This window comes from Typopeltis vanoorti, chromosome 24 (assembly GCF_054136105.1).
Source record: "Typopeltis vanoorti isolate ZY-2024b chromosome 24, IOZ_Tvanoo_1.0, whole genome shotgun sequence".
Classification (NCBI taxonomy): Eukaryota; Metazoa; Arthropoda; class Arachnida; order Uropygi; family Thelyphonidae; genus Typopeltis; species Typopeltis vanoorti.
The window spans coordinates 84,204,400-84,276,488 of record NC_143572.1 but is presented as its reverse complement, the minus strand read 5'-3'; the positions used below and the strand labels follow the sequence as shown (position 1 = coordinate 84,276,488).

Genomic DNA, 72,089 nt, shown 5'->3' with positions numbered 1-72,089 from the left:
CCAGTTACATGGACTTGGTATACACGAGGAAGATGCATAGTTGAGCTTTTATCTTTCGAAGATGAGAAATACGTGGATGCTATATTAATAGGAACATCAGAAGCTACTAAAAAAATCTAAAGAATTTTATTTCCCGATGGGAGTAAGAAGTAGTTAAACGACTTAGTCAAGTATTGCTTAGAAAAAAGTGCCTCCAGTCGGGAAATGAAATCGAACATTGTTTTCTGGACTGCTTTTTTTAATAATTGATTAATTCTCGCCAATACCAACTTGTACACGGAGATGATCAATCTACACTTCGTATAAATGAAAAAGATATAAATTAGTGACGACGTGAAAAATTCTCTGACATGTGGTTCGATGCGTTCTGAAAATAAATTTTTAAAATTCATTATACCACAACTTTAGACATGTAATCATGAGGTAGACAAATACTAAAGAAAATCGACCGTGGTACCTACATTATTTCAGAATATGGTACCAAAAATGCGACTTTATGAGCGAAACGAAAAACTTGTTTGCTCGTGTCAGAGATCGACCAACTCGATAACCATTCGAAGATAGGCTTAGAAAAACTTCCTCCAGTCTACGACTAGGCTTCAACCTAAGTCTAACTTCGAGCTACCAAGCGAAAGAGGACGCAAGTGCCACTTCCACTCTGCTACACAAACCATAACTGTAGTAAAAATTAAGAAAATTATTCGAAATCATTCACAATATTAGAATAATTTTAACGTGGTTAAAAATATCAGAATGATGCAAAAAAAATGCACACAAATGAGTCAAATTGAAATAACACGATAAATATTAGTTCGTTGCCTGATCCTTAGCTTTTATGACCATTCGTAAACGGTTGTGTGTATTATTTATTAGCAGTTAAGTCTTTTTTAATCGATGCCCATGTGGTCTGCATACTAGAAACAGGTTCATTTTTGTCTCTTGGGAATACTTCTTGAAGGCGTTTCTTCGTTCCCCACAAAATCACAGTGGAGCGCTATTGGAAGTGTCACACTTCCAATAGCGCTTGTAGAGGACTTCAAAGAAAGGCAAATCAATGGCTGGCAAATTGGAAATGTGACAAGAAGCTGAATCTTGCTGAAAAAGGAAATCATCATCACATAAATTTTTGAGCGCTTTCTGTTACCGTCATCAGATTTATGTGATGGTGATTTCCTTTTTCAGCAAGATAGTACACCTTAGAATTGACTCTCTCGTACAAAATACTCAGCCTACCTGGAAGCTCTGCGGTCACACAAGCCCATACCATGACACAGGTTGCAATTTTCATCAAACTTCTTATGCATTCTTTATCAAATGCTTCTTGCTTAAGATGCGAAATGGGCGTCCTTTGATGGCCATGGAATACACATTGTATGTGTGTCCCATCTAGTATCTTATAAATTTTAAGTGTAATTTTGCCGTAGTTTACACTGCACCACATCCTTTACTCAAAGCCTGAAAGAAATTATCAATTTCTTATATAGTGCTATATCCAGGGAATTATTTCTGTTATAACAGAACCATCAACAATATTGGAAGAAAAGATTTCAAGTTGCTTTCTTTCCTTAAATATACACAATAACGACTGGATACGAAATCCATTTGGCACAGTTAATACATCAAGTTGTGAATTTTCGTTACAAGTACAACAATTAGTTGCCTTATCAACGGATCGTACTCTAAAAATGAAATTCTCTGAAATACCTCGTGAAGAATTTTGGATTTTTGTCCAAGTCGAATACCAGCTCTCTCCACAAGAGCACTTAAAATTTTGTTACAGTTTTCAACATCATATTTGTGTGAGCTCGGTTTCTGAATAGTAACCCAAATTAGTGATAATTAGTGATAGCCTTGGGCCAGCCCTCTCTGATTGGGTACCAGTGGAGATTGAACTGCCCACTCAGTCTCCAAAAGTAAGGTATGGCTAAAAACGGCCTCGCCTACTCCCTGTATATACGGGAATAAAAAGGCATTAGTTGATTTTTTTAGAACCCAAATAAGAAACAAAAGCGTGAAAGACTTACTAATATAGACAAAGAGATGAGGGTAGCTATATCACATATTAGACCTGATATTGCTGAAATCTGCAAAAGCCAATAAGCTCAAAGTATCGCATTAAAATAAGTTCCATTTTTATAAAAGGCAAGTCCATGCATATGTTCATTTTTAGTTTTATGACCCTAATGCTTTTGGTGTTCCCAAAAATTTTTTATAATCAAAAGTGTTCCGTGACTTTGAAAAGGTCAAATACCAATGCCCTAAATAATGTAATTCAGTATGACAATAAAATTTGAATGCATACTTTTCGAAAATAAACGATCCTCTTCTTTGATAATATTATCAAAGAAGAAGGCCCTTGAAAGAATTAGGGCTCATTTCCTGTGTTGTATTCCAGTCAGTAAAAGAACGAACTTCATTCAGTTAGTTGAAATGTGGGAATGTTCTATTCGTCTACTAAAAGGAACATGGAGAGAAGTTAACATTTCATTGGAGGCCCATAATTTCTCCTGCGATGGTGATATGAAATCGACTGCTCTGAAAAACTAAATATATCTCATTAATGTTGAGTAACTAACATGTGTAGCAATAAAGTTACAAGAAAAAATATTCTTTGTCATTAGAAGACTACTACTGCTTATAACATGAATAAACTATTGTTTCATATATCTGGAGAAATGAGGAGAGAGAAAGAGTTTTGTTGGTTAAAAGTAAATCAGAGGCAGTTACGATCTCTATATCCCCATCATTTGGACGAGGATATGGAGATCATGGCTGATATAGCTCCAAATTTTACAGAACCTCTTGCAAAAATTGGTAAAACCGCACATCAGATCAATTAGGAGCTTCAAAGTATGCTGCCTAGTAGCGTCGAAGTAGTTTCCATCCCCTTTATAAAGTTTTGATGCATCCAGATCTAGAATTTTATGCTCAGATTTGGTCAGTGGCCTTCTTCAGGATATAGAAGTAGTTGAGAGCATTCAATGGCAATTCCTCTGGAGATGTTTTCAGGTTTGTGGAAGAAATTTTTAAGAGAGCTACAAGAGATCATGGCTGGAAATTCAGAAATAGTGTAGTTAGTAAGGATGTGAATTTCAGATTGCTTGCTACAAGAATGGCGAATGAGTGGAATCGGATCCATGAAATGGTTGCCAGTGAGAACCGCCAATTAAATTAAAATCAGTAGAATTTTTCATATCTTATCTAGAAACGAATGGCCACAAGACATTAAGCGCATTAGTAACGTGTGTGGGCAAGAGAAATAGAAGAAAGGAGGAATCTGTTTATATGTTGCTTGAACAGCTAAGGTTTTAATCTTTCGGAAAATCATAGTGGGCGAGATTGCTCCAACGGACAGAAGCAGATGGAATGAAAGAGGAGGCAGTGATGTTGGTTCGGAGAGTGTCAAGATGTTCTTTAATATTTGTTAGCAGTTGCCATTGTTCTAATGATTTTGAAGTAGGCTTGAAGAATATTAGTGTCAATTCAGCATTACACTGTCCATGAAGTATCTGTAGAAGCTGCACAAGGCAGAAACTGAACATCTATTAGAGAGGGATTAATGTGGGTATTCGAGAAATGATAATTAATTAGTTAGATTTCCCTCTTTTAGATAGAATCGAGCAATCTTAAAGAGGAGCTTTGTGTATCCCTTCACACATAGAAGCAATATTCCATGGCTGACTGGATTTGGGATTTGTATGAGTGAGTGTCTGTGGAGGTCTGAATGGTGTCTTTTGCGAAAAAATACAATAGGTATTTTCGAGGATGCAGAAGCTATAGTCGAAATGAGGTTGTGCCAGGAAAGATCGGCATACAGATCAGTGAAAGAAGAGAAATCTGATCATGTTTAGTTATCTCAATATTACTGAAGGCAGGAAGGAAGGAATGCAAACTAAGATCTCTCTGATCTCTCCCAGATCAGAGAGATCCAGATTTCTCTGATCTGGGAGAGATCAGAGAGATCTTAGTTTTTGTGGCATTGACATTTACAATGTTGTTCTTGCCCCATTGGAAAAACAGAGTTCAGGTCACTGGTCATGACATTGAGGATTCTAATACTTTAGTACTACAACGCATGTCGAATGAAAAGGAGGAATGAAGTGTACTATCAACTGCAGAGATATGGATAGGATTGGAAAAGATGAGATCATTTATATAGGAAGAGAAAGGGGAAGGAACAGAACCCTAGGTTAATCATGCATTGTCTGGTAACTCTGATGAGCATAAATCGTCCACTATGATAAGTGGTGAGCAACGATTGGGAATATCAGTGATCCAGTTGCAGAGTGAGTAAGGCAGACCAAAGACCAGATGACAATCTCCTCAACATCCCTTCCTGATTGATTGATGAGACTGGAGAAGCAGAACTGCTATGAAGTTTGGATTTTGATGTCCCTGAGAAAGTCGACCTTGCAATTGCAGTATTTCGACTGCTGAAAGTTCAGTTTAAGCAAAGATAGCTAAAGAGATTACAGTGTTTGATGGAGTTTGGAAAGCAATAAGAGAACATATGAAAAATGCAGGTTGATTTGTTAGAGAAATTTTCAGCCAAAGCGGTTCAATTAGTTGATATTCAAGGATTTCCAGTGTGGCATGGTAGGTTGATTCTGGTAAATGTAAAAGTGCCACCCTTTGGGCAAAAAGACCTCTGCAGTCAGTAATTTTCCATATGGGGTTCTCATAGGAAGATTAATTCTGATTTCCATTACTGTGGATAGCACTGCACATTGTTTATACTGCTTTTTAGGCCTTCAATATTTGGTGAAGTTAATGTGGAAAGTTTTTTTTTAATTGGAATTAGCCTTGGGTTATTTGCTTAGATTTTTGATGTTATTTTATGTTTTGATTTTTTTGTTATATTTTTATGGGTTTTTGAAATACTTTTGTGGAAGAATTTTTGAGATCCGCAGTAAAATCGCATTTCTTTGGCTTGTGGTTCATTACATAGATTTGTACATAACAACGTAATAAATAAGCAGATGTGATTTCTTGATTGTATGTATGTCATTAACTGCGAATTTTGAGCCATGTCGAACAATACTGTAATCGCAAATTATGTAAGGATTATTTATCTAAAGAATTTGCCTAAACAACTCGCAATTGTGTGCTTTTTGGTTCCCTTTGTTTTGAGGAATTTATTTTGATCGTTCGTTTCGCTACGGTTCGAGTAATGCAGGAAATGATTTCTTGTTGTGGAGCCTACGCACTGGATATTCACTGACAAATGTGGAGTTCCAAACCATCCCGAAGACAATAAAAATGAAAGTGCAATTATTTTCATCACCAGTTTGTTCAAGATCTTCCACTCAAAATATCGACACTTCCAAGACCGCGGAATTAATCACTTCACCACTATGTATAAAATATATAATTTTATATTATATTACTGTTCTTCATCAGATTCAATTTAATTCCGACAGGTGTCGTGCATAGCAGTTGAATAAACAAGTCGATGTCATTTGTTACAATGGTATAGCGAAGTCCTCATTTTGAAAACCAGGTGGCGAAGTATCAGTAAGTTAGTCTCACGATGTGGTTAACTGCGAATTAGTAAGTAAGCTATCCTACAGTGATATAACTGATAATTTTGTGACCTTTATAGTATCCTAACAGTCAATGAAAAACATCTTCAAATCTATTGCCATAATCTTCTGACCTACGTACATGGCAGGTGCTAGGAAATCGCGATACGCTGCAAAGTATGTGAGGGTATAGCCGATGATAACAAGACTATTATAAGGTGCGTGAACTCTAATTGTAACGTTTTTGTTACAATTAGAGTTTTTTTTTTTTATTATTTTTACTAGACAAAACTGAGTGAAATTCAGTACAAAAAAAATCCTTAGAAGGCAGAAACCTGACTTGGGAATGTATTACATGAAAATTTAGAGAGCAACCAAGCTCACAGCGGTCAAGCCATTTTTCCGAAAGCGGTATGCATTCCACTGCTGAACAGCGGTCGCCGGCAAATGCTCAGCTCTGACAGGAGTGCAGCTAGCTAATCGTATTAAATTTCAAAAGTTGCATATCATGTGCTTTCCCAACTTTTAGTTATGACAGTGCAACTAAAGAAAATTTGAACTCCTTAGCATATTTTGAATTATTCCATTTCTAAAATCGGACTCTTTCCTTCCAAACGGTCACTTCGTTAGCACGAAAGTCTAATGAAGATCGCAGTGGACGCATAACTGCGTGAGAGGGCACCTCGTATCTATTCGCAACCGGTAGGAGGGGACAAAATGGAAGTTTTGCATTTAAGGGCTAGGGAACGCACAGTTCTGCTAGAGGGGCTCGCCCCTATAGTGTAGATTTAAGGAGTTAACAGTTTTTCCTTATGAGGAATTATACTACCTGTTTCTTTATTATGCAACCATGTAGACAACATAGATTTCTCATTTTTTACTCTTTCAGATATTTTTCTTTATCCTTTAAAGTGATGAAAATTGTAGAACCGGCAAGAGAAAATTTCTCACAAAGAGCTTTAACAGTGCTATTCCCGCTTGATGGCTGGTGATAATTTCGCATTTTTTCTCTAATCTGCTTTGATTTGTTTCTTTTGCCCATTTTCTGGTTTTGCACTGTTGCTTCTTTTTGACATTCTCGGAAGAGTGAAAGGGTTATAGTTAAAAGAAAACAAAATAAAAAATCAGATGTAATTGAAGAAAACCACGAATAACACGCGCGTCGCCAATGCTCGTGAGTGACTTAGGTTCGTTCATTACAGCATTATCTTCCTCTTCAAGCATTACGTATAATATAATATCTGTTGCTACCAACACTTCATCTTCTTTCATGGTATCTTTTAATCTTTTTCTAAGTCTTCCTGTTCCTCATTTATTCTTTTGGTTTCCAACTGTAGACTTGTTTTTATTATTCTTTCTTCACTTCTCTGCACATATTCAATCCATTTTATTTTTCGGGTTGAAAGCCAATTGTTTATTGCTCGTATTTCACATTGTTTTCTTATATCTGTATTTTTTGTTTTATCTAGTCTAGTTTTGTTTACTATTTTTCTTAATATATTCATTTCACACGTGTTTAATATTTGTCTTGTTTTCGTAGCTACTGATATTGTTTCTGCATTATATGTCATAATAGGCTTGATTACTGCTTTATAAATTCTGGTTTTTGTCTCTACTCTAAAATGTTTATTTTTCCATACTGTTTCATTCAAGCATCTTGATGTTCTTCCAGCTTTTTCAATTTGTTCTCTGACTTCTAGATGTGGCCTTCCTTCCCAGTTCAGTTGTATGGCTAAATAGTTGTATTGTGTTATTTCTTCTTTAATAGTACTTTCCAATTCTAATTTACATCTTTGTGGTTCTTTCGTCACACATTTTCTTTTAGTTTTTGATATCTTCATATTATATAATTTTGCTGCTTCTTTAAATGCATGTAGTAATATTTGTAATTGGGTTTCATTTTCTGCTATTAATATTACATCATCTGAATAACATGTAGTTCCTATTATTCTATATTTTTATTTCCACTTTTGCATTTTATTAACGTTTTGTATTATTTTATCCATTATTATATTGAATATTGTTGAGGAATCTCCTTGTCTAATGCCATTATTAATTTGTATCTCTTTACTTCTTTTTCCTTGTGTTTTTATTAAGCAACTATTGTTGTCATATATTTCTTTAATTATTTGTATTATGTTTTCTGATCCTTTTCTTCTCTACAATATTTCCATTACATCTTGAATTAATATTCTATCCAATGCTTTTTCCAGTTCTATAAAGCTTATAAATAATTTCCTATTGTATTCTATTCTTTTCTTTATCAGTCTAATTATAAATATTGCATCTCTACATGATATTTCAAATGGGAAATAGTCAGAGTTGCAGAGACCCACTGAACAGGTGAGGGAAAAATCAGCATAAAAAAATGCTACCATATTTTATTCAGGAAGGAAAGATACCAATCACAGAAGTTGTATTACTAATTGTTAAAAAAAATGGTTCCTAAACTCAGTAGGTGAGGTAAGACCAATTTCCTCTTGAATCATCTCTGTACGATCCAAGCAAAAGATTGAGGAATATTCATAAAAAGAATAGAAGTTTATGCCCCAGACCAATCATATGAAGTGGCAGAATTTAGTCAATTTCTTGAACAACTCCAAGAAGAAATCATGCAAACAAGCACAAGAGATATCTTAATTATAATGATAAATTTTAATACAAAGGTCAGTCAGTACTCTGAAGATAAAGCAGAAGTGATCAGAAAATTTGGTCATTTAGAGATGAATGAAAGAGGAGATGATGTGATTAATTTTTGTGAAAAAAATCAACTGTTAAATAAAAATATGTTATTCTACCACAGGCCACAACACAAATATACCTGGACATCACCAAACAATGAAATCAAAAACTGTATAGAATATATATTTGTTAATAAGAAATGGAAACATTTCTTCCACAATGTCAAAACATAGAAGATTGACATGGATACAGACCATGAACTGCTCTCAGCCAAGCTAAAAATCAGTTTCAAAAGAAAGAGAATAAACCACCAAACACAAAAGAAGATAGACATCTCAAAACTCAATGAAAGCTTGACCAGATCTAACTGTCAGAGTTCATTGAAAGAAAAATAAAATAATCTTGCTTTAGATACAGTCCTGGAGTCTTGGAAAAAAAGGTAAAGAAATTATTAAGGAAACAGTAAAAAAACACCTTGGCTACCAGACAAGAATAAATGAAGATTGGCATACCCCAGAGAGAGAAATACAAAACTAACCTCTCAAAAGAAGATAATGATGAAAATAGAATATTATACAAAAATGTGAAAGAAGTGAACAAAAAATACAGATTAGCATAAATCACCTATTTAGAAGAAAAAGCAGGAATGTGTGAAGAAGCATACAAAAAACATGACTCCAAGAACATTTATGAAATAGTTAAAGAGATAACCAGAACATACCCAACCCAGTTTCGATATTGCAGCAAGATGGAACCACAAGTAGCACTGAAGCAATAAAAGAAATATGGACTAATAATTATTATTATTACTATTATTATGGGCAACTCCAGGGAGTCATTAGACTCATCGAGGGAGGCCCCAAATCATATTCATCACAACTATCTGACATTCATACAGTATCTATCATACCTCGCCTTAAACTCATTCACTGTCACAGCATCCACTACAGACTCAGGGAGCGCATTCCACTCATTCACTACTCTAAAAGTAAAGAACCCAGCTCTAACACCTTTACTAACCACACTTTTGCCCAGTTTCCATGGATGTCCCCTAGTCCTCCCACAACCAGCCCTGTTCTCAAAAATATCTTCTGAATTAATTTTATAGAAACCCTTCAGTAATTTGAATGTCTCAATCATATCTCCCCTCCTCCGCCTATCAACCAATTTTTGCAACCCACAAATCCTCAACCTGTTCTCATACGGTTCATTCCACAGACCTGCTATCATCTTGGTCACTCGCCTCTGGATCCTCTCCACATCCTCCCCATCAAGAAGAAACCTAGGTGACCAAATCTGAGCACAGTAGTCTAGATGGGTCTTATCAAGGCTCGATAGAGAGGAACAATAACCTGCTTGTCTCTGCTTGTCAACGTATTCTTCAGCAACCAAGTGATTTGATGAGCTGTTTTGGTCACTTTTGCAATGTGTCCCCTAAATTTCAATTCCCTATCCACCAACACTCCTAAATCTCGTGCCTCATCAATTTCCTGGAGCAGGGTTCCACCAATGCAGTAAACTGCCTCCAATCTTTTCACCCCAAAATGCATAACCTTACATTTTGCCACATTAAACTGACATCCATTCTCCTTAGCCCAGACCTCCAATCTATCCAAATCATCCTGCAAAATTTTGACGTCATCTGCATTCACTATTGCCCTACCCAACTTCGCATCATCCGCAAACAAATGAACTGTTTCTCTCAGATCATTTCCTATATCATTTATGAACAAATTAAACAGCATTGGTCCAAGAACAGATCCTTGTGGCACACCACTAGTCACAGGCCGTCTTGTGGACTCTACTCCCGAGTAAACCACTCTCTGATATCTCTCCGTCAACCACCCTCCTATCCATCTCACCAACCCTATGTCCATTCCCATATGCTGCAATTTACTGAGTAGAATTCCATGTGGAATCCTGTCAAAGGCCTTGGCAAGGTCCAGTAGAATCACCGTAAACCCATTACCCTTATCCAGTTCAGCCGTCACTGTGTTATAATACGTGAGCAAGTTACTGAGGCATGACCTACCCTTCACAAAACCATGCTGTCCCCGATACAGTATCCCATTTTCTTCAATCCAATCTTGTATTTTCCTTTTGACTATTTTCTCTAAGACCTTTACAATGATTCCTGATATGCTAATCGGTCGGTAATTTACAACAGCAGTCTTGGAACCACCTTTATGCAGTGGAACTATTTTCCCCTCTTTCCACCTGCTCGGGACTAACCCAGACCCGAGACTCAAATTAAACAAAATGGTCAAGGGTACTGACAATTCTTTAGCTGCTTCTCGTACAACACGAGCTGGTATACCATCCAATCCCACAGATGTATTGACATTGAGGTTATGCAATAGACTACTCACCTTTACTTCATTAACCACAATTCCCGTATAATCTACTGGTTTATTCGTTTCTGCAATGTCACCACCTTGATGATATACTTTTGCAAAGTGCTCACTCAGTAACTCAACTATCTCAACTGATTCAGTTACCTCCCTACCATCGGCATTCTTTAAAATCAATCTGCCATGTACATTTTTCCTTTTACTTGCTACATATCTAAAAAACTGTTTAGGATTCTCTTTGGCCTGCATGGCCAATGTTCTTTCGTAATCCTTTTTTGCTTTTCTTACCACACTCGTCACCCTTCTGGCCTGCGCTTTATACCGTTCATGTGCCTGCCGGTCACCCTTCTCCTTAAATTCCCTCCATAGTTGTTTCTTTTTTTGCAACTCAAGCTTAATGGTGTTATTCATCCATTTAACCCCTACTTGATTTATTATTCGGACTCTAGGTATACAGTCAGCCATTGCTTCATGCAAGCACTTCTTAACTACCTCCCATGCACTATCAACTTCTAGTCCTTGCAGTTGTACATGCCATGGCACTGAACCAATCAAACTCCTAAGCTTGTCATACTTTCCAGCCCGATAATTCCACATGTACCCTGTTTTAATTGAAAATTCTACACCTTTAGCCACCTCCCAAGTTAAGACCCTATGATCACTCTCACCGATTGGTGGCAATGTGGTCATATTTGTTACAGCCAAATCCTCAGATGTAATTACTAGGTCAAACACTCTCTGACCCCTAGTATTTTCCATTACATGCTGTCGCAGATAGTTATCCCTTAATAACCGCATAAAATCCAGTTCCTTCCTCCCATGTGTCCTCTCCTCACTCCAATCAATGCGACCATAGTTGAAATCTCCCATAATAATCACCCTCCTTCCACCCATTTCTTCTATTTGCTTGTGCATACTGTCACCACCATCTTTTCCATCACCTGGTCTATAGCAGCACCCAATTGTATATTTAGTTCTGCTAGCCACAATCTCACACCAAATGGCCTCAAATGTGCTCTTTTCTCTATCCTGCAATTCAACTTCTATTCTCCTTGGCTGGAGCTCATCAGCTATCATCAACAATACTCCTCTCCCCATTTTATTCTCTCTGTCATTCCTGAACACACTATACCCATCACATTCAATCCCACTAGTTATATCATCTACAGTCAGCCATGTTTCACTAATACCTATAACCTGTGGTCTGGAAGTGCCAACCATGGCAAAAACTCTTCCTTCTTGTTCCTAATACTCCTAGTATTAGTGTACATGAATTTAAGACCCCCATTAGCCCCAACCCTACCTTGATGCCTTATATTAACTATCCCACTCTGATTTGTTGTCCTTATTTGCTCTGGCATATTATATTCATTCTTACATTCAACTGCCTCCATAAGGACTGTATCTCTACCCACCCCCCCTAACAAATCTAGTTTCCCTGAATTTGCACATCCACTACATTCAGCAACACTTTCTCAAGTCTTCTTACACCGTAACCATTCAAATGCAAGCCATCCATCTTATATAGATCCTTTCGCCCATCAAACTCACTCCACACATCCACAAATTCCACACCACTCGTCATACATAACCCACGCATAAAGTCATTTGCAATTATGGCCCTCCTTTTAAACATTTCACTGTCATACCGTGGCAAAAGACTAATCATTCTAACTCTCTCACTCTTTTCTTTTGCTACCTCAAACAATTCATTCAGGTCTTCTATCATTTCCATTTTATCTCCTTTCAAATCATTCGTACCTGCCACAACAATCATTTCTTTCACCCTTTCCTTTTGCTCTCTAATAGACGCAGTTACGTCCTTTATGGTCGCACCAGGTTGGTACGATTTTGTCAAATCCTCTACTAACACACCTCGTACTAACGAGTCTCCATACAACACTCTATCCTTCATTTTGTTCATGTTCACATTCATACGTCTATTTTTCCTGTCATACCTTTTATTTTTGGTTGGTTCATTCAGTCTACTTTTGTTCATGCACTCTAGCTGCTGTTTTGCTCTTTCTATCGCACTATTCAACAACGCGATCTCACTCAATGTATCTATCTCATCTTTTTTGTTCTCTGAGAAACCATTTATACTATCATTCACACTTTCTACATTCACACTCTCACAATTTTCATGTACAATTTTGCTGTTTCTTGTCATATCCCTATTTCCTTCATTTTGAAGGTTGACAAAAATATCACACTCACGATCTGAAATACGCTTCAATTCCGCATTCTCCCTACATTTTCTACACACATTCAATCCTTTATCATCATCTAACCACACTCCGACCGCACTCCGCAAAGCGTACATTTCACAGCTAGTACACTGACTCATTTCTTTTATGCTACCGTTCTTTGATAACGATGGCGAACCTTCATTACTGGCCGCCATTTTCCTTCGCACAGGTGCCATATTTATCCGTAACGTGTTTTGTCAAATTAAACGTTATCACACACCAAAAATAGACGCACTAAAATACGCAAGGCAAATAAAACAAAACTACACAATATTAAGTAATTTGTATCGATAACTGAAAATGATACTTATCTTATCTGGAGCTTGCACGAACACTACTCATTACGAATTCATCTAGCGGCGACTTCCGACATAGATTATGTTATAAAACACTTTAGTACACTAACCACGTTAATAAAGCTCTAATAATATACCAAAATTAAACACTTAAGTCCATTAAATTGAATCCAAAACACCAATAAATCAGCAAAAAACACAAATCTCTCAGGAGCTCTCCGATAGCACGACCGTTCACCATCTAGCCTCGACACCAGAAGGTCCAGAAGATCTTTTATAGAATTTCCGTGTCAGCAGAAAACCAGACAACTAAATCTGAACAAAGTCCAGCTGAAGTCTGAATAATGTTAAAGAAACATTTGTAGTTGAAGAAAACGTAGATCAAATGCCTGAAGAAACTTCTGACACAAGACATCCTGAATAAGGAAATACATTAAACAATTAAACAAATGAAATATGATAAAGCACAAGGCATAGAAAACATTCAAAAACGGCTTCTACAAAATTGGGGAGAAGGCATAATAAATTTCCTAAGGAAACTGTTCAACGAAATACTAAAGAAAGGAAATTTATTAACAGAATGGAGAACAGGCTAGATCATACCCATCCACAAAAAAGGAGATGTCAGATCCTGCATTAACTATATACCTATCACCCTTCTAAGCCACTGTTATAAAATATTCATCAGGATTCTTCAAGACAGAGTTACACATTCCTATGAAAAACAGATGGAAGATGAGCAAATGGGATTTTGAAATAGCAGAAGCACAATAGATGCAATTTTCACATTAAACAGATTAGCAGATCTTATGAGAGAGACAAAAATAAACTCTACTAGTGTTTTATCGGCTTCAAACAAGCTTGTGATTCGATAAACAGAAGCAAACTCATTAAAATTCTAGAAAAGATTGTTTGGCAAATACCTATTAAATTGTATCAAGAATTACGATTCAGAAACACAAGCAATAGTAAAATCCAAAAGCATAGAAACAGATCAAATAGCAATTAAAAAAGGGAGTTATGCATGGCTGTCCATTGTCACCATATTTATTCAACCTATACCTAAAAGAAGTAGTAGATGAAGGACTGTAGATGTGTGAAGGCATAATGGTAAATGGAAGAAATATAACACATTTAAAGATGCTGACGATGTAGTTATCACTATAGACAGCCAAGAAAAATCAGAAAATATCCTTAAATATATGCAAAAAAATAGGACTTTAGATCTTTTGTCCATTGCAATTGTATTGTTTCACTCACTCAGTGTCCTGTGTGCTGTGCGCTGATAATGCTGAGTCGAGAATTCAGCGAAATATAAGCAGTTAATAAAACATCTCTTTGATAAAATTGTGTGGTGTTGTTAATACCATGAGAAATAAATCATGAATAACCATCAGTACCTAAGCTTATCTGTTAGATACTTCACCCGGTCACCTCTCTGCCATGATGAGGTATGGGTAGGATTTAGAGAGTTATGGCATTATATACAGCATAATTCTCCATTCACACCCATAATTGCCTTCACCTCACACAATTTAAAATAAAAATTCCAATCCAAAAATTGCGTAAAGATTAAAACTCATAAAGTGAGAACTACTTGTATTTTTTTTTTTTTTTTATGAAAAAGTGTGTACTTAGAAAAATACATACGTTAACCTCCCAACAGGCCAGAATGCCTATTTGTATATGTCTGGCAAAATCTGGATAAGATGCATGCTCTGTTGAAAGAACAGGGATAAGAAGTGTGGTTTGGCATCATGTTCATTTGAATGTGCGATAAACCTTCAGCCTGAAGAGAATTCGCGATTATGGCTGCATCTCATTTGCAAATAACAAGAAATGCAGTTCCTTGTTCCATGCTGGGTACCTGAACTTATATGGGATAGACAAAAAATATAGAAATTATTTTTGTTTTCTCCTTTTATTGTACAGTTTTTAATGCCAGGACAAAGTAAGAGATCCTTGCATACTTTATTCACTTGAATATTACATTATCTTGGAAAACTGTCATTTTTAATTTTCTCTGCGAATTCTGTCTAGTAGACAGTATATTTTATTTATTCTCGAAGAACATTTTTCAGGATAATTATTTAAAGTATTTTTGGGAAAAAAAAAAATGGGCTGTCGACTTTCTAGACTTTGTTATTTTGATTTTTATTCAAAATCAAATTTCGTAGATAGCCTGAAGGAAGCACTTTGACGACTTTGCTTTACAGACAAAAATATGAAAATCTTTAATCACATCAAATGCGAAGTGAACATACTGTGAAAAGTATGATACACAAAATTAGATTAAATTAGACATTTATAATTCAGTTAACTATGAGTGGCTGGAGGGATGGGGGTTGAGTAATACTTTAAAACAGACAAAATTTTAATCAATTCTGTATAGGACATGTCACAGATAATTTCTTCATATGCATATTTATTTTGCTTCCACTCAAAAACGGTTATTTTATAAAGGTAAAGAAGCAACATTATTTTTTGAAATGAGCACTCTAGAAATAACGATAATAACAATTTGTTCGTTTTACAACTACAAGTTCATGAGATAGCACTGAATATAATTTTGTGATATTTTAAAATTAGCCTTGAAATAAGAATAATGCAGTTTAACATCTTGTTCATAAAAGCAGAAAGAGTTGTTCTCAAACAGCAGCAGTAGATCTCAATCTGTAAGCATAAGAATGTGACATGCATATTTTTGTATATCATTGTAGTGAGTGCTAGATAAAATAAAAAGTAATGATCAGAACTTATTTATTGCAATAAATTTTGCTTGATAACATTTTTTTTTTCAAAATATTTTAAAACAATTGTTTAACACAAGGTTGGAATAGGGCAGGTCTTTTCCATCCCCCTGCCCCACAAAAAACTGAACGGCAATGCAATGCATATACAATTTTTTTCTTAATTCAAATAATTTATAAATTTCCGATAATAAAATTGAAATTGTGATTATTACAAACTAAAAAAATATTTTGAAATAAATATTATATCTGGCTGTAAAAGAAATATTTGTATTTCTATTTAGGAAAGAATTGAAAACAAAACAAGACTGCTGATGTATTATGCAACACTGCTTGAGGCTCTTTAGTGTCACTTCTAAAGAAGTGGTCTTTCTTTCTCAGTGGCTTTTATTTACCTGTAGCTGGGAGATTATTGTTAAGACAAAAGTTATTTCCAGCAGCAGTAAAAGTCGTAATATTTGAAATTTTTTAAGAAAAAAAAAAAACTAAAACTACTGAACTTTTTTTTTGTTACTGGTCTGGTTGGCCGAGTGGATAGTGTAACCGCTCTCCAGCTAAAAGGCTGTGGGTTCGAATCACGCCATGGGCATGGATGTTTGTGATTGTCTGTGGAAATACCAGTGGTAGATGGCGTTGGTGTAGTTGAATGGTGGAGATGGAGTTGTAGAGCAGGTGTCCTCCCTCGATGAGTCCTTGGACTCCCTGCAGGTGTCAAGTGATAATAATAATAATAAACGGTTTTTAAATGGTGAAAATATAGAAGATATTGTGAAAACTTTCAAACCAGTAGAAATTAAATAGAGTAATTATTTAAAATTCAGTTCTAGGCGTAACATTCTGAGATAAAAAAAATTATTGAACCAAAAATTTGGTAAGACAAAAAAAAATAAATAAATGCTTAAAGCAATGCTTACATTCTTAGATTTGTAAAGTCATAGTTTACATTTTGAATATACTTACCTCTGTGAGAAATAATATTCATGGGATGTTTTACAGTCAACAATTCAATGATTTTTATAGAGCCGGAAAAACGTGCGCACCTCACGTCCTAACTGGCAAATGCAGGCTGCATGTATAAAAAGAAATTTAGCAGTCGTATATGTGTGTGTGTATGTATGTATATATATATATATATATATATATATATATATATATATATATATATATATTATTTAGCATATGGCAATCTACATGCAGTTATAAAGGTACATAAGTCAAAATAAATATACACAAAGTAAGTGGATTAGAATAAAACAAAGACACATACTTTCAACAAACAAAACACTTATAGGTGAAGATGAAGTTGTCTGATCCAGTCTATAACAGGCAGTGTCACCTCCAGGAAGTCCTTTCTTTGGCCTGTGTGTGCACGAAGACTGCACTCAGTAGAGACGTGGTGGATTGATTGATTCCGGTGTCTGCAGTCACATTCCAGTGAGGGAATTTTTTCCCACTTGTACAGAGAGCTTGCACATCTTCCATGTCGATGCGAATTCTATTCAGCGATGTCCATGCCTTTCGGCTCAGTTCCATACCTGTGATGTTGAGACGATGCCTATCAAACCAAGTTTGGAGTTGAGCATTGGAATTTATGCTCCACGTTTGTTTCCATTGTTCTCTGGTATTGTAGTTGATCGTTCTCAGGTGTTTAGTTTCACGGAGAGGAGGCTTTCTTGAATTCAGTCTGTTGAGCTGTAGCTCTAGTATGTCATTGTGTATAGGCAATTCAGTATTTCTGAGTATTTTGTCATATTCACATAGTAGAGGATCATGTCTTTGTAGGTTTGGTGGTGTTATGTTACTCAGCATACTACTGCTTTTCTTTTCATGCATGGCATGCAGCAGACAACGGATATACTCAGCTGGAGACACATATTTTTAAAATGATTGAAATCTGAAATAAAAAAAAAAAACTTTAATTAAGCACGATTAATGTCATCTACAAAGAATACTTCAGGTGCACAATCAGAGGAAACAAATAGCTAAAAATTACAAAAGAATAAAAATCTATACATTAGAGCATTAGCAGATTGACAATTGAAGGTGTTCTTGGTATCTCCTAATTGTTGGGATGTGCAGATGTGTTCAACATCTCATGAACACCAAAGTTGGATGGCACCTGAGAGATTATAACTGAGGCTGTTGAGATGTATTTCATTGAGGACGATTTCTTTGGATTCCACAATTCTTTCTGGGTTCATCATAGCAGCGAAAGATATTTTCAGATTTTCCCATAAGACTGGATGAACGATGTTTTCCTCGTTAATGTCAGCTGAATTCATGACTTGGTTTGACCGAGCACTAGCTCTTGTTCTGCCATACGTGACGTCACTTTTATGTTCTTCGAGACGTAATTTGATGGCTTTTTCCGTCTGGCCAAAATAAGGTTTATTGCAATTGCACCAAATTTGGTCAACATTGAGATATTTCAGGTTGCCATGTTTTTTTTTGGGGGGGGGGGCTACTTAGCACGGAAGGGAGTGACACAAGTCCAGATGCTGTGTTTTTTAAAAACATTGGCCAATTTAGGTGCAACTGCATGATATATGGGAGGGATATGTATCCTTCTTCACTAGTTCTATCTTTAGTATGGCGAGGAGGTGGATTGAAAAGTAACTTGTAATTGATAAAGAGGAGCTTCAGTTTCGAATAACCATTTTGCTGAGAGGTAGTAAGAAGAAACTGAAGCTCCTCTTTTCTTTTTTTTTGTATAAACAAAAAAAAAAAAAAAATCTGGTTCAGCCATGGGTAAACCATTATCACCCATACTAGCTCATCTATATTTGGAATCTTTTGAAGAAAAAAAAGCTGTCTTCTCCTCCTCTTTGACACCAAAATTGTGGAAGAGAAATATCGATGACATCTTAATCTGGAGAAATGATCATGAATCTCTAAAGAACTTCCATGACTACCTCAACAGTCAACACCCCAAAATTAAATTGATGGCTCTCTCTTCCATTCCTGGATGTCAAACTGACTTGTATTTCTGAGAAATTAAAAATCTCCATTTACAGGAAGCCAACTCACACCAATAGGTATCTCCATATACAGTTCCATCATTATCCACCTCAAAAACTTGCTCTTATCTCCAGAACCGACGCTAGGGTCTGTGCAACCCACATGCAATGTTTACCTAAGCGCCCCCTGTAACGATCCGGGCGTGTGTGGTTCTTTTACGTTAATAAAAATTTAAATTATTTGAAATTTCTTAAATAAATTTTGACAGAACAGCCACACGTTGGTTCGCTAAATGTAACGAACCGGGGGTGTTGACTAGGCAGGATTATCGTAAAAAACCCGAATATTCAAAAAATTCTCAAAAGTTAAAGCAAATTTTGATAAAGCCATTTCTCTTTAATCGTTGAATATAATGATACAGGGATTATAGCCTTCTCACTGATCCGAATCGCCAACAAAATTAATATGACTTTTAATTAAAGTTAAAATTTATTTGAACTAAAGTTTAAAAAATTTTTGCATTTTACTAAATTCTTAGTAACTTGTAAATTTTTTAAAAATAATTTTTCTAAGTGTAACGATCTTTTAGGAAAATAAAATAAACTCAAGATAGACGAGAAAATAAGAAAAGAATTCAGAAATAATTAGAACATTTAATATAAGTATTCAAAAAATAACATCTTTACAGAATAACAGAAAATAAATTAAATTACATAAATATACTTGAAATTTAATTTTAGGGTTTTTGATTTCATATTCACAAAATTAGAAATAATGGTCTTAACGTCTAATTCCGCACATATATCATTTTCAATAGCTATTAACACCAAACTAACAAGCCTATTTTGTGACATACTTGTTCTTAAGTAGGTTTTAATCAATTTCAACTTGGAAAAGGAACGTTCACCGCTCGCTACACTAACAGGTAAGATTAATAGTATTCTTAAAGCAATCGAAAAGTCAGGGAAAGATAAATTATTGGACACAATAAAATTAAGAATATCAAAAGGGTTTTGAATGTAAATTATCCTTCCGAAAAATATCCCGGAAAGCACATAACTCGTCATAGTTCTATTGCATTTACGTCTTTATTGTCGCCGTCCTTCAAGAGAACCTCTAAATAGTCACAATTTTTTTCGTAAATCTTCATTGTTAATTTGTAGAAATCTATACAAGAAATTGAAATTATCATAATATGTTTAGGCACATAATGTTTGTGCTTCATGCTGAGTTTCTTTATTAAAATTTTCATTATTTAAGATTTCAAAAAGTGCATCGTAAATTTCTCCTAACTGATATCGTAGAGGGCGGATTGCATTAATTTTACTTTCCCATCGCGTTTCTGATGGCTGTTTCAACGTTAAATTTTTTACAAACTTTAAAAGGATTGCCCAACGTTAGAGAATGAAAAGAAATTGTATATTTCTTGAATAATTGCAAAGAAACTAATTGTATCTGCATTCACTTTGGCTGCATCGTTTGATTAAATTTAGAGTGTGAACAGCACATGGCACGTAAAAAGCTAGAGGATTTTTTGTTCAAAAGCAAATTTTGGAGCCCATATTTTTTCATATTTACCCCATTGTCATACCTTGACCTCGCATGTCTTCAATGGGAATGTTCCATTTTTCCAGTTGTTCCATTATTGTTGCACGTAAACCACGTCCTGTGGAATCTGATATATATCCATTGTCACAGGAAACAAAACGAATAATAATGGTCATTTGTTCTGTTTTACTTGCATCAGATGTGCAGTCTAAAATTGTGGAATAATATTTAGATTTTCGAGTTGATAATAAAATTGTATCCCTAATTGTGTCACTTAAAATTTCCAATATTTCATTTTGACTGTTTTCACTCAAATAGTGTACTCTATTGTTTCGTTGTAATGCCCTTTCAACATGATTTTCCATAACGGGATCAAATTTCGCAAACAGTTTGACTAATTTTAAAAAAATTGCCGTTATTTCTTTCATATAATTTATCAGATGATCTGCGAAAAGCTAAATTTTGGCTACCAAGGAAGTTTATAATTTCAATCAAGCGTTCTAAAATACGTCCAATTTTTCTTTTCCATTTCATACATGCTTTGAGTCTGGCAATCAATAGTAGTTTTGTTTTTTAAATTTTTATAAAGTTCCTTCCATTTTAAGAAATTTTTCATGTGAGTTAATCTAGTCTCATGTCTATGCAAAGTTGTACTTTCAACTTCAATCGTCGTAACCTTCTACAAGACTATTTGATTCACTAGGTGCAAAAGGTTTGCAACAAAAGCAAAAAAAACAGAATTTAAAGTTTTTCAAAATAAATGAGCCATGTTCTTGGCACGAGCTTCCCCTTTTCCATTTTTCTATTATAATACGCATCGCAAAATTTACGACCATGTGTATCTCTGGGATATATTATATTTTTCTTTTGAACAGGCCCCATTTCAATTAAAACAACTCGTAATTTTTCATCAATGTTTCCCCATTCACTTGGATCTTCTAAATTTACAGAGACTAACAATGTGTTAGTTTCGTGGTCAACTACAACTAAATCTTCTAACTGTTTTTCACTTAATGCGTCTTGTTATCTTGTTCAATAGTTGCAATAGTAATTTCATACAAACTAGATGATGTGCACGGTTCTTCAACTCTGATTTCTGATGTATCGAGTTGGTTACAATCTGCATCGGAATATTTTAATATTTGAACAAATTTATTAAGAGCCCCAGTTTGTTTCTTAATATCTGCTTCTTTTGCATCATGATGCTTATGATTTTGTGCACTGGATAACTTTTCTTTAATTTTTGATTCCATTTCTATTTTATATCCACAAGAAATTATTACACAACACGACATAGAGACGAAATAATAGTCCGCACTGTGCTACTGTCAGTAACCTACTGAGATGCGAACCATATGACTGGTTAACTAGCAACAAATGTTTTTTTTTACGAAAATTCGTTTCTGTGCATAGAAACCGTTCACCGTTTCACTTTAGATAGACTGCAGTAGACACAACATTCTGCAGGCAAGCATTTAACCTGCTCTCGGTGCAAAATTGTAAACAGCCGGCTGATCAAAGAGGCGGCAATATTCAATTTTTATTCGGTGTATCCGGCATTATTTAGTTTTAATATTGATCATTCTAAGAATTTTTTGATTTTATGATAAAAATTTTGTTTCTTAAAAATTAACTTATGAACCGATCCCCGGCGGCAGCGCCCCCTTCTTAGCGGCGCTCGCATGCTCTGCATGCCCGCTTCCGCCGGCCCTGCTTATCTCTAAGGTAGGCAAACATGTTCACTCACTCACTCCTCTGTGAAGAAGATATTAACAAGAAGCTTCAGTTTCTTCTTACTACCTTTCATCAAAATATTTATTCGAAACAAAGAGAAGTTATTTTTCAACCCACCTCCTTGTCATATTGAAGATAGTGAAAAAGGCTACATATCCCTATCGTATATCAGCTCCGTTTCCCCGACATTAGCCGAAGTTATTAAAATATACAACATCTGGACTTCTTTCACTCCTCTTCAGAAACGCCGTTCCTTGCTTAGTGGTTCCAGACAAATAAATCTCAACCTGAAATATCCTGGCGTTTACCAAATTTGGTGCAACTGCATTAAACCTTATTTTGGCCAGAGAGAAAAATCTATCCATTTACGTCTTGAACATCATCATAAGATACATCACATACCGCAGAACAAGAGCGAGTGCTCTGTCGAACCATGTCATGAATTCAAGTATTTTGAAGGCTGCAAAAGCTGTAGTTGAACTGTGGTTGTGCCAGGAAAGATTGGATGTACAATTCAGTCCAAGAAGAAAAATCTCATCATGTTTGGATATATTACTGAAGGTAAGAGGGAATGATGCAAGCTCTTTCCTGTGAGAGATCAGACAGAACTGAATTTTGGTGGCATTAAAGCTTACAAGGTTGAACTTGCCCCACTGGAATACAGCTACGAGTTCAGGTCACTGCTCATGATAGACATTACGGATTGTAATACTTGAGTACTACATGTTTTTCGTTTGAAAACGAGGAATGGAGTGTCCTGTCATCATCAGTAGAGCTATGGATTCTTTTTTCAAAGACCAGATCATTTATATATGAGAGGAAGTGAAGGGGAGAAAGAACAGAACCTTGGGGTACTCCTACATAGTTTAATAAATCTGAAGGGTAAACCGTCCATCATGATGTGTAGTGAGTGACCAATGAGAAAGTTAGTAAAGCAGAAATTAGGATGGCAGTTTGTTAAGTAAACTCCTTAGCCAAACCCCCTCAAATGCCTTTGAAATGTCGAGAGCAACCATGTGAATTTCTCCAAATTTTTTTTATGGTTTTGATAAACATGGAAACAGGAGGCCTCGATAAGTCTCCTATTTCCATGTTGGAAAGTAGATGGCAGTTGAATATAATAGACTGACGTGGCAACACAGGATAGGTCTTCATTCTGAAGCATAAGTTTTAACATAATAGGTGGGGTACTATCAAGACCAGGTGCTTTCTTTGTGTTCAGGTTAGTAAGTATTCTTCGGATTCCATTTTGTCGGAAGACTATGGCTTCAATGAAGAATGCCTTTGTTGGTGGAGGTAAGGGATCTTTCTCCAGGTTATCAATGCAGGAATTGGAAGAGAGGAGTGATGCCAGTAAGTCGGTCTTGTCTTTAGGTGAGAAAACTGCTGTACCATCAGAATGAGAGAGTGATGGGAACCTGGGTGGCAGAAGTTGCTCTCAATACGCTTGGCAACAGACCATAAAGATCGACTGCCATTTCGCAAGAGGCGAGTTTGCAGCATTTTGCCCTTTCAAAGTCTGACTTACATTTGGTGACGATTCTTTTACGGCTGTTGCTGGTTGTAGTACAGGCATTGTGAGCAACAGAACATTTCGTTTGAGCCATTCGTGGTAAGCACAGGTTTTTCTTTTACAGCATTGATTCACTTTTTCGAACACCAGTCCTTTGATGGTGGCTGAGAATTTGGAGTGGAATACGAGATGAATAATCAGAATCAATCTTTTGATTAGAAGAACAAGCTGTAGATGGTCCAGGGAAGAGAGGGAGGAATATAATTCATGGAGTTCCTACCAGATAACAACCTTGTAGTGTAGTGTTACAAATAGAACTGTCAAGCACAGTACACCTGGAAGAGGAGCTTGTTAGGAAGAGGTCAAGTGTGTCGCAAGTTGGAGGGGTTTTCAGGTATTCTGGTAGGTAGATTAATGATCTGAGAAAGTCATTGCTGATGGCAAACACATCAGAATCCCTGCCTGCTTGATCTATGACACCGGAGAATGAGAAGCCAATTCAAGTTGTGGATTTTAAGTCCTCTAGAAGGATAGCCTCACTATTGCGGTTTAGGACGGCAGAAATTTCTGCTCTAAACAGAGCGGGTTGACAGGCTTTGGAGAGCAATAGATGGGTCATACCAAAAAGCAGGTTGATTTGGTAGAGAAATATTGAGCTATGGCAGATCAAACAATAGCAAATTAAGGATTTCCACTCTGACATGGTATGTCAGTTCTGTTAAATTCAGAGATACTGCCCTTGTGATGAAAAGAGCTGTGTAATGGGTAATGGGGGCAAATGAGGGTGCCAGTTGGGGATTTGACTGGAACAGTAATTCTGGGTAAGACGACCGTAGATTGTGGTATACATCATTTATATTGCTGTTTAGGCCATGGATGTTCGGTGAAGCGTATGTGAATTTTTTTTTTTTTTTTGGATAATAATTAGTGTTTATGGGTTATTTAGTTGGATTTTTTTTGTTCTTTTTTATGGTTGGAGATATATATATATATATATATATATATATATATATTATAAAGGTTGATTTTTGTGGGTGAATTTTTTGAGATCGCATTTCTTTGGGTGGTGGTCTACTGTATAGATGCCGCGCATAACTACAGGGCCGAGTTTACACGTTAAGCAGATGATCAGATGATGCATACTCATCAAAGAGTGCTGAAGTGAGTAGAAAAATAAAATAAAAACATTTTTAACATTAACATTTATTAAATGTGGATGCACACTAAATATATTGTATACTGTGACTTTTAATAACATTTAGCAAAAAATGCAAGTTGTTTTTCGCTATGCATGGTATAGAGCTGGTCGAAGCACTAGACACGCCGAGCGCTTATCCAGGTGATCGTTTCAGAGGGCGTCATTACACTACCCGACTTTTTTTTTTTTTTGCATGCAGGACGCATTCAACAGACATGGTTCGACAGAGCACTAGCTCTTGTACTGCCATATGTCACGTCTCTTTTATGTTCTTCAAGACGTAATTCGATGGATTTTTCCCTCGGGCCAAAATGAGGTTTATTGCAGTTGCACCAAAGTTAATCCCCGGGATATTTCAGGTTATGTTTGTATAGTATAGAGCTGGCGGAAACACTAGACAACGGGGCGTCGGTTTACATGGGGCGCACTTACACTACTGAATTTCTTTTTATATCTCCAGCATGCATTCGCCAGTTAGGATGTGAGGTGTGCACGTGTATCCAGATGTTTCTTAATCATCGAATTGTTGACTACTAAACACACCAGGAATGCGTAGTTCTTTCTCACGGAGGTAAGTATGTTCAAAATGTAACCTATGACTTTACAAATCAAAGAAGAATGTGTGCATTTCTTTAATTATTTATATTTATCTTTTATGTCTTACCAAATTTTTTTCAACGAATTTCTTAATTTCAGAATGTTACTCCTGGAACTGAATTATATATAACTACTTCTCTTTAATTTTCTACTGGTTTGAAAGTTATCACACACAGTAATCAGTATCTATCTTTCATTAAACGGTAAAAAACTTCATTTTACCGTTTGATGAAAGAAGTCAGTCAGTAATATTGTTGTACCTACCGAAGCAGATATTTCTAATTCCTGACTTTTTATTTTGAACTCTAGAATCATTTGTTCTGGTGTTTCTTGACATTATTCTAAGTTTTAGGATTTCTTTTCTATAGTTTCACCATTTCATAACCTTCGGCCAGCCTGGCTGGCTGAGTGGTTAGCGTATCCGCTCTCCAGCCAAAAGGCCGCGGCCTCGAATCCAGCCGTGGGCATGGATGTTTGTGATTGTCTTTGAAAATACTAGTGGTGGTGGTCGGCGGTAGATGGCGTTGGTGTAGTTACGTTCAGTTTGTGGATGGAATGGCGGAGAAAAAGTTATAAAGCAAGTACCCTCCCTTGTTGAGTCTTTCGACTCCCTGGAGGTGTCTAATAATAATAATCTATCCAACAAAAATGCAATATCTCTAACTTCGTTTTACGGTTTGATAAATGAAGTGACCGGCCGAAGCAGATACTTGTAATTCCTTACTTTTTATTTTGCACTCTACAATAATTTGTTCTGGTGTTTGTCGATATTGTTTTAAGTTTTAGAAATTCTTTTCCATATTTTCACCATTTAATAACCGTTTACATCTATGCTAGAAAAAAAATGAAAGTTCAATAGAGTTTTTTTTTTCTTAAAAAATTCCAAATATGATGACTTTTACTGCTTGGAAATAACTTTTGTCTTAACAATAATCTCCTTAGCTGCAGGTAAAGGCTAAACGCTACTGCGAAAGAAAGACCACTTTAGAAGTGACACTAAAGAGCTTTAAGCAGTAGTGCGCATTAGAATATAACTGAAAACAAAACAAGATATATTCTAAATAGAAATTCCGAGATTTCCAATACTGTCTGATACAATATTTATTTCAAAATATTTTTTTTTAATTTGTAATAACCACAATTTCCATTTTATTATCGAAAACTAAATGTTTTCTTTTTGAAAAAAATAGTTCATGTGTTTGAAGGAGCGTTCACTTTTTTTTTTTTTTTTTTGGTGGGGGACTACCTGCCCTATTCCACGCTTGTGTTAAACAGTTGTTTAAAAATATTCTGAAAAAAATTATTGCAATAAATAAGGTTTGAACGATACTTCTTATTTCACCTTGCGCTACTACGATGTATGGAAATGCATGCCGCGCTGTTAACCATTCGTAGGTGGAAGGAACATAAATAAATATAGATATGATAAAATTATCTGAGACATGTCCTATACGGAATTGATTAAAATGTTATGTTTGTTTGGGAGTATTCCAACCCTCCTGCCGTTGGCAAAACCATGCATAGTGAATTAATTATAAATGTCTATTTTCTTTTAATTTCGCATTTCACACTTTTCTCAGACTTCACTTCATTTGAAATGATTAAAGATTTTCATATTAACTATAAAGCAACGTCGTCAATGTGCGTCCTTCAGGCAATTTTTAACGTATTCTACGAAATTTGATTTTGAACAAAATTAAAAGCAACAAAATCTGGAACGTTTTTGTTCCAGATTTTCCAACATCCCGTTTTTTTTTCTTCAAAATATTTCGAATAATTATCTTCAATTAAGTTTTACACTTGATGACTCTAAGAGTTGAGTGAGGTTTTCTAGACTTCTTTTGAAGGTGGTTCTCCAGATGGTCGACCTTCAGCACAGGCAAGTAGAATTTTTTCCTTCCAGGAAATTCTGGAAGGAAAACAACTTAGAATTCACACTATTTCAGATAACATACAGTTCTGTCAATTACACTCTTGTAATTTTTTAATTCCAAAATGCATAACTTTACACTTTTCCACATTGAAATGACATCCATTATCTTTTGCCCATTTGCCGGCTTATTTAAATCATTATTTCAACCTCTCTACATCAGCTTGGTTGATTATTGCGCTACCAAACTTTGCATCATCAGCAAGCAATTGAATATCTTTCTTCAGGTCATTTATTAAGTCATTTTTGTATAAATTGAACAATAATGGTCCGAGCACAGAGCCTTGAGACACACCACTGGTCATCTGCTTCATTCTGGATTCTACTTCTCCATAGACTACGTTTTTGGTATCTGTCCATGAGCCATTCTCTTATCCCCATCACCAATTTAATATTCATCCCAATTTCTTCTAGTTTGCTTACCAGTATTCCATGGGGAATCCTCTCCAAACCATAAAAAAGTCCAGCAGAATCACTATATAGAAATAAAGTGACCGCCATATATTTCTACGTGGTGATATTGCTTTGCGTGTTTTCTCTGTTCATTTACTTCACACCGATTTCTGTTTTATAGTGAGCTCCTGCTGTCTCAACCAAATACAGTATTCGCCATTATCTTTTGATCTCTTGCATTCAAGTTTCTTTCTTTCTTTATTTTTTTTTAACTCATAATACTCCAAGTTGATTTTCAAGTATTTTATAGCCCTCTGTCTGAAGGGGGGACAGAGGTCCTCTTATCTCAGATGTTTCCGGCAACCATTCTGAAAGGCAATATATCGTCGACCCTCTCGTTATCCAACGTGGTTACCAAATTTATAACCCGTTCCATAGCATTACCTCCATCATTAACTGCATGAAACCATGTTATCTCGAAAATTCGAGAAATGCTGTTGATTTATTCTATTCTTCTATTTCCTCCTACCGATTTATAATTCCACTCTTTAAAAGTATTCACACTTTTTTTTTTATCTTACTTCCGCTACGTGAAAGGTTTTTGTAAACTTGTAGTAGTTTTGTACCTTGCGTTGCCTAATTATATTTTCCTATTGTTTATTATTATTATAATTCTGTTGGGTTTTGATTGATTTTTATAGCCCTCAAACCGTGTTCAATATAGCGGACATGGAAATTTTTGAAGCTACATCAGGTCCCCCAGTTAGCTGTGCAGAGATCTTGTATCGGCAAATGAACTTCATCTCCCACGCGTTCAGGTTCAAACCCATGTTCTCTGCAAGATTCGAACTAACTTCTCTTTCCTTTTCCGAGTAAGACTGCAACAAATCTAATGAAAGGTTCCAGCATAATGCGACATCTGAAAATACGATGGTAAAGATCTGAATTCCAAACCGTGTGAAAAGATTGAGAATTCACCAATCAGTACCATCTGATATTGTCAAACGGAATATTGTGTACGTCTCCATTCAAGATGGCTAATGGATTGGAGACAGGTATATCTGAGCAATTTAAATTGAAGAATTTTCTTTCTTTCACCAATGTGTGAAGCGTTAAAAGATGTAGGCGTTTAAGTGCCATTGAATTCGAATAGAACATCACAGCAGATGAGGGCTGGGAAGTTTCGAATAGTTGTATAATAAAAGCTGATCGAAACGGGTGCCACATGGACATGATTAGCTGTATTGCATTCATTTGGATATTCCTCCTTCAGATATCTTTTTATCAACAACTGTAACACTACTAGTTTCAACGAATCACGGAGAGAAGTGAAATGGTTTAAAATTTATTATGAACAAGAACTTTATATGAAGGAAATATTTGCATGAACAATTTCTCAACATTGCTTCATTTTTGTTCCAATATTTTTAACGAAGTTTCGTTGTCACTATCACAACTGATGGCGAAATGTAGTCGCAACTTTCTTGTGCTGCCATCTGCTGATTATTTCATGAACAAGAACTTCATATAAAGGAAATATTTGCGTAATCAATTTCTAAACATTAACATTGCTTCATTTTTGTTCCATTATTTTTAACGAATTTTCGTTGTTACTATCACAACGGATGGCGAAATATGATCAAGATTTCTTGTGCCGCCATCTGCTGTTTATTTCATGGAGTGACTAGCGCGTGATGATTTGATATTGAAGAGAGTAAAGTGGAAGTGCAACTATTTTCACGATCAGTTCCTTCCAGATCATCTACTTAAAATGACAGGAATTAACAAGATCAAGGATATTTAATCATTTCATTTATTTACTTGAGCAGATTCTTGATTCTGTTGTGAAATGAATAGTTTAACACTTTCATTGCCAAGTTGAAAATTGGAATTTCGTGTGGTGGCCAAATTTTTTTTTATTTTTTTATTTAGTTAGCAACGTCCACGCGATAACGCGTGATCGGTCGTTTGGTGAGAACTCGCATCACAAATAATATCTTGTTTTAATGAAAATTGAGTTCTCAGAGGACAAAAAATCAGACATTTTTATTTTAAATGCAAAATTGTTCTTATTTTTATTATTAAACACTAATATCGAATAACAACACTACCATCTTCTGAATTCTCAACATAAATCAGTATGCCGATTATGTTCGCATTAAACAAGAACTGGAATATTTTCATTGGAATCATCAAATTGGTCTTTATAATTTGAAATAATATATTCTTTTCTAGAGAGAATATTTATTTTCTGGGAAGGGAGGATGGAGTGTTCACTTTAAACCATTGCGAACCCCCCCCCCCATTTCGTCGAAAGAATGCGTGTAGATGGCCAATCTAAGAATGTCCACAGGTGGGTAACTGAAAAGCTAGAATGACACCATCTGCATCAATAAATTTGTTAGATAATTTCTTTTTTTATTATGCCGCTCTTCTATTAATGTTTCGATCTGACATTTGAAAATTTATGTCAATCGCTGAAAACGTCTGAATGACGTTTTCAGCGATTCTTATTTCTCTGGCTATAGTTATTATATTGTATGCATTACTTAGAGGATTTTTTAGACAGTTAAAGGTGTGTTAGCATTTTTGGTTGATACCAGAGGTGAATTTCTTACCTCTTAATGTATTAGAAGGAAATAACGAATCGGATAATGTGTTTTTGAGGAGTATATGGGTGAGGGGATTAAAAATGCAATGGGAAAGTCTCAACTCCTCAAAATCTTATTTATACTATATCATACTCAGATAAGTTTAACACGAACGTGTTCGTCAATACCAGATTGGAACAACATAAACCACAGCAATGTAAAAGAAAATTGCAAAATTAGTTTTCTAGTTTTTGCTAAACTAGAACAGTTCAATAATTCTATCACACTTACATCTGTCCAATGCACAGATGTTGATTCGGGAAGTTATTGTTCTTTTAATGTTTTTCTTTTAAGTTTGTCATTATTGATTATTTTGATATAAATACCTCACTATATATTACATTAAAATTTCGTAATTGAATAAAACACAACGCTAAATAAATAATAGATAGAAATCAAGTTAGAGAGACATTTTCTAAGCTTTGGATTTTCAATTCTTTGATTAATACATATAGTTAATAAATGAGTGTGGGCAAGAATGATTACCAACCTGGTTAGGAATAGAAAAGAAATTATGATGTAAAATTAGTCGCGCAGAGCAAAGAATATCCCAAATATCTTTCTATTTCTAGTGGGTGGTAAGTGGAATAGTTATTATGAAAAGATAACTAAGTAATTCTGCTGGTATGTGGGTAACTGAAACCAAAGAAATAATTGCATTTTTGAGTGAATATTTTGCGAAGTTTTACGTCAGATTGCAGCTAAGTCAGTTCCGTTAGTGACAGACAGTAATGCGTTCTTTGAGAAATTATGAACTGGTAATATACGAAATGGGGGCGCATGCAATATTACAAAATCTCAAGTGGAATTCTGCCACTTGGGATTTTACACTTGATGGAATATCAACGCATGCTTCATTTGACTGTGATGTGCAATTTACGTGTTAGATCTGGTAGAGTTTCAAGAGAGTGGAAGGTAGACAGGGTGTTGCCATTACTTACACGCAAATCAACACCAGAGGCTGAAAATTACAGACCTTTTAGTAAAGAGGTGATTAAAGGTTTAAAAAATTTGTTAAAGACCGAATTCAAAAATGTTGAAATCAGAATATGGTATATTATAGTAGGCATTATGTTTGTGAACAGGGGATGGTTTGGGCGTTTAATAAAATGGACAGGAATATGGTTGTCAGAGAGAAATCAGAGTCATTCATGGTGGTGTGTGTAGTCAAAGTTTAAGTTGGTGACCAGTGGTGTGTTGCAAGGTTCTATTCTTCCACATTCCAGAGTCCATTCCTGCTTAATTTCTCCATTAACGAATACTGAAGGTAAGTTAAGTTGTTTGCTGATAATGCTAATTTGAGGATGACAAGAGTAAATAAAACAGACATAGAGATCTTTCAAGATGACTTGAATAAGACGAAATCGTGTGAACATTGCAATGCTCTATCAACGTGGAGTTGTGTACCTTCCAATCAGCCAGGACGTCTGTAGATATCTAGTTAAATATGAATATGCTTCAGACCATATGCGTTGAAAGAACATGGATAAGAAGTGAAATTTGCAAGTTTGTCTTTTAGAAGGTGTGAAAATCTCTCAAATTAAAGAGAACATTTAATCAGATTATCGTCATGTTCATAGCTGTGTCTCAGTTCCCTATAACAAGAAACTCACTTCCTTGTTCTATGCTGGGTAATTGGATCTTAGTTGTATTAGATAAACCAAAAATATAGAAATTTATTTTATTTTTGTTTTCTCTTTTTATTGTACAATAATTTTAATAATGCATTTACAAAATGGACCTCCTTGCATTGTTTCTTCGCTTAAATGTTGCCTTACCTTGGAGAACTAATGTCATTTTTAATTTTTCTGCTGATTTGTCTAATCGCTTAGTTGACAAAGCATTTTATTTTTTCTCGAAGATTTTAATTCAAGATAGTTAAATGAAATATTATTGAAAAAAAAAAAAAAAAAAACGACTGCCGATTTTCCAGATTATGTTATTTTTATTTTTGTTCAAAATCATATTTCGATAAAAAGTTTACAGATTTCCTGAAGGATTTCGCTTTGGCGAATTTGATTTATAGAGAATAACATGCAATTCTTTAATCATATCACTAATTTTTTTTTTCTTTATATCGTAATCGTTGTACTTTCACCTTCTTGGTTTCCCAATATAATTGGTCATTACGAAATAAAATTAGCGTTTATGATTTAAATTGATATGTATATATTTTCTGCTAGTTCAAAGATCATGCTCCAGTTTTAAAGTAAACAAATGTTTTGCTTGTACTCTGTCATTCAAAATATGTATATGCACATGAATCGAATGTGAAATTTCATTTCCATGTTTTTACAATAGAACTGAACTTTATTTCGCATTTGATAGTTTACTGTAATGAATGCTGTGCCGTTTTATTCATGCTGTTAATTTTTCTTTATTTTAAGTGTCTTTATTTTTTCTCTATACCTTATATATTATCTTTATGTGCTGTTATTCTAATTTAGCTGTGCACTCTTTCTCTTTCCTAACCTTTCTCATATACTCTACTGCGTACTATGTTTATCTACCGTTGGCACTACGAGTCTTATGTCTAAGATACTAAACGATTTATTTAATTAGCATAAAACTCAATAATACGGCCGGCAGATTTCTCTCTCTAACACAAATTCCTTCAACAAAACTTTACACAAACAGTCGTGTTCTAATCTTTTACTTAACTTTACTCTTCGGCTATCCCACTTAGTTTCCCGCTCACAAGTCCGATTTATTTAGGAAATAGTGCAGTTGTAAAAATAAACAATCAGGCAGCACTCCTTTAACAAAAAAATATCAAAACAGATTTTCATTTACATTACTATGAAATATACTCGAATTTAAACATTAGGGAGGTTGCTTTCTCTATCCATCTATAAAAATTCTTTAGCATAAATTACAACCTTTTTACTTCAACATTAATTAATCTCTTTAACTCAAAAACTTATTTACTCTCTGCTTACAATTTTCAGTTATTAAATTCCTAGTTTACTTGCAAAGAGGTTAGCTACCTCTCTGTTAAATTACTTTTACAAGCTTTATATCAACTTCAAATATGTCAATAGATTCTCTTAATGACACTTCTTGTTACTGTTAATCTAAATCTTAAGTGTCCAACTAAAACACATTATAAAGAATCGTACAACGGTATATAACTTACAAAGGCTCTGTATCGCACATTCAATCAAAAGTCTTTCATCAAAAGTTCTATGGCAATTCTTTCAATTCAGATCTCCAGCTTCCTCAGGAAATCTGGCATCAGCAGTGTCTCATCAGAAACATCGGGCTGTGGACTCAGACAGTTCCGTAAAAATGTTGCTCTCCCCACAGCGAAAAGAATAAAAACTTCCGAGCGAAGGTACTTCTGGTATTTGGCTCACCTTTTCTCTTCTGCTTTGGTTCGACGAAAATGCCTGGACAACTACTGTCTCAAGTAGCTTGAACTCCCATCTCTAAGAAACTGTAATTGCTGCCAACTGTCTCTTTTGACTCTCGAATGGGACCCCTCTCTCTCTCTTCTTGGGGACTGGAAGCTCTTTCAATAACTGAAACTACCGCCAACTCTCTGCTTCGGTAATTTACATTAGCTTTTCTCCTCTGGCTTGGAATCGCCAAAATGCCTGGACGACTGGAAGCTCTCTGGCGACTTCTGGAACCCGGCAGCCCTCTGTCTCTCTGCGACGTCTGGAACCGGGTGGCCCACTGTCTCTAGCGACTTCTTGATTCGGGATGCCCCATCCCTTTTTATTATGCCTTCTCTGAGCTCGCACGAAGTTTGTAACCCCGAAGAATTCGGCATGATTCTTTCATTCTTAAGTTTCAAGTTCGGCCCCGCTCTTTGTTCTCTTCTGTGCCTTCTTTTAATTGTAAGTTGCCAGCCATCCCATCGGAAAGTTGTTTGAACCTTTCTGACTGACTTTGGAGATGTTTACGTGTAGAGCTATTAAGCCTTTCTCATAAACACAAAATTTATAAACAACCTTTCTTATGCCCCCATGTAGATCTATTACATACAGCTCTGCCGGCAAAAACATTGCCTTTGTTTTTAACACTCTAACATATTCTTATTAAAGGAGTATATACAGTTCATTTCCAAAGGGCTATTTACAAAGACATCTAGTACAAAATGTACAGAGACAATCAAGATATAATTTTACATCATTATTATGGGACTTGACTTAAGTAAAAAAATCGATGTAATGTGCTTTGGAATATTTAAGCTACAATCGAGTTTTACATTACCTCCACCCATACTGCATCACTATCACACAACAAAAAAAGTTGAAGTAGCTAAACTTTTGCTATATTTTACACTAAAATGAATGGGCATGTTCCCCAAGTGATTAATGTTTGTAATAGTTATCTTGCGACCGATTTTAAAATAAATACTCTGAAATATCTGCAGAATGAATAGGTCTATGATTACCCCCCCCCAAATAAAAAATTATGTAACGCATATGTTCCTTTTCTTTTAAAATAATTCAAATCCTCTCTTACAAGATAATTGCATCAAATAATTTATAATTTTTCGACAATAAAAGTGAAACTGATCACTGTAAATTAAGAAATTATTTTCGCATAAATAATATATCAGCCTTTAAAAGAAATGTCAGTATTTCTGTGTTAGAATGTCTACTTATCAAGAAAATTGAAAACAATACGAGACATTCTTGATGTATTTTGTACTACAGCTTAGTGCGACTTCTGGCGAAGTGTTCTCTCTTTTCTTTCTATTCAAGTGAGAGTAATATTAGCCTTTAGCTTTTCCTCCAGCTAAGCCGATCAAGTATTTCTAAGATGTAGACGTAGATTATTTCAGAAATAGCAACCAGCAGTAGAAGTAGTACTATTTAGATTTTTTTTAAAGAAAAATAAACAAAAATAATACTACTGAACTTTCTTTTGTGTGGTATGCACATAAGCAGTTTTACATGGTGAAAATATAGCATAGAATTTCTAACATTTCAAAAAATTTCAGCAGACAGTAAAACAGCTGCTTTTTGATTGCAAAGAAATAGTACAGAATTAGAAGCATCATGGTACAACAATATTATTTCGTTACTTATTTTGTGAAAGCAGTAAAATTAAGTAATAGATTTTCAATACTGTGTGGAAAAAATGTCTATCAAACCTGTAGAAATTTAGAGTAGTTATAAAATTGAGTTCCAGTAGAGAATAAGGAGGGGTGGAGCGTTAGAAAATTTTCTAAATAAGCATACATTTTGAATCATCCCTCCTAGGATATTTTTCATATATTTTCAACATATCTGCGTTGATTGTGCACTGGATATTATCTTAATCTACATCCTATAAAAAAAAAAATGAAAGCGAAGAGTCCCTCCTAAGATATCATTGGATATAAATTTTGATACTGAAAACACTCAGTCGGAAACCGAGTAATGCAATTTAACATCATTCGTTGTTCCTAAAAACAAAACAAAAAATTCGTTTCTAAAACTGAAATGTGATAATCCATATAATAATATTTTTATAGCAAAGAAAGCAAAAGGTCATATTTATTTCAGTAAATATTATTTAAATATACAGTGGTATCTCGCTAATCCGAACTAATAAAAACCGAGCTCGTTCGGATTAGCGAATTTCCTCCAAGAGGCAACAATAACTAGCGTTTAAGACAAAAATAATCAGATTCTAATGATACATCAATTTAATTCTGTAAATAAATGAATTAACTTATAGAAAAAATGCTAATGTCCTGTAATATGAAACTTAAAAAATAATATAGTACACAAGTTTATTTTAATAAAAAATTTAGTTTGTATGTACCTGGATTGTTGAGGATTCTGATTTAATAAAATTGCATAGTTCAGTACATAACTTAATTTGTAAAAAATATCACTTTCTTGTAAACAACACACACACACAAAAAAAATGTTTCACAAAAAAACACAAAAAAAAAAATTTTTTTTTAATTTCTTTGTAAAAAAAAAGTTACTGATTTTCTTTTGCTTCTTGGAAGCTAAACTTTTTTCGAATGCTTCTTCTCGGAGCTGCATTAGCAATAAAATTTTGTGGAATGGTGTATTATTCTGCTTATTATACACACATTAAAAATGTCAACTGCTTCTTCATGTTTTACTTTTTTTCCTTCGAATTCCTTATCGTCATCATCGTCTGCTAATTCATTCTGTAGCGTCATATTTATTCTAATTTCAGCATCTGATTTGATTTCGAATTCACTTTCGGTTCTACCTCTGATCCATTCCGTAACATCTGTTTGTGAAATTTCAACATTTGGATTTATAATTCCAACCAAATTATGCACGTTTTGAATTTCCGCTTTTTGTGTATCACCGTAGTTATCTTCATAAATTCTAGAAGGCCACATCAAAGTACAAAGTATACCGCTGTCGAGCGTCATGAAAAAATAGGCCTACAGTATGATCGTACAATCGACAGTATGAAAAAAAAAAAAATACTGTACTGTAATAATAATAAAATAAATAATAATAGTTAAAATAATGATTATTAAATAAAAAGAATTGTACACAAAATAATAATACATAATAAATAAAACTTTTTTTTTCCCTTTCAAACCACAGTTCGGATTACTGGAGGGTTCGGATTAGCGAGATACTACTGTATAAATATTTCATAATATTTTCAATACGAACATTTCAAAATTCGCGAAAAAAATGGTTTCTATATTGTAAGTAAAGTGAAAGAACAATGTAAATGCTGCTCTTCAACTTTAAAGTCTGCCACATTAAAAAATAATAATCTAAAATTTAAAAAAAAGATTTTTCAAATAAAAAAGTAATTCTAATATTTAAATAAAAATAAAAATTAATAATTTATGTGTTATTTAAAAAAATACAATCGGCTAAAAATTAAACTATTAAAAATAATTGATTACTTTCCTGTCTCCCTTATGCAGTAAATTTACTATTGCTAAATAGATTCGTTGCAAAAGCTGATCGGTGGTCATTTCAGGATTGATTATCTTCGAACATGTGAAATTCGTTTAAATTTTTGGGAAGCCACAATAGATCAATTGTTAGGCAAAAAAAAAAAAAAAAAAGTCAAATATCGTAGGTCAGTGAAGGAAATTCCGAGTAGCCTCACCAACAGTTAATCTACTAATGACTCTAAAATAGCCGTGAAAGAATTAAGGGGAGAGGGAGGTAATGGCATGATAAAAGGTAGAATGCCGATGAAGTTTCGATCCATGAAAAAAGCTAGGGTGAACTGGCTATTTCATCCACCTTGGCCGGTTGGGAGGTTAGAGGCAAATCAACACCAGAGGCAGAAAAATGCAGACCTTTTAGTGAAGAGGTGATTGAAGTTTAAAGAGTTAGTAAAAGATCGAATTCAAAAATGTTTATATCAGAATATGGTATGTTATAGTGGGTATGATGCCTGTGTACAAGGGATGGATTGGGTCTTTGGTAAAATGGACAGGAAGATGGTTGTCAGAGAAAAATAAATCAAAGAGTAATATGTTGGTGTGTATTCAAAGATCAAGTTGGTGAACAGTGGTGTGTTGCAAGGCTCTATTTTTCCACATTCCATAGAACAGTCCATTCCTGTTTAATTGGCGACGCGCTTCTGTTAATCTTAGTTTTCTCAACTACACCTGATTTTTAGTTTGTTTTCTTTTTAACTCTAACCCTTCCACTCTTCCAACAATGTCAAAACGAAGCAACAGTGCAAAACAAGAAAATGAGCAAAAGAAACAAAGAAAAGCAATTACGTTAGAGAAGAAATACGAAATTTTCACCAGTCTTCAAAGCATTAGCCGTTTTTAAAATGGTGAAAGAACAAAAAGGGGAGGACTGCAAAGATACTTTTGCTGCAGGTAGTGGATGGTTTGACCGCTATAAAAAGCGGACTGGTTGGCAAAAAATTAAAATACAAGGTGAAGCTGCAAGCACCGATAGTGAGGCTGCAAAATGTTATCCAGAAAAATTATTAGACATAATGCTCGATGATGCTTTAAAACCTCAAGGTTTTACAGCTTCAAAGATCGCATCATTTTACTATTAGAAGGAAATGCTGCTTGGTGTTGCAAATTAAACACCTCATTTGTGCATTGATCAGAAAATTCAAGAAGGTTAAAAGTAATTAATAAAGCTACTCTCCGAATAATACGGAATTCAGATAAGGTTTTGTTCACGGGTTGTCTATTCGAAGATTGGCTTATGCATCACTTTATTAATGAAGTGAAACTTTATTGTAAGAAAAAACGAATTCTATTTGAAGCGCTTCTGATAATTGACAATGTACCTAGTCATCTCTCATCAGTTAACATTTGGCCTAATGTAAAAATAGTCTTTTTACCTCCAAATTAACTTCTCTTTTACAACCAATGGATCAGGAAGTGATTGCGATGTTTAAAGCACATTTTCTAAAAAAAGACTTGAACTTTCAAGTTAATTTTTATATTAAAATTCATACAGTAGTTGTTATTAAATATAGATAATATGTTGAGATTAATTTATTTACAAAATGGAGTTTTAATTTAGCATTAATTACCTCGTTTTTCTTTACAGATTGTTAATAGGGTTACTGATATGAGATATTTTGCCTACTAATGCATTAAAGCCAAGCCGATAACCAGCAATTTTTGAAGATTGTTAAGTTGTTGGAAACATTTTATGGCGGATTTGCGAAATGAAAATCAAATAATTCCGAGGAGGTTGCACTTCTAGTGGCATAAGGGAAAATCCTCAAAATGGGAATGGAATCGACCGACGCCCCAAATTCAAAAAGCAATGAGTGATTCTCCTCCTGCAACAGAGAAGACTGCTCAATCACATTTCCTGTTGAAATAATTTAACTTAGATGAAAATAGTGAAAATTATTTCGCAAGTGATCATGCAAGAAGCAGTTTGTATATCAGTCGCCTAAACCGACATCAGAAAACTCACAATAATCAGTCGAATAATAATAATAATAATAAAATCTTTATGTATGCCACAAAGCATTTAAGCGATTAGATCAACTTAAAACGCAGGAGACAATTCATAGCAATTGAACAATAAGAGACTCCAGTAGTAAAGACTCGTGCGAAAAATATGGGAAAAACTTTCATCGCCGTGACAGCCTAAAGTGGCACCAGAAAATACACGTGAAAGACGAAGAAAAACATTCCTTCAGTACGACATGCCAGAAGAATTTCCTTGATTCAGCATATCTTAGTGAGCATGAGAAAACGCACTCAATCGAGAAGCAATTTCCATGTGAAAATTAGAGCAAGACCTTTTACTCGCTTGAACATTGAAGAGGCACAAGGCTACAGTGAACTGCAACGAACATATGTTGACATGTGAAATATGCGACAGGCGGTTTTTCAGTTTATATTATTTGAAGATACACAATCTTGTGGTTCACGCATCAGAACATCAAGTGCGAAAAATGCAAGAAGACATATCTCTTACAGTGCTGTCTTCAAAGAGACAAAACTGACTCATACTGGGAAACGTTTTCCTTTAACCGAATGTAAAAAGGAGTTTTCCTATTTTAACTCTTTTGAGCTGCATTTGAGAAATTGTAAACGCTACAAACACTTCCCGATTAAAGTACCAGGCACAGAGAAAGCAAATAGAGCAGACCTCAAATCAATCTGCAAAGTTCCTAGTGGAAAAAGGCGTGTTTCCTGTGAAGCAAGTGTCAAATCATTTTCCCCAATGGCATTTCTTAAAAAGACATTCCGTTGTTCACACGAATTGAGTAGCTTTTTCAATCCCAAATATGCCACAAAACATTTGCTTTCTCTTAAACACTAAAGCACCACATAAGTGTGCATTTAAAGGAGAACCCTTTCACCTGTGAAATATGTGAGAGCCTTTATAAAAACAGAAAGCTTTTGTTTCACAGAAAAGAAGCCGTATGACTGTGAAATTTGTAGGAAATCATGACTGCAGACAAATCCTTAAAAAGCATCTCAGTTCTCACACTGAAGAAAAACCATTTAATTTCTTGTGTAGCTCTAGGTTTCAATTCTGAGGTCACTTAAAGGGCACTATGATCTTCATGCATTCACTGAAGAAACGTTTTTCGTGTAAAGTACGTGGCAAACAATTTTCTCAACTATAAAAACCACATCACAAGGTAAACTAAAGATGATAACTCGTTTACATCCGAAAACTGTTATAAGAAATTCTTCGACCCATCTCACGTGAGAAGTCACGGAAGAGTACACACCGCAGAGAACCTTTTCCAATCGAAATTTGCAACAAGACGCTTTCAGACAGTTCGAGTATTAATACAAATCTCAGACTGCATACTGGTGAGAAAACTTTCACTAGTCCTGTGTGTAGTTCTACTTTTTCGAGTCTATAGTCCCATAAAAAGCAAAAAAAAAAAAAAAAAACGCCACAATCTCCTCGAAGAAAAGCTTTTTCTAGTGAAATATGTGACAAACAATATTTCAATCAACTTATCTTAAAAATCACATGAAAAGGCACACCACATTGCTCCTTTTCATGCGAAATGCAAAGTCTCGAGAAATTCTTCGACTCCTTTAACCTGAAAAGACACGAAAGATTTCACACCAGAGAGAAACTATTTCCATGTGAAATTTCCAACATGACGTTTACAGAGAGTTCGAGTCTGAAAAGCCATCTAAAACTTCATACTGGTCAGAAACCTTTTCTCTGCAAAATTTGCAACAAGAGGTTTACAGAGAATTCGCAATTGAAAAGACATCTAAGAATTCATAGTGGTGAGAAAACTTTTCTGTGCGAAATTTGCAACAAGAAGTTTTCATACAATTCCAGTCTGGAAATACATCGTAGAATACATGATGGTGAGAAACCTTTTTCATGCGAAATTTGCAATAAGAGGTTTTCACAGAGTCCACATCTGGAAGCACATCTAAGAATTCATACTGGTGAGAAACCTTTTCTCTGCGAAATTTGCAACAAGAGGTTTTCACAGAATTCACATCTGATAAGACATATAAGAATTCATACTGGTGAGAAACCTTTTCTATGTCAAATTTGCAACAAGAGGTTTTCTTACAGTTCGAGTCTAGAAAAACATCTAAGAATTCACGCTGGTGTGAAACCTTTTGTCTGCGAAATTTGCAACAAGAGGTTTTCGCAGAGTTCACATCTGAAAACACATATAAGAATTCATTCTGGTGAGAAACCTTTTCCTTGCGAAATATGCAACAAGAAGTTTTCAGACAATTCGAGTCTGGGAAAACATCTAAGAATTCATAGTGGTGAGAAACCTTTTGTATGCCAAATTTGTAACAAGAGGTTTTCAAAGAGCTCGACTCTGAAAAGACATCTAAGAGTTCATACTGGTGAGAAACCTTTTCAATGTGGAATTTGCAACAAGAAGTTTTCAGACAATTCGAGTCTGGAAACACATCGAAGAATACATGATGGCGAGAAACCTATTCTATGCAAAATTTGCAACAAGAGATTTTCACAGAGTTCACATCTGGAAACACATCTGAGAATTCACACTGGTGAGAAACCTTTTCTCTGCGAAATTTGCAACAAGAGGTTTTCACAGAGTTCAGATCTGAAAAGACATATAAGAATTCATACTGGTGAGAAACCTTTTCTGTGCGAAATTTGCAACAAGAGGTTTTCTTACAGTTCGAGTCGGGAAAAACATCTAAGAATTCACACTGGTGTGAAACCTTTTCTCTGCGAAATTTGCAAGAAGAGTTTTTCACAGAGTTCACATCTGAAAACACATCGAAGAATTCATACTGGTGAGAAACCTTTTCTATGCGAAATTTGCAACAAGAAGTTTTCTGATAATTCCAGTCTGGAAAAACATCTAAGAATTCACACTGGTGACAAACCTTTTCTCTGCGAAATTTGCAACAGGAGTTTTTCACAGAGTTCACATCTGAAAGCACATATTACAATTCATACTGGTGAGAAACCTTTTCTATGCGAAATTTGCAACAAGAAGTTTTCAGACAAATCTAGTCTGGAAAAACATCTAAGAATTCATACTGGTGATAAACCTTTTCTATGCGAGATTTGCAACAAGAAATTTTCACACAGTTCGACTCTGAAGAGACATCTAAGAGTTCATACTGGTGAGAAACCTTTTCAATGTGGAATTTGCAACAAGAAATTTTGTGACCATTCGAGACTGGAAATACATCGAAGAATACATGATGGCGAGAAACCTTTTCTATGCGAAATTTGCAACAAGAGGTTTTCCCAGAGTTCACATCTGAAAACACATCTAAGAGTTCACACTGGTGATAAACCTTTTCTCTGCAAAATTTGCAACAAGAGCTTTTCTCAGAGCTCACATCTCAAAACACATCTAAGAATTCATACTGGTGAGAAACCTTTTCTATGCCAAATTTGCAACAAGCAGTTTTCAGAAAACTCAAGTCTGGAAAAACATCTAAGAATTCATACTAACGAGAAACCTTTTATATGTGAAATTTGTAACAAGAGGTTTTCAAACAGTTCGACTCTGAAAAGACATCTAAGATTTCATACTGGTGAGAAACCTTATCAATGCGCAATTTGCAACAAAAAGTTTTCCGACAATTCTAGTCTGGAAATACATCGAAGAATACATGATTGTGAGAAACCCTTTCTATGCGAAATTTGCAACAAGAATTTTTCATACAAATCGGGTTTGAAAACACATCTAAGAGTTCATACTGGTAAGAAAATGTTTCTTTACGAAATTTACAACAGGAGGTTTTCTTATAGTTCGAGTCTGGATTAACATCTAAGAATTCATACTGGTGAAAAACTCTTTCTATGCGAAATTTGCAACAAGAGGTTTTCAAACAGTTCTACTCTGAAGAGACATCTGAGAGTTCATACTGGTGAGAAAACTTTTCTCTTCGAAAGTGGCAACAAGAAGTTTTCAGACAGTTCGAATCTCTAACGTCCTCTAAGAGTGCATGAAAATATTTTTTATCTTTCCTTGTGTGTAGCCCTACGTTTTCTGCTATACAGTTACTTAAATAGCATCAAAAACACTATCCTCCGACTGCTGGAAAACCATTACGTGTAATATATGTGGCAAACAATTTTCTGAATCATGCGATCTTTTAAAAAAAACACATGAAAATGCACACCACAGATTGCTCCTTTTCAAGCGAAATCTGTCACGAGAAATCTTCTACTCGTTTAACGTGAAGAGATACGAAAGTGTTCACACCAGAGGGAAATTGTTGCAATGTGAAATATGCAACAACAATTTTTCAGACAGTTCGATTGTGGAAAGACATCTAGGTGTTCATTCTGCTAAGAAACCTCTTCTATGCGAATTTGCAAGAAGAAAGTCAGACAGTTCGAATCTGAAAAGATACGAAAGTTTCACACCATAGTAATTTTTTCTATGCAAAAATTGCAAAAAATGATTTTCAATCAGTTCAAGTCTGAAAAGCCATCTAAGAATACATACTGATGAGAAACATGGCACTTGTCCAATGTGCGGGTAAACATTCTCGCGAAAGGAACATGTGACCTACTGAAGAATTCAACGTAGCTAATGAGTGGTGGGTGGATGTGTGTCGTTGTCACATATGTACAATTATATTTGCATTTCTCCAAATTGCCCTTTTAAACACAACTTAAAATTAATCGTTGTGAATGGGTCTATTTTGATTAGTTTTTCGAAAATAAATAATACATTATTGAGAAGCACTGCTTTTCCAAGTGTCACTTGAGTTTCAAAATATCATAGTTACGTGGACTGAAGAAAAATTCATCTCAAATTTATCAAAATAGTGAGAACTAAATCGGTTTTAATATGACACAAAAATTAAACTCTTGTAGACACTTTAGTGAAATGCGGTATCGGGAACCTGCAGGGATTTTCCGAAGGCACTTTAAGGGTTCACTTTTTTTTTTTTGCTTAAGTTTTGCTACTAATTTAGAAATAAAATCCTCTTGAAGGAATGGATACAATTGTTTCCTTAACTGACTATCTGCAATTTTCTTTTCTTGATTATATTCGGTCAGTTCCTCGCATGTTTAAATGAAATAGATGGCTTCGCACTTAACGATGAAAAGAGGATAAAAATCTGTTTCAGAGAAGTGTTTGAAGAGCTTGGTGTTTCTTGTACGAGGCACTAAGGAGTTGAAAATTATTTTAGATTACTCTGATTATTTTCTTCTGTTCTCTGAGAACTCTCGGGTGAATTTTGTAGATGCTAATATCTAGTAACCATGACAAGTTTCCACCCAACCTTTTTAATGTGTAGCTGCAGTATACCCTCTCGTCCTTTGAAGTTCAAATGTTTCAAGACCGTCAGAGTAGATAAGAAAACGTTAGTAAGGAAAGTTACTTTCATTAATTAGGGAAGAAAGCAGCAGCTCGTAAACGATAATGCGCAAAGTCACTGTACGCATTTTAGATTTTTTTCATCCTAAATTTTTAAGAGGACTTTTTGGGTGAATAAAATTTTAGTTAATTAGTTTTGTTGTGTTCATTATTAATTTATTTGTTTTTTATTTTTGTTTACACGACCATTTCATACGTTCCGCGTATTTAGTCGAATGTGAAATGAGAATTGTTTTCATTTACTTTGCAGAAAAGTCATGTAACAGAAATTACTTAGCAATTACAAATTGTAATTTCTAAGCAACTTCGGCTGAAGAGCTCCACTTTCTGAAATTTAATAAAATGCAGTTCTTTTTGTAATCTTGTGAGAATATTTTAATAACATAATTGCTTTTAACAAATACTCGTTTTAATGTATAAGCTTTTTAAAAAATTATAATAAAGAGGTTTTCGATATGACAATGTGTCTCTGGGGATATAACTGAAATTCAATTTTAAAAAACAAATTACATCAATCACACACGCACACACACACACACACACATAGTTGTTTCTCTACTTCAAATGAAGACGTCTTCTCTCATCGAAAATGTTACTTGAATCTTCCTTGAGGGAACTTCACCTAAATGCACTGATGAGAGTATTCTCTTCTATTGATGACAGCGCTTTACCTAATTTCTAATCCATTTATATTTACTTTAAATTCATTTTTTTTTCATTTATTTCTCTCATGATGCTCTTTCTCTATGCAAATATTTCTTCCCTGTATGGTGTAGTTTCATTTGAGACGAAACCATACCCACAAGATTTTGTACATGATCCAAACTATTTACAGAAGTGCAGCAGTATCATTCGAAGAAGTGTTGGCCATTATTATAACTTACATCGGCAAAAGGTATCTGATGAGATTCAAGAGATCGTTTGAAAAAGTTCATATTGTTTTCTATTTCGGAAACATTTACAGTCGACTGTAATTGTCAAGTGTATTTAAGGTCAATTACTAAAATTCCAGGCATTACATTTATTAGTATATATCACAATCACTGCATTATAAAATAATAAAACTGGTATTATGGGAACGAAATGAAAATGCCACTCTCGTACTGGTCGCAAAGCCAAAACACAAGCTACTCAAGTTAAAACTCCAGCTGCACTGCACAGGGATGTTAAAACACTACTTCAATCCTTAGCGAATAAACGTATCACCTAACTGGACTGCATTTACTCAAATACGTTACGTAGTGATTGTTATTAACATAATAGTCACTATTTAAAAGCCACTCGCAGATTCCACACCTTCGAATCAAAAAATTAGAACAATAAAAGTAAATGTGTTAAATTATTTGCAATTCTCATTTATTGCAAAGACTAATTATTACAAAATATGAATTAGCATTGTAGATTATATAACCATTTAAATCATATATGTAAGTAATTTAAATTCCAAAAAAATGGTTATTTGAAAACATTCAAAAAATTAGATTAATTTTTAATGTGATTCAAATTATTACATTATTCCAAATTCGATCGGTTTTCAGGAGAGCATAGAAATAACATATTTCAGTAGTTGCGGGACTGACTCATATGTGCGGAATCGTTTGTGCCTGGATTTCAATTAATCATTTGCAAACTAGAGGTCGAACGAGTGACATATCGAAACTAAGAAAGTTTGTACGGTGTCTCTATGCAAAGAAGACCATTATAAATGATCTTCTTTGCAAGACACCGTACGAAATTTCTCTCCACAGATTTTAGCTAAGGGATTGAAATGTCATGCAAGCGTGAGTAGAGTATTGAAACAGTATTCTAATCACCGGAGTTTTCAAACCATTCGTTATTACTTGTTTATTATTTTAACGGTATAATAGAACACAGAAACTAAGTAAATAATTTATTAACTAGATGCTGGTATTATAACCAGCATCTTCAGAGCACAACAACAGTTGTTCCTGTGTGCAGGGGTATCCAGAGCATGGTCTGACAAATCTGACAACAGACCATGTAGCAAATTAGCCACCCTCATCCGCTCACCCAAGGACAGCATTCCTCCTTTATCATATCCAGGAGTCTACCAAGTACCCTGCTCATGCAATCAAGCCTACTACGGAAGAACTGTGAATATCCGCATCAGCGAACATAAACGATACGTCCGGAAATATCATTATGGGAAGTCGGGCCTAGCAGACCATGCTCTGGATACCCCTGCACAGAGGATCAACTGGAAAAACACAAAAGTACTACACAGAAACCCATATAAATCAGAGAGAGATTGTTCTTAGAGGTGACAGAAGCCCTAAAACACACTCCAAATCTCAACAAATATGGCTGTATTAACTTGCCGAAGATCTGGGAGACAGTCATATTAAGAAAAAACTAGCACTTTTCTAGGACTCTAGTAATACATGGTAGCGTTTTTTTTTTTCCAGATAGAGGGCGCCAAAATCAGGACTCTAGTCTTTGTGTTGCTGCTACAGTTTTGTTGAAGTACACCATGCTGTTTTAGTCTCGCGTATTGTGACAAACAGTGTTTTTGTGCTCTGAAGATGCTGGTTATAATACCAGCGAAATATCAGCATCTAGTTAATAAATTAATTATTTACTTAGTTTCTGTGTTCTATTATACCGTTAAAATAATAAACAACATGTTCGACGAACACATAAGTCTGTCCACACATTCGTTATTACCTTTAATTATTACTAAAAGTAATAACGAAATTTCAAACGGTTAGTTATTACCTTTCGACTACTGTTGAAGTGATCGAAAGGTAATAAATACATCAAGAGATGAGAGGAGATTGAAGAATGTCAAGAAAATCGTTTCCGAAGTGTGAGGTATTTTCATAGGGGATGGAAAGAACTAGGTGTGAATGTGTCTAAATGTACGATGTTGGGACAAATTCACAAATTTGGTTTTAAATCACGTGTTCCTAAGACGAAGCCCTTTATGAATTCCAAGCAAAAGGTGGCACAAGAGCGATGATGTAAGCAAAGACTTTGTAGAGTCAACAGGACTGGAAAAAGGTACTTTTATGCGATGAAATTGTGTTTTGTGTGCAGGGTCGCCATAACACGGTAAGCAGGCGACGCATCGCATAGTGGCGGTGCCTTCAAGGTGAGTAGAAAAATAAAATATGAACATGTTTTAATATTAGCGTTTATTAAATGTGGATATGCACTAAATAGATCATATTTAATACTACAAATTTTAATAACATTTAGCAAACACTGCAAGTTTTATCATTATGTGTAGTATAGAGTTGGCAGAAGCAATGGATGAGTGTGGAGCTCGCACAGGGCTATCGACTTTCTTACATGCAGCATGCATTCGCCAGTTAGGACCTGAGGCGCGTTCGTGTATCCGTCCTAATCTCTATTACATAGTGACATTTAGGCGTTCTTTGATGAATCAAATTTTTGATTGCTAAACACACAGTCAACAAACTGAGGTAAGTAGATTCAAAATTTAACCAATGGGTTTACAAATGAAAGGAAAATGCCTTTCTTTAAGTATTTACATTTATTTCTATATCTTAACAAGTTTTCGTTCAATAGGTTTTTTACTTTAAAATAAATTTTTAGGCATAAGGGAACAAAAAAAAAATTATACGGAGCTTATAAAAGAAAATAAAAAAGAAAAGCGAAAAAATAACTTGAAAAAAGAAAAATAGGAAGAACAGCTAACTAAATTTCTCAAAGTCTGAAGGTTTATCCTCGTAGCTCTTCGAATAAAATATTTATATTTAAACATTAAAAATTCGCAGAAACAAGAATACGGCAACGGGGCGAACAGGGGACGTTAACAGACATATGCGCAGCACACACATTAAATTAGGTGATCGCTGATGCTGCTGAAGTTCATACCGAAACATTTAGGTCATACAGTACGCATTTGATAATTTCTTTCAGGCATTGAGTGAAGGATGTGGTGCACTGTAAAATACAGCAAAATTACACTTAAAACTTTATAAGATACTAGATGGGATAAACACACAATGCATGTGCCATGGCCATCAAACGATACCCGTTTGATGTGTTAAGCAAGAAGCAGTTGATAAAGAATGCATGAAACGTTTGATGAAATTTGCAACCTCTGTTCATGGTATGTGCTTTTATGACTGCAGAGGTCCAGGTAGGCTGTATATCGTGTACGAAAAATTCAATTCCAAAGTGTACCATCTTACCATATCACCATCATATAAATCTTCTGATGCCGGTAACAGAAAGTACTCCAAAATTTACGTGAAGGTGATTTCCTTTTCCTGCTAGATTCAGCTTCTTGTAACACTTTCAATTGCGCTTGTAGATGACTTTAAAGAAAAGCAAATCAATGGCTGGAAAACTTACCAGATTTAAACCCCCATTGAGGATTTGTGGGGAATTACGAAGAAACGCCTTCAAGGAGTGATCCCAAGAGACAAAAATGAATGTGTTTCTAGTCTGCAGACCACGTGGGCATCTTTTGATTTAAAAAAAAAAAAAAGACTGAACTGCTAGTAAATAATATACCCAACCGTTTTCGAATGGTCATAAAAGCTAAGGATGAGGTAGCGAACTAATATTTATCATGAAGTTTCCCTTTGACTGTAATTTGTGTGCATGTTTATTTATTTATTTTTTTGCATTATTCTGATATTTTTAACCACGTTAAAAAATTATTCAAATATTGTGACTGATTTCAAATAATTTTCTTATAATTTATACTACATTTATGGTCGGTGTAGCAGAGTGGAAGTGGCACTTGCGTACTCTTCGCCTTAGTCGCTCGAAGATAGACTTGATTCTGGTCTAGTGTCGTCGACTGGAGGAACTTTTTCTAAGCCTTTCTTCGAACTCTTATCGACTTAGTCGATCTCTGGCACGGAAAAGCGGGATTTTTCTCTCGGAAACTTGGGTTATTGGTCGCGAATACTAAAGGAAATCGACCGTAGTACCCACACTATTTCAGACAGTAACATATCCTGTTAGGGTATTTACCTACCTGATGATAACGTGTATAAAGCTGTGGCATAATGAATTTTTAAAATTTATTTTCAGAACGCAGCGAACAGCATGTCTGAGAAGTTTTCACGAATTCACTAATACGAAGTGTAGACAGGCCATCTCCGTGTGCAAGTTATTACTGGCGAGAATTGCTCAACTATTAAAAAAAAAAAACAGTAAAAAAAAAAAATGTTTGATTCTATTTCCTGACTGGAGGCACTTTTGTCGAAGCCATATTCGAATAAGCCGTTTTATCACTTCTTACTCCGTTTCAGGAAATAAAATTCCTTAGATTTATTTTATTCTATTTTTTTAGTAACTACTTAAGTTAGTAGCTACTTATATTCCTATCAATATACTAACCACGTATTTGCCATCTTCTAAAGATAAATGTGCTCAACAATGTCTCTTCCTAGTGTTTACCAAGTTCCATATGATTGACATCTTTCTTACTTTGGACAACCCGAACCTTCAATAGAAAAAAGAATACAAGAACATCAATCTTATTTTCTTCACAACAAATCCGATAAGTCTGGATTATCGGAACATGGAATAGAAGCCGACCACAACACTCTGTGGTCTGAAACATGCCTTCCACACAGATGTCGGTATAAATTCGAACGCCTATTTAAAGAGAGTGCTGAGGCCTTATTTTACCACCCTAACATGAATCGGAATGACTGCCTCTCCTTGTCAAAAATATGGGAAACTGATTTGATTAACACATTATTTTTTTAAGGCCAATAATGATATTTACACAGACATAATACATCTGGATACTACAGTTGGCTAATGATCTGTTTAGTATGATATTATAAATTATATATAATATCATATATGTATATTTCTATACGCAATTTATTTTACACTTTCACGATTATCTTTACCTCAGTGAAAGCATAGCGCTATTAACGATTTAACTTCACTCGACTCGTACTATTTTGAATAAATCAATGGTTTGCATGCTACCTTGTAAAAACTCTTGTTTTTTAAGCCACTAACGGTAGTTTGCTAATTTAAAAGTGAAATATGTCGTGTAGATAATTTATGATGATGACATCTAAACCCATTTATTCATTGGTGGTTGAAAAGGGAAGGATCAATCTACTAAACAGCTAGTCGTCCGATTGTGTTGATCAGGAGCGAATATTCCGGATGTGCTAGGAGTGCGGTGCACATCCGCACAATAGCAATAATATGGATATTATATTTTTGCATTTATTCCCGTTGAAAACTCGCCTAATTGCTTCGCCTTCGCATGATTCCGAAAGGCTTCATAAAGAGGACTCTTTACCACGCGTAAACATTGCATCACGTTCCAGTTAATAGCCTGGATGTGCGGCAACAACAAATACAACTTTCAGCCGTTAGATCAGACTTACAGATGGCGCAGTAGGTCAAATTATTACGTTCCAGTGGTTTTAAACCGCCCAAAGCGCGAGGCAGGGTGTGCGCTGAGACCATAGCACCTAGAAATCAGTGGCTGTGATTGGGTATTGTGTAATACACTCCAATGGAATGTTCTCATTTGTCATGAGTTGCTGTTTTTGTTTTCTGAGTTTCATCTGTTTCACGTGTGTGAAGTGTGAACTGACTTATTTATGACACCGACAGAGACAAGTAAATTTTTATAAATAAATATAAATAGTTTATAACTTTTCTGCCAATATTTACAATTGAAAACAGTGTTGAAGATCTTTCGAATGTCGCGTTTTCTGCAAGAGCTTTCGTGGATTGTGCGATAGTTTACAGTTGGAGGTAAGAACTTGTGTATAAATAAGTAAAACGAATTATTTCAGCCTTTCTTTAGTTCAATACCGAAAATTAATAATTTCCCAAGTGATTACTTTTTTCGATTTCTATGTTTATTATATGGCTGTATTTAACAATCGTATCAAAATTCAAATTATTCGAGTCTCACTCTAGTGTGTGTGCCAATGATAATCTAATTTCTCCACGAAGCATAAATTTTCCCTTTGTGCTTCTCGCATACACGACCCTTATGCTTTCCATATTTAGAATTATAGTACAGGTAACCCTCGTATACGCAGATGTTAGGTTCCATAGAAATGCTGCGTTATATAAATCGCGTTATGCGAGACTTAGATCATATAGAAAAAGTAGGGTAAGGTTCCGAAATCGTTTTTTTTTTTTAATTGTATAAACAACAATGACTTATCCAAGAAAAACAATATTTTCATTTAATTCAGGTAATTCATGTAAGTTAAAAAAACATTAACTGAGAAAAATACATAGAATAAAATTATAAAAATTACAAATTGTACATAAATTTCATTGCACATAATGCATAAATATTTTAAACACAATAAAATAAAGCGCATATTTTAATCTTCATCACTGTCTTCAGAAATAACATTTCGTAGATGGAGTGGCCGGAGGTCGTCACCATTGAACTTGAAATCTCTTGGACATCATTTGTTATAATTCTCGTTGCATACTTCGGCTGGTTTAGTTATCAAGAAGTCAGTAATAAGACTTTGCTTACCACTATGCTGTAATTTTTTATTAAGTTCATAATATGGCGCTAAACAAATATCGAATTATCTCGTGAATTTTCCCGAGCGCTTCATTGAGGGATTATTATCCGCAAAATAACTTCCTAACTTTCTTGCCAAGTCCAATCCTTCTGCTAATTTCTTTAAACTTATTTCTTGAACGGATTCATCACAATCAGAATCTTCGGCAGAACTTTCCCCGCTATCTGGTTCGACGCCATCTATTAATTGTACCAGTTCCTCATTTAAATCTCATTCTCCATCAATTAATGCACTAATTTCGTTTTCAACCAAATCGCAAAAGCCTTCTCCACCAAAAACGTGTGCGATGTTTATTATACGACTCAACTCGCCATCCACTGGGGGTACGAAATTTTGTTCCAGAACAGCTTCAGGCCATCAGGCCATATTTTTTTTCCAGCAAGCATAATAGAGGATTGTAATTCCTTAATTGACAGAGAAGTAATTTTCATCCAGTTCAATATTGAAAACTCTTTCCACGCTTGAGGCAGTGCCATGTTTGGAGTAGATTCCATTTTTTCCAAAATTAATTGAAATGTTCGCCGAATATAATATGACTTAAATGTTGATATTATTCCTTGGTCGAGTGGTTGAATAAGTGAAGTAGTATTTGGCGGCAAAAAAGTTATTTTAATAATCGAATGGCTTAAATTTGTTGGTTGGCCTGGTGCGATATCTAAAATTAGTTGAATTTTGAAGAGTATATTCTTTTTCTTTGTGTAACTTTCTACATCTGGTCCAGAACACTTGAAAAACCAATCTTCAAACATGCTAGCTGTAACCCATGCCTTTTTGTTGGCCTGCCAATAAACAGGTGAGGTGGACTTGTCGAGCCCTTTCATCGCACGAGAATTTGTGGATCGGTTAATAAACATTGGTTTTGTCATGTAATCATCTGATGCATTACTACAAAACAGTAGAGTAATTTTATCTTTGGAAACGTTTAATCCAGGAGTTGATCTTTAATTTTTCGAAATATAGGTGCGTTTTGGCATTTTTTTTTTCAATATAACCCAGATTCATCCGCGTTGAACACCTAGCTGCACTATAACCATCTTCTGCAATGATTTTTAAAAGTTCTGCCTGGTATTTCTGGGCAGTTTCAGCTTCTGTTGATTCTCCCTGGATTTTAAGATTATACAAAGAAAACCGATTTTTAAAGTTTTTGGAACCAACCCATACCACCAAAATCCATGCTGAGAGATTTCTTCTGAAGAATCTTGATCAAGATCTTTTGAATGTTTATTAACTTTGAGAGCTTTTTGGTTAATAAGGTGTTCATCGAAAGGAATTTTCTTTTGAGTGCAATCTTCTTTCCAAATTATTAGAGATTTCTCGATTTTTTTCTATTAGAACATCGCGTACACGAGCAAGGCGCTTTGCACTTACCGTTGACCAAGCAATAACCCTTTCTCGGATTTTATGTTCATTTTGTTTTCATTGTTCGAATTGTTGATTCATTTAAATTCAGTCCTTGCAACAACTTCAGGTTTTTCTTCAATTTTCAACCGATCCAAGATTTTAATTTTTTTTTTCGAGCGAAATAAATTTCCTCTTCAATGTTGGTTTTTTTCCCTTTCGTTGCAGTTTTAGTGGCCATACAATAAAAATAAACTTTTACTTAAAAAAAGCATTACATATGTAACTCACCAGAAAATAAACTGCTCACCTTAAGAATAACATACTTATAATTTTTAATGCGCCTTCCTGGAAGAAAACGAAGATAATTTTCAACAATAAGCACTTTATACCATAAACCCTGAATAACGAACCTATGGCACTCGTGCCAGAGGTCTGAGAATTTTGCTGGCATGTCAACAATTTATAGGTGATATCCTTTTATACGCTTATAAATTATTCAACATTTTTTAATTATTACAATACGTACAAGTTGAATTTTGTTTTACACGAGAAAACAGCTATAAAGACGGCATATGATTGGTGCGGTATAAACAAAAAATCGCGTGACCCAAAGACAAAGGCAACCAACAAGTGTTGAGTTGAAATGTTAATTCTCTTCAATCGAATTCCATAACATCTGAAACTATAATAACAACATTCGCTATTAATTTTAACACATTCACTACATTCGTGGTAGAATTTTATTTGAAGTTAGCCTTTGTAATCTGTCATAATGACATCGAGAAATTCAAATGCAATAAAACACTTATTTCAAAATTGAAAAATTGGACAACAGTTTTTTGTTAGATACTGTGTTTCAGTGCAACATATGGTATTGCTTGGGTCTATACAGCAGAGTTTCTGTAAGAGGGGACATGTGATTCATTAATTAGCGCCGTTTTTATTCCAGCTGTCTCTAATTGCACTATTTATTGAGAATTACACAGACTGAAAAAGCAGCTTTACAGTACCTTATTCAGAGATACAATAAAACTAAATTCGATACTTATAACTACTTGCACGATAAGGGCAGACATAAATTTACAAAGATGAAATTTGATTTTTAAGTCCCGCGGAGAAAAATATATGAAAAAATAAATAAAGCGATACTAGAAATTGTAAACCACGTTATATCGAAACCGCGTTGAACAAGGGTTACGTCTGAACAAGGGTTTCGTCATCACTCTCTTCAAAACTAACATTTCGTAGATATTCTTCATTTACGAGTGGCCGGACGTCGTCATCACTTGAAATCTCTTGGACATCATTTGTATAATTCTCATTGCATACTTTAGCTCATTTAGTTATCAAGAAGTCAGTAATAAGACCTTGCGTACCACTATATTGTAATTTTTTATTAAGATCATAATACGGAGTTAAACAAATATTCAATTTTCTCGTGAATTTTCCGGGGAGCTCCATTGGAGGATCATTATTCATAAAATAACTTTCTTGCCAACTTCAGTCCTTCTGCTAATTTCTTTAACCGATTCATCGCAATCAGAATCTTCGGTAGAACTTTCCCCGCCATTTGGTTCGACGTCATCTATTAATGGTACCAGTTCCTCCTCATTTAAATCTGTTTCCCCATCAATTAATTCACTAATTTCGTTTTCAACCATATAGCAAAAGCGCTCTAAGTGGCTATTACTATAAAAATAAATTTTTTGCATAAAAAAAGCATTACATATTGTATATAACTCACCAATAAATAAAGTGCTCAGCTTGAGATTAACACACCTAGGATTTTATTTTTAATGCGCTTTCCTGGCAGAAAATAACAATTTTCAACAATAAATACTTTACACGATAAACAATTGAGGCACATGCGTGCTAAAGGGTATTTCCCCTAATAAAAATTCGCTACTTATAATTACATGCGCGATACGGGCAGACACAAATTTAACGAAGATAAAATTCGATTTTTAAGTCACACGGTGAAAAAATATGAAAAGATAAAGGGTTACTGCAATTTGTAGACCGCGTTATATCGAAACTGCGTTGTATAAATGCCGCGTTGAACAAGAATTGCTACAATTTGTAGATGGCGTTATAGCGAAACCGCGTTGTGTAAGTACCGCGTATACGAGGGTTATCTGTATATTATTTATTTTGCTGATTTTCTTCTAATACAAGCAGCTGGCAATCGCCAGTTAGGACGTGAGATCCGCACGTGTACCCGGCTCTCTTTATAAATCATCTAATTGTTGCTTGCTAAACACACCATGAAGGTAGTTATTCCTCACGGAGGTAAGTATATTCAAAATATGACTTTACAAATCAAAGAAGAAGAATGCATGTATTTCTTTAAGTATGTTTCATTTATTTTTGTCTTATCAACTTTTTGGTTCAATCAAATTTTGTATTTCATAATGTTACCACTCGAACTGAATTATTAATAACTAGCTTAAACCGATTAAAAATTATTTGCGAACAGCAATGACCAAAAAAGATTGGTTGGTTTGGCAAACTATATCGATAGAGGCGGAGATAGCTTATAATTTAAATTTGAAGAGCTTATAAACACTTTTATAAGCTCATCAGATATACTGCGATATCCCCGTAGAGCAAACATTTAATTAATATTATTATGTAATCGTTTTGCATTAATGTTTCTCTTGTAATAAAAACAAAATAGCAGTTAGAGATTTTCTTATATTTTTGTCTTTCCATCAGGGGCGATACTTCATTGTTTGCCAGAGGGCGCGATCTAATATGGCGACGTCCCTGCTAAAAGCTACTACGAAAGAAAGACCACATTAGAAGTGACACGAAAATTACAGTAGTGCGTCATACATCAGGAGTCTTGTTTTGTTTTCAATTATATTTTAAATAGAAATAGCGAGATTTCTTTTACTGTTTGATATAATATTTATTTCGAAATCATTTTTAATTTGTAATAATCACACTTTCAATTTTATTATCGAAAACATAAATTATTTGATGCAGTTATTTAAGAAAGAAAGAAATATTTGAATTAAAAAAAAATGCTGCATGTGTTGAAGAAGCGTTCAGCTGCCCTATTCCGTGCTTGTATTAAACAATTGTTTTAAAATATTCTTGAAAAAAAATGTTATCAAGCAAAATTTGTTGCAATAAACAAATTCTGAACATTCTTTTTATTTTATGTTGCACTACTACGATGTTTGAAAATATGCATGTCACGTGCTTATGCTTACAGTGTGAGATCTGCTGCTGGTGGTTGAAAACAACGTTCTGCTTTTATGAACAAGACGTTAAACTGCATTACATCCTTATTTCAAGTCTAATTGTAAATCTATAAAGCAAAGTCGTCAAAGAGTGTCCTTTAGGCCAGCGCTTCCCAAACTGGGGGCGGCCCCCTTAGGGGCCATAAGTTTTGTTGAGGGGGGGCCGTGAAATAATGAAAACAAATTTAAAATGTTTTAAGACTAAGTAGATTTTTTTATTTTAAAAGAAACTTATTTAACTTTTATTATTTATTATTTCTTTTTTGTTATTTTTTATATTTTAATGGAAAAATTCACACATTGGTGTTGGTTCACAAACTTTGCTTCGTGCGTATTTCGGCGCTTAATGAATATTAGTAAATATTGCTTATTCATGTTTCATTTCAAAGCAGTGGTTAATTGTATTTCCTTTGAATGCTCTCCAGGAGAGCTCCAAATCTTCCTCTCCCTTTCATCACGCGTTCATAATCAGGGACTGTTGATATTGACTTTATATACATATCAAAACTCGTTTTATATTATCACTGTCATCCCAGCTGGTTTTTTGTTACCAATAAAAGTTTCCATATACTTCACACATGAAAAAAAGCTTAAACAAGTTCATGCGGGGAGATAGTAACTCGCTTGCAGTGGTAAACAACAAGCCCTCCCTAACAGCCACTATACTGCAGAGTCAATAAAAACAAGTACTTTTATTATGCCAGTGAATAAGGTATGAGGAGTCTGTGTAATATATTTCTCAACAAATAGTGCAATTAGAGACAACTGGGATAAAAACACACTAATTAATGAATCACATGTCTCCTCATACAGAAACTATGCTGTAGAAACTGAAACAAAACCATATGTTGCATGGGCAAACACAGTATCTAACTAAAAACTATTGTTATTAATTAGATGTGTGTGAGTTCGATTTCCGAAGGCAGCAATAAAATTCAACGGAACGTGTGAAAATTCGTAAACGTGTTAAAACTAAGTCATATATATATAATGAATGTTATGGCAGTTTTACATATGGAATTCGGTTGAAGAGAGTTAGCATTTGAACTCTCAATTGTCAGCTATGCTTTTATCTTTCGGTTGCGCGATCTTTTGTTAATACCGCACCAATCATATGCACGTTTTAATAACCTGCCTTAATAACCTGTTTCGCGTTAGGCTTAATTACCTTAAAGGGAGTAAAGTCACAAAAGAGAAAAATGTTCCTGGTTCGGGGATTCCCTTATTCAGGTAATATTCACTAATTTCATGTTATCAGTCTGTGGTGTGCCAGTATCGGTAAGTGGCGATATTATTTGATCCATTATACGTTAAAAAATTTAGCCCTGAGATGGATAAGTGGCTGATAAAAAAAAATAAAAAAAATCCTGCGAACAATCACAAACAGACTCAAAAAAAAAAAAAAAAAAAAAAAAAAAAAAGGACAGTATTTCATATTTTACCAGAACAGCCCACATCATCTTCAGAACCAAACGGTAAGAGGCAAAAATGTAATATATGCATTTGATTTTTGCAATATCCGCTGTGTATGTTTTGTATTGAATAGAAATACAATAAATATTATAATAATATATCTCTCTATTACGATTTTTTTTCGAGGGGGCCGTGAAATATTTTAATTTTTGCAAAGGGGGCCCTGACATCCAGAAGTTTGGGAAACACTGCTTTAGATAATCTGAAGTATTCTACTAAATTTGATTTTGAACGAAAATAAAAATAAAATCTGGAACATCAACAGTCTGGTTTTTTTTTTTTTTTGCAAAATATTTCAAATAATTATCTTGAATTGCGTTCTTCGAGAACAAATAAAATATAATGTCAACTAGAAAAAATTAGCACAAAAAATTAAAAATTATATTAGTTTTCCAAAGTAATGCAATATTCAAGTGAATAAAGTATGCAAAAAGATCGCTTATTTTGTGCTGGCATTAAAACCTCGCCAATGAAAGGTGAAAACAAAAACAGAAATAATTTGTATATTTTGTCTTTCCCATATAAGTAAAAGCCCCGCATGGAACCATCAAGGAACTGCGTGATTCTTATCGCAACTGAGAAGCGGCGATAATCGCGAGATTACCTGGTTAAGTTTTCTCTTCAGTGTGAAGGTTTACGCACGTTCAAATGAACATGACGTCCAAACTGCAATTCTTATCCATGTTCTTTGAACAGAGCACTCATCATATCTAGATTTTGCTGGATGTATATATATACAGACGTCCTTGCTAGTTGGGAGGTTAATATATGTATTTTTCAAAGTACACACTTTTTCATAAAAAATACGTAAAGATAAATTCCCGGTTAACAAATTTATCTTTACGCAATTTTTGGATTGGAATTTTTATTTTAACTTGTGTAAGGCCATGGCAATTAGGGACATGTACGGGGAATTACGCAGTATGTAATGCCGTAATGAAGGAACCCGAGTTACTCACGAGCCTTGGCGACGCGAGTGTGTTAATCTTAGTTTTCTTCGAATATACCTGATTTTTTATTTTGTTTTCTTTTTAATTATAATTTAATTATAATTTTTAATTATAACCCTTCCACTCTTCCAACAATGCCAAAACATGAGCAAATGAAATGTCAGAAAATTAGCAAAAGAAGCAAAGAAAACACGTTAGAGAAAAAATACGAAATTATCACCAGCCGTCAAGGGGGCAGCACTGACAAAGTTCTTTCTGAGAAATTTCGCTGCCCCTTCTACAGTTTGCACAATTTCAAAGGATAAAGCAAAATACTTGAAATTGTAACAAATGCGAAATGTATGAAGTCTACATGGTTGCATAATAAAGAAACAGGAAGTATAATTCCTCATAAGGAAAAACAGTTAACTGCTTGAATCGGCACTAGTATTCGAGTAACGAGCTGTCATCTCTGGAAGAACTGGAAGTCACATTGAAAAAGAAACTTCCATTCATTCCCCAACCTGCGGTAACGTCACATCCAGCTACGAACGGAGACGAGGTGCCCTTTCACGCAGTTATGCGTCCGCTGCGATCTCCAGTAAACCCCCATGTTACCTAAATGACCGTTTGAAGGGAAAGAGTCCGATTTTTGAAATGGAATAATTCAAAACGTAATGCTGAGTTTTAATTTTCTTTGGTTGCGCTGTCATAACTAAAAGTTACGAAAGTGCATGATATGCAAGATTTTTAATTTATTACGATTCCGTAACTGCACTGGTGTTACGGCCGTGTGACACGTTTGTTTCGACCGCTGTTCAGCGGTGGAATGCATACCGCTTTGGACAAAGGACTTTCCGCTGTGAGCTTGATTGTCTCTTAATTTTCATACAATACATTGACAGGTCAGCTTTCTGTCTTCTGATGATAGTTTTTATTACAATTATAGTTTACACACTTTATAATAGTCTTGTTATCAAGAGATATTTTCTCGTATACTTTGCAACGTATCGCCATTTCCTAAGATTAGCAGTAAGTTAATAGCTTGGTTTTAAGAGTGCATAGCGCATCAGCGCTAATCTTAATTAATTACATATTAATTTATAGAATAATTTTGATTATTCTATAATCTAAAATCTGCGTAGAGCGGGGGTCAGTGTGATTGTTTGAAGATATATTATGAATTATGATATATTATATTATGTCATTTTATTTATAATACTAGATAATACCATTATCAAACTTCTAATAATTAAGAAAAATATAATTTATTATACAATTTCTTGGCGTGTGACATTTTTCATTTACTTTTTGAAAAGGCGCCATAATTCTAAATTTTAACATTTTTTTTTTTTTTTTTTGTTATCCCAACGTATGATAGATCATATGGATTCATTGAAGTGCCAACAATCTGGAACAATCCGCGACCATTTCAGCCGCACGAAAAAAAAAAAAAAAAAAAAAAAACGATTTTCCTATAATGATTACTGTGAATAACTTGCTTGTTTCTCCTTATTAATGTATTGCATCCATCGGCATGCTTTTAAAGCAGTTAACGCCGTGAAGTTTTTAATGTCCTAAAAATCAGCAATTTTTTAAGAGTTATTTTATTCATGTACTGCAGTATACAAGGATTATAAAATTAAGATATTTCAGAAAGGAGGTGCATCGGTAGAATATCATGATCATTGGAGCCTTTGAAAAATTCGTTGCAATGCGCCTTCTTTAAATGTCCCATTTTCAATAAAATATCGTGTTAGTGGCACCCTTCTCGCACCAGCCCAACCATTGCGTTCCTACCTCTGCATAACGATATATCTCTTAGTCTTAATGGGAAAACGTTTCTGTTATAACAATTGAACTTTCTCGTGGTAGTACGTGTGATATAACACAAGTTAACGAAATAATTTTGTTACGAAGGGTGATCATTGATTTATTTGCCAAGCAACTTTCGTTTACAGCAGCTTGACTTTAGTTATTGTTGAATTAGAACTTCGTTTGAAAAAATAAATCGGCAAACAACACTGCTTATGTCAGCGTGGTGAATACATTGCAACGAAATGAATAACCAGTGTGAAGGAAGTTTGGTTTTACAGTTTGAAGTGCCATGGTGTTTTTATGAAAGTGGAATGCTCAAAAAAACATTTGCTTATACCTAGAGCATGGGGTGGGGAAGAAAGAAAAAAGAAGATCATGTGATAGCCAGAAAAAAGAAAACTTCACAGGAATGAAGTGAACAGGAAGTTAGATAGCTCTATCGTGACGAATGCCGATACTCCTGTGATTCATTTAACAGAATTTATCATTTTAGTTACCTTTAAAATTATCGTGAATTTTTATTTTTTCCCCTCTGACTCTTTGGAATAGTAGAGTGGACACTATCATCTGCTTATTACACATATATACAGAATATATATTTTAATTCTGACCATTTTGAATTGCATTGCCTTTTAAAATTTGAAATGCATTTTTATAAAAAATTTATTTTATTTTCTGAAACAGTACAACAATTATTATTTATTATTATTTATTTTTTGAATGGGAGGGGATTTAGAATTTTTCATTTTATTGAAAGGATGTAAGTTATGTACAGTTTAAGAAAACAACGTCTTTGAAAGAAAAGAAAGAAAACTTAATGCAGCAAGTGACGCTACCGTTTTTGTTTATAGTTTGTTTTGATAAATATTTCTCTCTGCTTTGGGAATCTTCTAACAGCTAACTTCTTTTGTTTATTTGTAAGAAAGACATAACATAAATATTATTTACTACTTTTTATTTATTATTTTTATGTTTATTAAACGGGATGCTTAAGGGTCAAAGCTGTATAACTGAGAGGAGACCTCCACATAGCCTTTAAAGGAATGCGGAGAACCGACCAGGGCTTCTGACCTAATGTCCAATCCTCACCTTCTCGTGGTGCACCCTGTTGGGTATCTACTTTGATACTGAACGAACGAGGATGGGCTGGCAATTTGGGATTTAGCCGACCAAATTGTATTCTTATTGGTTAAACCAAAATAAAAAATGATGGTACAACATGACAAAATTTCATGCCGGCTGGGGTGTCGCCCGGTTAAACAAGGACCCCGTTGTTTTCACCAGGGAACCAGGGCGAACAGCGAAAAGTCAGCTACTGGAACAAATCTGAAAACAAACCCCAACTCAACATCACCAGAGTTAAAGATCGGTACTATCAACGTAAGAAGCCTGAATGGCAAAGAAATGGAGCTAGCTGAGGAATTAGATAAGTACCAGATTGACATAATAGGGGTGACTGAAACAAAAAAAAGACCAAAACTGGTGAGATCTTTCTGAGCAATAAATACCAAATGTTATATTCAGAAAATGACAATCAAGGAAAAGAAGGAGTAGCCATAGTATTCAACACAAAATACGAGGCTAATCTTCTTGAATGGCAGTCAGTCTCAAGTAGAGTAATGTGGGCAAATATGAGAATGGGGAACTGGACAATGAGACTTATTTGTGCCTATGGTCCCACAGAAGGTTCTACTAAGGTAGAAGTGGAGGAATTTTTTGAGGCTTTAGAAAAAGCAACTGACAAAATGAAAAAGGAAAAGTTGGTCCTTGTTGGGGATCTAAATAGTAGAGTAGGAAATGATTGTGAGACATACAAAAATATTTTGGGAAAATTTGGAGAAAAGAGCAAAGCTAATAATAATGGCAAATATCTGTTGGATTTCTGCTCAGGACATGGACTGGTTATTACTAACACCATGTTCCAACATAAAAATGTGCACAAATTCACATGGAGAGAAGAGGCTAGGAATAAGAAAAGTCTCATTGACTATGTTATTGTTGATAGTGATGTTTTCTCCCTGGTGCAGGACACCAGAGTCTACAGAGGATTTGAAATTGGAAGTGATCACTATTTAGTCTTGAGCAGGATAAAATTGAATTTCATATTGAAAAGAATAACATATAAGAAAGTTTTAAAGCGAATAAAAGTTGAGCAGCTCTCAGATGTGAACTGTAGACTAAAATACAGAAATATTATTGAAAAGAAAATGAAAGAGTTTGAGAACAGGAATCAAACCTTGGAGATTCAGTGGCAAACTCTGAAGAAAACATTGATTGATTCTGCCAGAGAGGCATGTGGTGAGGTTGTGTGCAAGGATAAAAAAATCAGAACTCCCTGGTGGACACAGGAAGTTAAAGAGGCAGTGAAGGAAAAGAAGAAAGCATATCAAAAGTTCCTGGCAAATAAGTCAGCTTTTACTCTTACAGAATACAGAGACAAATGTAAGAAAGCTAAACAGTGTGTAAAACTAGCTAAACAAAAGTCATGGGAGGACTCTGGCAAGAATATAGAAAATAAATATCAAGAAGGTGGCAAAATATTCTGGAGGTTGTTGAAGAAGCTTAGGAATGGAGGAAAGAGTGCTGTAAAAGGAATTAGAGATGATAAAGGTGAAATGAAAACAGGAGAAAAAGATATCCTTGAAGTATGGAGTAATTACTTTGAAAAACTGCTAAATGAAACAAGCAGTGATGACAGCACAGTGATAAAAAACACTGACCAGGCATGCAGTCAGGAATACATATCCATACTTGAAGTAGAAAAAGCCGTCAAAGGCTTGAAATGTGGAAAGGCAGCAGGAGTAGATGATATTCGACCAGAAATGCTGAAGTATGGTGGTATAAGAGTCTTACAGTGGCTGCACTGCATAGTTCAGAAAGCCTGGACAGAGGGACGAATTCCCGATCATTGGAGTAGAGCTCTCATAGTACCCATATATAAAAAGGAAAATAAAACTGAATGTGAGAATTACAGAGGTATTTCCCTACTGAGTGTTCCTGGCAAGATCTATGCAAGTATACTTGAGAAACGGTTGAGAAGAATTGTGGAAGAAAAGCTTGGTGAAGAACAAGCTGGATTCAGGCCAAATAGAGGCTGTCAGGATCAGATCTTCACTTTACGACAAATAGTCGAGAAAGCATGGGAATATAACAAAGATCTGTATTTAAGTTTTGTGGATTTGGAAAAGGCATATGACAAGGTGCCAAGAGAGAAGCTATTCAATACGCTGCAGTTATATGGTGTCAATGGGGCATTATATCAAGCAATACGTAGTCTTTATTTGAGTTGTGAGTCAGCAGTTAGAATTGAAGGAAGTACAGGAAGATGGTTTAATGTTAAATCTGGTGTGAGACAAGGATGTACATTATCCCCTCTGTTATTCATTATCTATATGGATCACATTATGAAGGAATGTGGTATTAAACCTGATATCAAAATTGGAGATGTTAATGTCAGCTCTTTGCTTTATGCGGATGATGTTATACTTCTAAATAAATCCGCTACAAATCTGCAAGATTCTCTGACTAAATTGAATAGCTGTTGTAATAGATATGGTATGAAGGTCAGCAATAAAAAGACAAAGACAATGAAAATAGGCAGAATCATTGAAAATGTCAACTGTGTTGTAAATGGAGAACCTGTGGAACAAGTAAAACATTTCAGCTACTTAGGCACAATTTTTACTGAAGATGGTAAACTAAATATAGAAATAGACAACAGAATCAGCAAAGCTGGTATCGTGGGAAGTCAATTGAATAAATTCATATGGAATAAGAAAGAAATTAGTCGGAACACTAAATTAGCTGTATACAAGACTGTGTTCAAACCAATTTTAACTTATGGATCTGAGAGCTGGGTCAGAAGTAAAACACTTGACCAAAGACTAGAGACTGCAGATATGAAAGTCCTGAGAAAGATTATAGGTGTGAACAGATGGCATCAATGGCAATATCATATTAAAAACGAGGATATTAGGAAAGAACTTGACATTGTCAGCATCCAGGAATGCGTTAGCAGAGCTAATCTCAGGTGGTATGGTCACTTAAATAGAATGGGAGAGGAAAGATTAGCAAAACAAGTGTTCTCTGCCAGGTTGGCAGGAAAACGACCCAGAGGAAGACCAAGATATAGGTGGATTGATACTGTACAAAGTGCCTTAGACGATAGAAATATAAGATCTGATAATGTTGGAGTCTTGACAAGTAACAGACTGATTTGGAGGAAAATTGTAGATAGGAAGTTAGTAATGATGTAAATTTTTCATGTAGTACTGTCATATCCTGTACACTCCTTGGGGGTACATGGCAGGAATTTGATGATGACGATGACGATGTTTATTAAACTGGCGTAACCAAAAAGCTTTAGTGATTATGTTTTCATTTAACGATAACGCGAGAAGCATTTGTAGGCAGCGAACTAATATTTATCATGAAGTTTCCCTTTGACTGTAATTTGTGTGCATGTGTTTTTTTTTTTTTTTGCATTATTCTGATATTTTTAACCACGTTAAAAATTCTTCAAATATTATGACTGATTTCAAATAATTTTCTTATAATTTATACTACATTTATGGTCGGTGTAGCAGAGTGGAAGTGGCACTTGCGTACTCTTCGCCTTAGTCGCTCGAAGATAGACTTGATTCTGGTCTAGTGTCGTCGACTGGAGGAACTGTTTCTAAGCCTGTCTTCGAACTCTTATCGACTTAGTCGATCTCTGGCACGGAAAAGCGGGATTTTTCTCTCGGAAACTTGGGTTTTTGGTCCCGAATACTAAAGGAAATCGACCGTAGTACCCACACTATTTCAGACAGTAACATATCCTGTTAGGGTATTTACCTACCTGATGATAACGTGTATAAAGCTGTTGCATAATGAATTTTTAAAATTTATTTTCAGAACGCAGCGAACAGCATGTCTGAGAAGTTTTCACGAATTCATTAATTTACATCTTTCTCATTTGTACGAAGTGTAGACAGGTCATCTCTCCGTGTGCAAGTTGTTACTGGCGAGAATTGTTCAACTATTAAAAAAAGCAGTAAAAAAAAAAATGTTTGATTCTATTTCCTGACTGGAGGCACTTTTGTCGAAGCCATATTCGAATAAGCCGTTTTATCACTTCTTACTCCGTTTCAGGAAATAAAATTCCTTAGATTTATTTTATGTTATTTTTTTAATTTAGTAGCTACTTATATTCCTATTAATATACTAACCACGTATTTGTCATCTTCTAAAGATAAATGTGCTCAACAATGTCTCTTCCTAGTGTTTCCCAAGTTTCATGTGACTGCCATCTTTCTTACTTTGGACAACCCGAACCTTCAATAGAAAAAAGAATACAAGAACATCAATCTTATATTCTTCACAACAAGTACGTGAGTCTGGATTATCGGAACATGGAATAGAAGCCGACCACAACACTCTGTGGTCTGAAACAGTCCTTCCACACAGATGTCAGTATTAATTCGAACGCCTATTTAAAGAGAGTGCTGAGGACTTACCTCACCACTCTAACTTGAATCGGAATGACTGCCTCTCCTTGTCAAAAATATGGGAAACTGATTTAACACATTATTTTTTTAAGGCCAATAATGATATTTACAGAGACATAATACATCTGGATACTACAGTTGGCTAATGATCTGTTTAGTATGATATTATAAATTATATATATATGATATTATATATATTTCTATACGCAATTTATTTTATACTTTCACGATTAACTCTACCTCAGTGAAAGCATAACGCTATTAACGATTTAACTTCACTCGGCTCGTACTATTTTGAATAAATCAATGGTTTGCATCCTACCTTGTAAAAACTCTTTTTTTTTTTTAAGCCACTAACGATAATTTGCTAATTTAAAAGTGAAATATGTCGTGTAGATAATTTATGATGATGACATCTAAACCCATTTATTCATTGGTGGTTGAAAAGGGAAGGATCAATCTCCTAAACAGCTAGTCGTCCGATTGTGTTCATCAGGAGCGAATATTCCGGATGTGCTAGGAGTGCGTTGCACATCCGCACAATAGCAATAATATGGATATTATATTTTTACATTTATTCCCGTTGAAGACTCGCCTAATTGCTTCGCCTTCGCCTGATTCCGAAATGCTTCATAAAGAGGACACTTTACCACGCGTAAACATTGCATCATGTTCCAGTTAATAGCCTGGATGTGAGGCAACAACAAATACAACTTTCAGCCGTTAGATCAGACTTACAGATGGCGCAGTAGGTCAAATTATTACGTTCTAGTGGTTTTAAACCGCCCAAAGCGCGAGGCATGGTGTGCGCTGAGACAATAGCACCTAGAAATCAGTGGCTGTGATTGGGTATTGTGTAATACACTCCAATGGAACGTTCTCATTTGTCATGAGTTGCTGTTTTTGTTTTCTGAGTTTCATCTGTTTCACGTGTGTGAAGTGTGAACTGACTTATTTATGACACCGACATAGACAAGTAATTTTCTATAAATAAATATAAATAGTTTATAACTTTTCTGCCAATATTTACAATTGAAAACAGTGTTGACGATCTTTCGAATGTCGCGTTTTCTGCAAGAGCTTTCGTGGATTGTGCGATAGTTTACAGTTGGAGGTAAGAACTTGTGTATAAATAAGTAAAACGAATTATTTCAGCCTTTCTTTACTTCAATACCGAAAATTAATAATTTCCCAAGTGATTACCTTTTTCGATTTCTATGTTTATTATATGGCTATTTCACAATCGTATCAAAATTCAAATTATTCGAGTCTCACTCTAGTGTTTGCCAATGCTAATCTAATCTCTCCACGAAGCGTAAACCCTTTGTGCTTCTCGCATACACGGCGCGAGAGAAGAATAGCTATTGTTCATTTGACCCTTATGCTTTCCATATTTAGAATTATAGTACAGGTAACCCTCGTATAACGCGGATGTTAGGCTCCATAGAAATACCGCCTTATATAATCGCGTTATGCGAGACTTAGATCATAAAGAAAAAGTAGGGTTAGGTTCCGAAATCGTTTTTTTTTTTTTTAAATTATATAAACAACAATGACTTTTCCAACAAAAACGATATTTTTATTTAATTCAGGTAATTCATGTAAGTTTAGAAAACATAAACTGAGACAAATACATAGAATAAAATTATAAAAATTACGAATTGTGCATAAATTTCATTGCACATAATGCATAAATGTTTTAGACACAATCAAATAAAGCGCACATTTTAATCGTGATCACTATCTTCAGAAATAACATTTCGTACATGTTCTTTAAGTGGTCGGAGGTCGTCACCATTCCACTTGAAATCTGTTGGACATCATTTGTTATAATTCTCGTTGCATACTTCGGCTGGTTTAGTTATCAAGAAGTCAGTAATAAGACTTTGCTTACCACTATGCTGCAATTTTTTTTATTAAGTTCATAATATGGCGCTAAACAAATATCGAATTGTCTCGTGTTTCCCGAGCTCCTTCATTGAGGGATCATTATCCCTAAATTAACTTCCTAACTTTCTTGCCAAGTCCAATCCTTTTGCTAATTTCTTTAAACTGAATTCTTTAACGGATTCATCACAATCAAAATCTTTGGCAGAACTTTCCCCGCCATTTGGTTCGACGCCATCTATTAATTGTACCAGTTCCTCCTCATTTAAATCTCATTCTCCATCAATTAATGCACTAATTTCGCTTTCAACCAAATCGCAAAAGCCTTCTCCACCAAAAACGTGTGCGACGTTTATTATACGACTCAACTCGTCATCCACTGGAGGTACGAAATTTTGTTCCAGAACGGCTTCAGGCCATATTTTTTTCCAGCAAGCATTCAGCATAGAGGGTTGTAATTCCTTAATTGACAGAGAAGTAATTTTCACACAGTTCAATATTGAAAACTCTTTCCACGCTTGAGGCAGTGTCATGTTCGGATTAGATTCCATTTTTTCCAAAATTAATTGGAATGTTCCACGAATATAATATGACTCAAATGTTGATATTATTCCTTGGTCGAGTGGTTGGATAAGTGAAGTAGTATTTGGCGGCAAAAAAGTTATTTTAATATTTGGATGGCTTAAATTTGTTGGGTGGCCTGGTGCGTTATCTAAAATTAGTAGAATTTTGAAGAGTATATTCTTTTTCTTTGTGTAACTTTCTACACTTGAAAACCAATTTTCAAACATGCTAGCTGTAACCCATGCTTTTTGTTGGCCTGCCAATAAACAAGTTGGTGGACTTGTCGAGCTTTTTCATCGCACGAGAATTTGCGGATCGGTTAATAAACATTGGTTTTGTCATGTAATCACGTGATGCATTACTACAAATCAGTAGAGTAATTCTATCTTTGGAAACTTTGAATCCAGGAGCTGATCTTTCATTTTTCGAAATATAGGTGCGTTTTGGCATTTTTTTCCAATATAACCCAGATTCATCCGCACTGAGCACCTGGCCTGCACTATAACCATCTTCTTTAATGATTTTTAAAAGTTCTGCCTAGTATTTCTGGGCAGTTTCAGCTTCTGCTGATGCTGATTCTCCATGGATTTTAAGATTATACAAAGTAAACCTCTTTTTAAAGTTTTTCGAACCAACCCACACTGGCACAAAATCCATGCTGAGAGATTTCTTCTGAAGAATCTTGATCAAGTTTATTAATTGTTTATAAATTTTGAGAGCTATTTGCTCAATAAGGTGTCCATCCAAAGGAATTATTTTTTTTTGAGTGTAATCTTTTACACTCAAAAAAATCTTCTATCCAAATCATTAGAGATTTCTCCGTTTTTTTTTTTCTATTAGAATATCGCGTACACGAGCAACGCGCTTTGCACTTACCGTTGACCAAGCAATAACCCTTTCTCGGATTTTATGTTCATTTTGTTTGATTGTTCGAATTGTTGATTCATATAAATTGAGAGTCCTTGCAACAACTCCTGTTTTTCTTCTATTTTCAACCGATCCAAGATTTTAATTTTTTTTTCCGAGAGAAATGAATTTCCTGTGCAATGTTGTTTTTTCCCTTTTGTTGCAATTTTAGTGGCCATACAATAAAAATAAACTTTTACATAAAAAAAAGCATTACATATGTATGTAACTCACCAGAAAATAAACCGCTCAGCTTTATAATAACACTTATAATTTTTAATGCGCTTTCCTCACAGAAAACGAAGAAAATTTTCAACAATAAATACAGTAAACCCTGGATATCGAACCTATGACACTCGTGCCAGGGATGCACGTCTGAGAATTTTGATGGCACGTCAACAATTTATAGCTGATATCTTTTTATATGCTTTATGCTTATAAATGTTTCTTTTTTTTTTTAATTATTACAATACGTACAAGTTGAATTTTGTTTTACACGAGAGAGCAGCTATAAAGACGTGCATATGATTGGTGCGGTATAAACAAAAGATCGCGCGACCCAAAGTCAAAGGCAACCAACAAGTGTTGAATTGAAATGCTAATTCTCTTCAATCGAATTCCATAACATCTGAAACTGCCATAACAACATTCACTATTCATTTTGACACATTCACGACATGGGATCATTTATCTTTCCTACGGAACTTCTCATTACCGACTGGCTCAAATAACACAAAGTTGCGACCCTTGGTTGATTTTCATTGCTGCTTGTTTGCGTTTGAGCTAGCAGGGAACTCCCACAAGCATTAAATGGCACGTTTCAATTCGTGGGAGAATTTTATTTGAAGTTAGCCTTTGTGATCTGTCATAATGACATCGAGAATTTCAAATGCAATAAAACACTTATTTCAAAATTGAAAAATTGGACAACAGTTTTTAGTTAGATACTGTGTTTCAGTGCAACATATGGTATTGCTTGGGTCTATATAGCATAGTTTCTGTAAGAGGGGGACATGTGATTCATTAATTAGCGCCGTTTTTATTCCAGCTGTCTCTAATTGCACTATTTATTGAGAATTACACAGACTGAAAAAACCTCTGTACAGTACCTTATTCAGAGATACAATAAAACTAAATTCGATACTTATAACTACTTGCACGATACGGGCAGACACAAATTATTAACAAAGATAAAATTTCATTTTTAAGTCCCGCGGAGAAAAATATATGAAAAAATAAATAGACAAAGGGTTATTAGAAATTGTAGACCAGGTTATATCGATATCGCGTTGAACAAGGGTTACGTCTGAACAAAGGTTTCGTCATCACTCTCTTCAAAACTAACATTTCGTTGATGTTCTTTATTTACAAGTGGCTGGACGTCGTCATCACTTGAAATCTCTTGGACATCATTTGTATAATTCTCATTGCATACTTTAGCTCATTTAGTTATCAACGAGTCAGTAATAAGACCTATATTCTGCTGATTTCTTTAATGGATTCATCGCAATCAGAATCTTCGGCAGAACTTCCCCTCCATTTGGTTCGACGTCATCTATTAATTACATCAGTTCTTCCTCCTTTAAATCTGTTTCCCCATCAATTAATTCACTAATTTAGTTTTCAACCATATTGCAATAGCGCTCTAAGTGGCCATTACTATAAAAATAAATTTTTTTGCATAAAAAAGAAGCATTACATATTGTATGTAACACACCAGAAAATAAAGTGCTCGGCTTGAGATGAACACATTTATGATTTTTAATGCGCTTTCCTGGCAGGAAACGAAGACAATTTTCAACACTAAACACTTTACACGGTAAACAATTGACGTTCATGCGTGCTGAAGGGTATTTCCCCTAATAAAAATTCGCTACTTATAACTACATGCGCAATACAGGCAGACACAAATTTCACGAAGATAAACTTTGATTTTTAAGTCACGAGCTGAAAAATATATGAAAAGATAAAGGATTACTGCAATTTGTAGACCGCGTTATATCGAAACTGCGTTGTATAAATACCGCGTTGAACAAGGGTTGCTACAATTTGTAGACCGCATTGTGTAAGTACCGCGTATACGAGGGTTATCTGTATATTATTTATTTTGCTGATTTTCTTCTAATACAAGCAGCTGGCAATCGCCAGTTAGGACGTGAGATCAGCACGTGTACCCGGCTCTCTTTATAAATCATCTAATTGTTGCTTGCTAAACACACCATGAAGGTGTAGGGTATCCGGAGAATTCACCGAAAAACAGTTAACTGAAAGACAATTCATCGAACGAAAACTTAT

General features: G+C 34.8%; 1 protein-coding gene across 1 annotated transcript; it reads left to right on the top strand.

The window, feature by feature from the left end:
- The first annotated feature begins 40,661 nt into the window (after positions 1-40,661).
- LOC150093502 (uncharacterized) lies at positions 40,662-45,063 on the top strand. Its single transcript, XM_090414091.1, has one exon. The coding sequence runs from the start codon at positions 40,804-40,806 to the stop codon at positions 43,030-43,032; it is 2,229 nt and encodes a 742-aa protein (XP_090270217.1). The 5' UTR covers positions 40,662-40,803; the 3' UTR covers positions 43,033-45,063.
- Positions 45,064-72,089: the final 27,026 nt, after the last annotated feature.

Excerpts from the sequence above, each read along its gene's own strand:
- LOC150093502 (XM_090414091.1), top strand. The coding sequence starts at position 40,804 with ATGCAAAGTCTCGAGAAATTCTTCGACTCCTTTAACCTGAAAAGACAC.